Consider the following 72089-nt stretch of genomic DNA (forward strand, 5'->3'; position numbering starts at 1 on the left):
CCCTCTTGAACCTACACCACCAGGGTCTTGGGTGCCAAGCACAGAGCTGTGCAGATTCTCTTCAGTCACTCTGCTGGAGACTGCCTAAGACTAACAAGTTCTCGGGGGGAGGGTGGGCCATCGTCACTGCAGCTGCCTGCTGCTTAAGACAACTGAGTTCCCTAGGGCAGTGGTGGCAGCTATCACTGCAGCTCCAGTCTGCACTTTTTCCACCACTGGTGCTGGATAGACTGGGTGGTTTGGACCTAGGAAGAATTCCTCACAGTGCAGCACAGCAGCTGTGGCAGACTGTGACCAGACTGCCTCTTTAGGCTGCACCCTGACCCATCCCTCCTCATTGGGCAGGGCCTCCCTCCAGGAATTTCAGCAACACCAGCCAGGGGTTTAGGGACAGAACTCTGATCTCCCTGGGACTGAGACCCCAGGGGAAAAGGTGGCTACAGTCTCCACAGATCAGCAGACTTAGTCTTTCTTTCCCCCTGCTGGCTCTGAGGAATGTGGGCAGCCCAGATGAGTGGGATTTCCCTGAGCTCAACACACCAGCTTCACCAAGGGGAAGCCAGGGTGCTTGTGCTTTGTTAAGCAGGTCCCAGATCCCATGTCTCCTAACTGGGTGAGAACCCCCAAAGGGGTTGCCAGAAACCTTATAGAGGAGCGTTCCCGCTGGCATCAGGTCAGTGACCCTCAGAGAAAGAGAACCCAGAGGAAGGAGCAGGCACCCATCTTTGCTGTTCTGCAACCTCCACGACTGACACCTACAGGTGCAGGGGAGACTCAGGTGAATAAGGTTTATTGTGGACCCCCAGCAAACCACAGCAGCCCTACAGAAGAGGGGCCTGTTAAAAGAAAAACAAACAGAAAGCAACAACAGCATCAACAAAAAAGTTCCCACCAAAACCCCATCCAGAGATGAGCAGCCTCAAAAACTGAAACTACACAAATGAAGAATGAGAAAAAAAATCAATGAAAAATCAGTGAAAACTCAAAAACCCAGAGTGCCTCTTCTCCTCCAAATGATTGCAACACCTCTCCAGCAAGGGCACAGAATTGGGCAGAGGCTGAGATGGATGAATTGACAGAAGTAGGCTTCGGAAGGTGGGTAATAACAAACTCTGCTGAGCTAAAGGAGCTTGTTCTAATCCAATGCAAAGAAGTTAACAATCATGATAAAACATTACAAGAGCTGTTAACTAGAATAACCAGTTTAGAGAGAACTGTAAATGACCTGATGGAGCTGAAAAACAAAACACGAGAACTTCACAATGCAATCACAAGTATCAATAGCAGACTAGACCAAGTGGAGGAAAGAAACTCAGAGTTTAAACACTATCTTGCTGATATAAGACAGCCAGACAAGATTAGAGAAAAAAAAAATGAAAAGGAATGAAAAAACCTTGAAGAACTATGAGATTATGTAAAAAGACCAAACCTATGACTGATTGTGGGGTACCTGAAAAGACAGGGAGAACAGAACAAAGTTGGAAAACATAATTTAGGATATCATCCAGGAGAACTCCCCCAACCTAGAAAGACAGGCCAATATTCAAATTCAGGAAATCCACAGAACTACAGGAAAATACTCCATGAGAAGATCAATCCCAAGACAAATAATCATCAGATCTCCAAGAATCATCAGATTCTCCAAGGTCAAAATGAAAAAAAAAATGTTAAGAGCATCTAGACAGAAAGACCAAGTCACCTACAAAGGGTGCCATCAGACTAATGGCACACCTCTTAGCAGAAACCCTGCAAGCCAGAAGAGATTGGGGACCAATATTCAACATTCTTAAAAAAAAAAAAAAACACTTTTCAGCCCAGAAATTAATATCCAGCCAAACTAAGCTTCATAAGCAAAGGAGAAATAAAATCCTTTTCAGACAAACAAATGCTGAGGGAATTCATCACCACCAGGCCCACTTTGAAAGAGCACCTGAAGGAAGCACTAAATATGCAAAGGAAAAACCAGTACCAGCAACTGCAAAAACACACTGACAATGTGTGTTTGTGAAACTGTGAAGCAACTACATCGACAAGTCTGAAAAATAACCAGCTAATATCATGATGAGAAGTTCAAATTAACACATAATAATATTAACCTTAAACGTAAATGGGCTAAATGCCCCAATTTAAAGACACAGAATGGCAAGCTGAATAAAGAGTCAAGACCCACCAGTGTGCTGTATTCAAAAGACTCATCTCACCTGTAAAGATACACATAGGTTGGCCGGGCGCGGTGGCTCACGCTTGTAATCCCAGCAGTTTGGGAGGCCGAGGCGGGCGGATAACGAGGTCAGGAGATCGAGACCATGGGGAAACCCCATCTCTACCAAAAATACAAAAAATTAGCCGGGCGTGGTGGCGGGCACCTGTAGTCCCAGCTACTCGGAGAGACTGAGGCGGGAGAATGACGTGAACCCGGGAGGTGGAGCTTGCAGTGAGCCGAGATCGCGCCACTGCACTCCAGCCTGGGTGACAGAGCAAGACTCCGTCTCAAAAAAAAAAAAGAGATACACATAGGCTCAAAATAAAGGGATGGAGGAAAATATACCAAGCAAATGGAAAGCAGAAAAAAAGCAGGGGTTGCAATCCTAGTTTCTGACAAAACAGACTTTAAATCAACAAAGATCAAAAAAGACAAAGAAAGGCATTACATAACAGTAAATGGATCAATTCAAAAAGAAGAGCTAACTATCCTAAACATATATGCACCTAATACAGGAGCACCCAGATTCATAAAATAAGTTCTTAGAGACATACAAAGAGACTTAGACTCCCACACAATAATAGTGGGAGCATTTAACACCCTACTGTCAATATCAGATCACTAAGACAGAAAATTGACAAGAATATTCAAGACTTGCACTCAGCTCTGAATCAAGTGGACGTGATAGATATCTACAGAACTCTCCACCCAATAACAACAGAATATATATTCTTCTTGGTGCCACATGACACTTATTCTAAAATTGACCACATAAATGGCAGTAAAACACTCCTCAGCAAATGCAAAAGAACTGAAATCATAACAAACAGTCTCTCAGACCACAGCAAAATCAAATTAGAACTCAAGATTAAGAAACTCACTCAAAACCACACAACTACATGGAAATTGACAGCCTGCTCCTGAATGACTTCTGGGTAAATAATGAAATTAAGTAGAATTAAGAAGTTCTTTGAAACAAATGAGAACAAAGAGACAATGTACCAGAATCTCTGAGATATAGCTAAAACAGTGTTAAGAGGGAAGTTTATAGCACTAAATGCTAACGTCAAAAAGCTAGAAAGATCTCAAATTGACACCCTCACATCACAACTAAAAGAATGAGAGAACCAAGAGCAAACAAACCCAAAAGCTAGCAGAAGACAAGAAATAACCAAGATCAAAGCAGAACTGAAGGAGACAGAGACACAAAAAGCCCTTCAAAGAAATCAATGAATTCAGTGGTTGGTTATTTCAAAAATGTAATAAAATACATAGACCACTAGCTAAACTAACAAAAAAGAAAAGGGAAAGGAATCAATTAGACACAATAAAAAATGAAAAAGGGGATATCACCACTGACCCCACAGAAATATGAACAACCATCAGAGAATACTATAAACACCTCTAGGCAAATAAACTAGAATATCAAGAAGAAATGGATAAATTCCTGGACAGATACACTCTCCCAGGACTAAAACAGGAAGAAGTTGAATCCCTGAATAGACAAATAAGTTCTGAAATTGAGGCAGTAATAAATAGACTACCAACCAAAAAAGGCCAGAACAAGACAGATTTAGAGCTGAATTCTACCACAAGTACAAAGAGTAGCTGGTACCATTTCTTCTAAAACTATTCCAAACAATTGAAAAGGAGGAACTTCTCCCTAACTCATTTTATGAGGCCAGCATCATCCTGATCCCAAAACCTGGCAGAGATTTAAAAAAAAAAAAAAAAAAAAAAACTTCAGGCCAATATCCCTGATGAACATCAATGCAAAAATCCTCGATAAAATACTGGCAAACCAAACCTGGCAGCACATCAAAAAGCTTATCCACCATGATCAAGTCAGCTTTATCCCCAGGATACAAGGCTGGTTCAACATATGCAAATCAGAAAATGTAATTCATCACATAAACAGAACTAAAGACAAAAACCACATGATTATCTCAATAGATGCAGAAAAGGCATTCAATAAAAATCAACATCCCTTCATGTTAAAAACTCTCAGTGAACTAGATATTGATGGAACATATCTCAAAATAATAGCTATTTATAACAAACCCACAGCCAATATCATACTAAATGGGCAAAAGCTGGAAGCATTCCCCTTGAAAACTGGCACAAGACAAGGATGCCCTCTCTCACCACCCCTATTCAACATAGTATTGGAAGTTCTGGCCAGAGCAATCAGACAAGACAAAGAAATAAAGGGTAGTCAAATAGGAAGAAAGAAGTCAAGGTCTCTCTGTTTGCAGACGACATGATTCTATATCTACAAAATGCTGTCTCAGCCCAAAAGCTCCTTAAGCTAATAAGCAACTTCAGCCAGGTCTTAGAATATTAAATCAATGTGCAAAAATCACAAGCACTCTTCTACATGAACATTAGACAAGCAGAGAACAAAATCATGAGTGAAATTCCATTCATAATTGCTACAAAGAGAATAAAATACTAGGATACAGCTAACAGGGATGTGAAGGACCTCTTCAAGGAGAACTACAAACCACTGCTCAAGGAAATAAGAGAAGACACAAACAAATGGAAAAACATTCCATGCTCATGGACAGAAAGAATCAATATCATAAAAATGGCCATACTGCACAAAGTAATTTATAAATATAATGCTATTCTTATTAAACTATCAATGACATTCTTCACAGAATTAGAAAAAAAACTAGTTTAAAATTTATATGGAACCAAAAGAGAGCCTGTATAGCAAAGACAATCCTAAGCAAAAAGAACAAAAGCTGGAAGCATCACTCTACCCAACTTCAAACTATACTACAAGGCTACAGTAATCAAAACAGCATGGTACTGGTACAAAAACAGATACATAGACCATTGAAACAGAATAGAGAACTTAGAAATAAGACCGCACATCTACAATCATTTTTCCTTTAACAAACCTGATGAAAACAAGCAATGGGAAAAGTTTTCCCTATTTAATAAATGGTGCTGGAAGAAATGGCTAGCCATATAGGGAAAATTGAAACTGGACCCCTTCCTTACACCTTATACACAAATTAACTCAAGATGGATTAAAGACTTAAATGTAAAACCCAAAACTATCAAAACTCTAGAAGAAAATCTAGGCAATACCATTCAGGACATAGGCATGGGCAATGATTTCATGACAAAAATGTCAGAAGTGGCAGGGCATGGTGGCTCACACCTGTAATCCCAGCACTTTGGGAGGCCAAGGCGGGTGGATCACCTGAGGTCAGGAGCTCAAGACCAGCCAGTCAACCTGGTGAAACCCTGTCTCTACTAAAAATACAAAAATTAGCTGGACATGATGGCAGATGCCTGTAATCCCAGCTACTCAGGAGGTTGAGGCAGGAGAATCATTTGAACCCAGAAGTCAAAGGTTGCAGTGAGCCGAGATCGTGCCATTGCACTCCAGCCTAGGCAACAGAGCGAGACTCCATCTCAAAAAAGAAAAAAAAAATGTCAAAAGCAATTGCAACAGAAGCAAAAATTGACTAATGTGATCTAATTAAACTAAAGAGCTTCTGGACAGCAAAAGAAACTATCATCAGAGTGAACAGACAACCTACAGAGTGGGAGAAAAATTTTGCAATCTATCCATCTGACAAAGGTCTAATATCCAGAATCTACAAGAAACTTCTACAAATTTACAAGAAAAAAACAAACAACCCCATTAAAAAGTGGGCAAAGGACATGCACAGACACTTCTCAAAATAAGACATTTATGGACCCAACAAACATAAGAAAAAAAGCCCAACATCACCGATAATTAGAGAAATGCAAATCAAAACCACAATGCGATACCATCTCATGCCAATCAGAATGACAATTATTAAAAAGTCAAGAAACAACAAATGCTGGTGAGGCTGTGGAGAAATAGGAACACTTTTACACTGTTGGTGGGAATGTAAATTAGTTCAACCATTGTGGAAAACAGTGTGGTGATTCTTCAAAGACCTAGAACCAGAAATGACATTTGACCCAGAAATCCCATTACTGGGTATATACCCAAAGGAGTATAAATCATTCTATTATAAAGATACATGCAAATGTATGTTCATTGCAACACTATTTGCAATAGAAAAAATTGAATCAACTCAAATGCCTATCAATGATAGACTGGATAAAGAAAATGTACATATACACCATGGAATACTATGCCACCTTGAAAAAGAACAAGATCATGTCCTTTGCAGGGACATGGATGGAGCTGGAAGCCATTATCCTCAGCAAACTAACACAGGAACAGGAAACCAAACACCACATTTTCTAACTTGTAAGTGGGAGCTCAACAATGAGAATACATGGACATGAGGAGGGGAACAACACACACCAGTGCCTGTCAGGCATGGGGGCCAGTGGGAGGGAGAGCATCAGGATAAATAACTAAGCATCCAGGACTTAATACTTAGGTGATGGGTTGATAGGTGCAGCAAACCACCATGGCACAGGTTTACGTATGTAACAAACTTGCACATCCTGCACATGTATCCCAAAACTTGAAAGAAAGAAAGAAAGAAAGAAAAGAAAAGAAAGGAAAGAAAGAAAAAGAATGAATGAATGAAAGAAAGAGAAAGAGAGAGAGAAAGAAAGAAAGAGAGAAAGAATGAAAGAAAGAAAGAAAGAAAGAAAGAAAGAAAGAAAGAAAGAAAGAAAGAAAGAAAGAAAGAAAGAAAGCCAGCCAAGCCAAGCCACATGTTGTGAAGAATAGTGAATACCCATAGTTGGTTATTTCACCATCCAGCATCTATTCATGTTCCTCTGGGTAACAGTGCCCTGATGCTACCTCTCCCTCCCTCTCAGCACATAGGCTCCTGGTGAGCCTCCACATTCAGCTTAGGGGTGACAATCAGCATGTCACATTACCCTGGAATGTATTGATTGGTTCAGTGATGGGCACATGATTCAATTAGAGACAAAGAAACACTTCTAGGAACCCTGAGACAAAGGTTCTTGCTTTTTTGCATGGAATTTGAAAACCAGACCACAGAAACCAGAAAAATCTTGGGAAGATTTCTAGGATTATAAATTTAAAAACAAAAATAGTAACACTCCCGCTGGTCATGAGGAGAGAGCCATCCTGGGGTCAAAGTCAACCAAGACAATGTGGACATGAGAGACAGAAAGAAGCCCCCAGTTCCAGTTGTCATGGACTCAGCCTCTGGATGCAGCTGGCCTATGTAGCTGTTGGTCAGTGTTATTTTGAAACACAGGTTACAGAAAATAAAATAGAACCACAGGAATTTTTCTCTATATTATATAGTCTTGTATTTTCTCTACTGTCATCAGAACCTATTACTATATCTCTTCCCCTTTTCTTCACTCATCTGTGAATCACAATCATCTTTATTATCTGTGAATCTATTCATTCTACACCTTTTCAAATGTACTTATGATGCAGAATTTTCTTGTTTGCAGGCCTGTCTCCCTTCTGAAATACGACATCCCCCAGGAAAGGTGTTATGCCTCATTAATTTCATATCCACCAGCCTACATAGTTTAATTTACAGAACGTAGTAAGTGCTCACACTAATTTTGGGGACAGTGTGTGGTGTTGTGGAGAGAAATTTGAAGCAAGCACACCTAGGTTCAAACTAGCTACTTGTCTAAATTACAAAACATCTTAGCACGGCAGAATCCTCATATATAAAAATGGGCATAATAATGTATCTCCCATCATTGCTGTGAAAATAAAATAATGTTTGAAATATCTCTATATGATGCCTAGCTCACAGAAAGCCCCAATAATTATTAGTTTTTTCAACCCCATTCCCAAAAAAACACTGTATAAGTTGATAATTCAAGGAAGAGATAATGAGAATATGATAAAAGACTGTTACAAGCAAAAAGACCACCGGGCGCGGTGGCTCACGCTTGTAATCCCAGCACTTTGGGAGGCCCAGGCGGGCGGATCACTTGAGGTCAGGAGTTCAAGACAAGCCTGGCTGACATGGTGAAACCTCATCTCTACTGAAAATTCAAAAATTAGCTGAGCATGGTGGTGCGCACCTGTAGTCCCCAGGAGGCTCAGGAAGGAGATTCATTTGCATTCGGGAGGCAGTGGTTGCAGGAGGCTGAGCTCACAGCACTGCACTCCAGCCTGGATGACAGAGCAAGACTCAGTCTCCAAAAATAAATAAATTAATTAAATAAATAAGGAAAGAGGTTTAATTGACTCACAGTTCCACATGGCCAGGGAGGTCTCAGGAACTTAAAATCATGATGGAAGGTGAAGGGGAAGCAAGGACCTTCTCCACATTATGGCAGGAGAGAGAAGTGCAGGCAGAGAAATGCTGGGTGCTTATAAAACCATCAGATCTAGTGAGAACTCACTCATTATCACAATAACAGCATGGGGGGAACCACCCCCATCATCCAATCACCTCCCTCCCTTGACATGTGGGAATTATAAGATGAGATTCAGGTGGGGACACAGAGCGAAATCATATCACTAAGATCAAGCTACCCAGTAGAAATTACCTTGGTACTACTTAGTTGATACCATCCTCTCACTAACTACTTGAGGTCCCAAGTCTTCCTATGAAATTTCCAATGAACCCTTATAATGAGGTTTGCTGACTGGAAACATCAAAAATAAGTCTAAATATCAAAGTGAAGTGTAGGGTGAAACATCTGTTCAATGCACAGACACTGTGGATTGATGTGTGAACTATCTTAGCCCATTAATTTCTTTTTTATTATTAGAAAAAAGTTAAATTTAACTATGACAATGCATTTGCACTGAGGATGTGAGCAATGCCAATAAAGGCCAATGAGATCATTTATAGATTAGCTATAGTATTAACCACATCTCTATTCAATCAATATAAATACATATACACAGATTTAGACAGAGTGTAGCATCTTGGCTATGGAACTCTTGACGAATGGGTATTTGTGGATGGCTAATGTTTCTTGAAAATTAACTTCATACTTGTACATAGCCAAACTCTTTTATCTTAATTTTATTGGAATCATTTCCAAAATTATCACTTACTTGCCTGACTCTTTCAGCGAAGAATATTAATAACTCAAGTTTATCATTATAATGATTATTAAAGCCTTCATTTTCATAATCATGAGATTTAATAGTAAGTCAGTGACCACTGAAACCAATCACTTTCTAAATGCTTAAGTCACCTGATTGGCAACCTGCCAAGATGCCATCTCCCTGAACCTTGCACCCATTCACTTATGACAGCTCACTTCTTTCTTTGGCTGCCTATTAATTTTTTCAGTTTTGTGAATTTCGTATGTATATTAAATCAAAATCAGTACCTTTATACTGGTTACCTTTTGGTTTTAGTGCTAACGTTCGGGGCCATTCAAATTTAAACCCTTTTCCAGTTAGAGTTCTTCAAATATCTGAAAATAATTATCATGATACACACAAAGTCTTCTCTTTGTCTTCATTTTTCATTTGCTTCGTAAATCATTATTAAGTGTCTACTTTGTGCTGGACCCTACTCTAGATGTTGGGAATATATATAGTATTAAATAAGACCAATAAGTTTCTGCCCTCATCAAACTTACTGGTGTAGAAGATAATTGACAAGAAAACAAATAAGCAAACAAGATCATTACAGATCACAGGAAGTATAAAGAAGACACTAACTAAATAGGCTTCTGCTCTGGAAAGGTACTGGGAGACACTGAGTGCATAGGGAAGCCTCCCTCTCCGAGCAGAGACCTGAAAGTTAAAGCTCCACCCAGAAGAAAAGCCAAGAGAAAAGCCCTTTAGACAGAAAAAAACAGTAAATTAATTCACTGTCAGAGAAGAAAACTCTCAAAATCATCAAGGAATATGAAGGAGGCAGCTGTGGCTGGAGAGGTAAGAGTGGGAGGGGTAAAGGGCCTGAGATAAGGGGGAGAGGGAGGCAGTACCTGATCATGTAGGGACTTGGTAGAAGCCTTCCATTCCCTTCTTTCATGCGCGTCCGTGTGAAGAGACAACCAAACAGGCTTTGTGTGAGCAACAAGGTTGTTTATTTCACCTGGGTGCAGGTGGGCTGAGTCTGAAAAGAGAGTCAGCGAAGGGAGATAGGGGTGGGGCCATTTTATAGGATTTGGGTGGGTAAAGGAAAATTACAGTCAAAGGGGGGTTGTGCTCTGGCAGGCAGGTGTGGGGGTCGCAAGATTCTCAGTAGGGGAGCTTTTGAGCCAGGATGAGCCAGGAGAAGGAATTTCACAAGATAATTGTCATCAGTTAAGGCAGGAACAGGCCATTTTCACTTCTTTTGTGGTGGAATGTCATCAGTTAAGGCAGGAACTGGCCATCTGGATGTGTACGTGCAGGTCACAGGGGATATGATGGCTTAGCTTGGGCTCAGAGGTCTGACACCTTCCAAATGCAATGGCAAGTGACAAACATGAGAGCAATCAATCTGAGGTACATTTCTGAAAATCACTCTGGCTTCCTGAACCTTACAAATTCCTGTAACCATTCCTCACAGGAATGATTGCTTCTCTAATCCTGCTCTAGGTATTCTACATTCTCCTCCAGAAGGGAGTCCGTAAATGAAGGCAGAGCTTTCCATGTGATCTGATCATTCAAAGTTAGGTGAAAATCACCTCAACTCCTTTAATGTTCTCCTCCTTTACTTAATACAACTCAAAATTAAGGTTTCCTTTGGGGTATTCCAGGGATAGAAACCAAATAAAGAAGCTTATCAGAATCCAAAGTAAATAAACCCTGTTTGAGGGCTTAAAGGCAGCAATTCTCAGTCTTGCCTGCCCATTGGAAATATCTGGGGACCTTTTAAAATCCCCTAGTGTGCAGACAACTTCCCAGATCAGTTAAATCAGAATCTCTGAGGGTATTCTTTTTCACATCCCAAGATGATGTTATTATGCACCCAAAGGACAAACACCATGAAAGAATGGCTAGCACTGTGCTCCCCAAACTTTAATGTATAGACAAATCATCTGAGGATCTTGTTAAAAACATATCCTGATTCAGTGGGTCTGGGGTAGGACATAAGAATCTGAATTTTTAAATAGCTTCCAGGTGATACCTTTGCTACTCGTTTAAGAGCTAAACTTTGAGTAGCAAAGGGCTTAGCCCAAAGGTTCTCACAACATGCACCAGAATCACCTGGTGGCAGGGAGTGGGGGAGGAGCAGTTGTTAAAACACAGATTGCTGGGCCCGGTCCTCAGAGATTCTGATCCAGTAGATCTGGGATGAGGCCTGAGAATTTTCACCTCTAACAAATTCTCAGGTGATGCTGATGCTGTTGGACCAGGGACCACACTGAAATCCACTGGACTAGTCAATTAGCAAAAACCACGTGAACTGTAGGCTTTCAAGTTTGGAGCACAGACTTTATCATTTTAACTTTCATTACCCAGAATGCTTTTCACCTATTTTCATTCTTCCCTGAATTCCATTTGGGCACACTGTTATTGTACATTCTCCTGAGGAAAATGCTAGCTAAAAGGAGTTTTATTTGGGGAAAGAGAAATATGACAATAATAGGCCAGCAAATGTGCTTTGGATGAGGAAAGGGAAATGTATCTGAAACACTGAAGCTTCCCCTGATATGTCTTATCACTAAAAGCAACTGAGGCTAAATTTTGAATTGTCTCTTTCTCATAGATTTTAACTATAGTGTGCAAACAGTTTTCCCATTTAACAAAAACTTTAATGTTCTGCATTATGTTTTCCTTGTGTGTCTGCCTCTCTGATTTCTTGTTTGCTTTGTTCCAATGCATCTTTGTGTCTCTTTCTTGTGAACATGCTGCATAATGCAAACTAATAAAAATATATGCCTCCAAAGTGTGGAGAGTTGAGTGCCATACATAGAAAATAAAGTGAATTGTTCTTCCAACATCAAGTGTTTCACAGGAAGCATTTTTTTTTCTGAAGAATATTTTTCCCTCAGGCTGATTTGCATACCAGGAAAGTGACATATATGTTATACTTCATCTGTTATATATATTTCCAAGGTGACATCACTTATTTTTTTCTTTGTATTATGGTAGGACAATTATTTAAATTGTTCTATTAATAAAATGTGTTTTAAATAATGAAGCAGGGCATCTCTATTTTCCCTATATAAATGTTTATTTATTCAATAAATAAGTTTTTGTTCATGTCTAGGACTTCAAAATAATATGTGATAAAATATCTGTAAAGTAGATATTTTTAAAACTACCACATTTAGCAATCTTCTGTGCATCAGTTAAGAATTCATATGGTTATGATATAATCAAAACCTTTTTTAAAAACCCTAAAACAATTATGACACAATTCACCTCAAAATAGCATAGAATCTTATAGCTCTAAATTGTGGTATGACAATGGTAGCAGTAAACTTGTCAAATCAGACGAGAGAGTGCATGATTAGAAAGCTCCAAGTGTTCTATCAATCACTTATTATTCCCAGAAAAAAAAGGGACAATAATAGAAGACATACTGAGACAACATAACAGGATTTTTTTCTCCTATTTAATTTAAAATGTCAAATTACTTTTTAAAACCCTCTCAATTAGAAATGTACTCTGAAGGATAACCAAAAAAAGTCCTTTGAGCTGTATTTTATTGTTATTTTTAAGAAAATAGAAACCAAAGTTTTGGCTTGAAGACTTACCTAAAGTAAATCTATTCTGGCAGAATCCCAAACAGATACTAGAAGTTTCACATCGGAAAATGAGATTTCATTGACATCCTGCTTGAAATCCATCTTGATAGTTTAAGAAAATCATTGAGTTAACAGAGAGTGCCTTGCAAAAACAGTACAGAAAAACCAAGGAACATTACAAGACTCAGATTCCATGGCATAAATGTTACAAAGGTAAATTTTGGGCAATGAGTTCAAGATACATGGCTTCATTATTTCTTTACTGACTCACTGGGATTACCCAGTATTGACCAGCAGCAGGAGCCATAGCTGGAAATGCATTCCCAAAGTCACTAGGTTATAAGTATTGCAGGTGCATGCGATCTGTTTGTTTTTAAGTGAGTTTGTATTTGCAGGCAGCCCTTGGGGACAATTAGAATTTTGGCAGCTGAGAAGGCAAAATGACTAACAGGCCCTGCAGCCAAAATAGCTTTACATAGAAATTCTTATTAAAGCCAATACTAAGTATACACAATTTCATCTATGACTAAGATCCTAGAGATTGGAGAAACTAAAATTAAATTATTGGTTAGAATGACATTGCTATAAAAGAACATAGCACTTGGCACCCCCAAAAAAATCCAACCCCAAAAGTAATTATAAATGTAAGGTATCCTGACTGGGAGAAAATGCTACTTAGAGTTCCACAGAGGTCCTTTAGAACCCAGTATCATTCAACATTTTTATTAAAAGCTTTGAGTGGAGATGTTAACACTAATCAAACTTACGAATGGTTAGAATTACAGTGTTTTAGAAAAAGATTAAAGTCGAATATGAGCATGAAAAGTTTGAGAAATGGGTGAAAAATGATAAAATGCTACGTTCAATAAAGGAAAAATGTGAAGTGGTTTACACAGAAAATGGTGAGTGCTACAAAACACTAACAAGAACAAAACACCGAAAAGTATGAGAAAAACGAAAGATATCAATAATGTGTCACTAACACAAAAATGCTATATTTTATTCTTCATTTAAAATAGTATTTAATACATTGAGTGAATTTCATTTGCATCACTTTGGTTTAGGACAAGTGAAATTTGAAGTTCCTTGTGGCAGAATTATGTAATAAGAGATAGTCCAATGACATCATTCGGAAGAGAATAGAGGAATTAATAAAAGGTTAAGAAAGAAATACCTTCACTGCAAAAGTTATAGAAAGTTAATAGTCCAGAAAAAGAAAAGGCAGCAAAGGGGAAATGATAGAACTCTAGAGTAATATATAAATAGAAAGTAGTAGTAAGTGTAATGGTTAAAAGACTTTTTAGAGCTATACATATGGGTTTGAATCTAGTATGGTTTGGCTCCATGACTCCACCAAAATCCCATTTTGTAGCTCCCATAATTCCCACATGTTGTGGGAGGGACCTGGTGGGAGGTGATTGAATCAATCACGGGGCGAGTCTTTCCTGTGCTGTTCTCCTGATAGTGAATGGGTCTCACAAGATCTGATGGTTTTAAAAGCGGGAGTTTCTCTGCCCAAGCTCTCTCTTTGCCTGCTACCATCCACGTAAGATGTGACTTGCTCCTCCTTGCCTTCTCCCGTGATTGTAGGGCCTCCCCAACCACGTGGAACTGTAAGTCCAATAAACCTCTTTCTTTTGTAAATTGCCCAGTCTTGGGTACGTTTTTATCAGCATTGTGAAAACTGACTAATATAAATCCTGCCTCTTCAACTTTTTACCATGCACAAAAAAATAAAGTCATGATTTAGTAAGTTTCCTCAATTCTCTAAATTTCCTCATCTGTAGAATATAGAAAATAAAGGTATCTAGGATTGGACAATTGTTGTGAGAATTAAGTGTGATAATACATTTGGTGCAGAGTTTGCATTGGTTTCTGGGTCCCATTTCCTTCATTAATCAAATTTAGTTAAAATGATGCTTTTCTAAATTCAAAGAGAGGCAGTGCTAGAGTAGATCCCAAATATGAGTGTTTTGTTTGTTTGTTGTTTATTTTTGTTTTTAATTTCCTTTCCAGAAAAACCAAAGGAAGGAGATCACCAAATATAGATTATTTTAAGAACAAGTTATCCTTTCCCTCAAAATAAAGGGAATGTTCTAACTCAGATTCCCAAATTTGCAAACAAAGCTTGTTTATGATATTTTACCTTTCAGGAGTGCCTTTTGTCCTTGGAATATGGATTACTCTTACTCTTTCCATCTTCTGTGCCTTAAATTAAGCTTCTCAACATGTTCTTTCCTACCTAAACCCTGTATATTCTCATCTTTTCTCATTCCAAGATACATGTAATCTGCAGTCTACTTTTTTTCCAGCCTCTTCCCTTAAAGGTCCACATTTCTTATCACTTCTCTGACCACTTTGATCAAACTTTGGCTGTCCTGGATGTCACATGAAATATGATATATTCTATGTGGGATGTTGAGAGGACTTTGGGAGAAATCTAGACCGAGAACCTGTAATGTTATAACTAAACACACCATTCCATGTATTTTATTGTGTGTAGTTATCAAAAATATTTTCATGTAACTTTAAGAGAATTTACTAAAGAAAGGTATAATTTTCCTAATTTAATGTACATCTAAGTGTCTAAAAGAGAGAGAACACATCATATATGTAGATAGGTGTGAATATGAAGTCAATCATGGTAAGCACCTTGCAGTCTTTCGTGATTCATGAAGCCTATCGCTGAGATACAGGATATCTGGTGGCAGGTGACGGCTCCAATTTTGTTGAAATAGATCATTTAGTAATGTGAAGGCTGTTAAAAATGAAACTATCTATATATAATAAAAAGAAAATAATTCATTGCCTACGTCTGTCTGCTGAAATTTAATAAAAATTAGTTATTCAAATGACACATTTTTACATGCAATGTGAGAATTCAGGGATGGATGCAGCAAACACAAAGAAATATTGGAGAAATTCTCACTAGGAGTTCGAAAAAATCTTAAATTTAGTAAGTCCAAAATTAAACTCGTGTTTTTCCCCGACAATGTTTAACTTTGTCTTAGCCCTGTGCTCTCACTCTTTTGTGTTCAAATAAATGGGGAACCACAAAGAACCATCCCACCCTTTAATATTCCAAGATAACCCATCTCTACCTTCCTTAATGACTCAGTTGAGAGCCCTCTCAACTCCTTCTCCCCACTCTCAGAAGATAACTTGATGACATTCTTGCCTATCTGCCCTTCATGCAAGGCCTCTTTTCTTATCTTTGAGATCATCCTAGTTAATGAAATATCTCCCTATTACAACAGACTTTATAAAACCATCCCCTTAATTTTCTGGTGCATTTTGTCTAGAAAAACCTACTTCAACTCTTAGTTGATGGCAATTCCATTTTTTTTTTCTTTTTTTTGAGACAGGGTTTTATTCTGTCTCCCAGGCTGGAGTGCAGTGGCACAATCACAGCTCACTGCAGGCTCAACCTCCCTGGGCTCAGGTGATCCTCCCACCTCAGCTGCCCAAATAGCTAGGAACACAGGTGCACACCACCATGCCCACATAATTTTTGTGTTTTGTGGATTTTTTTTTTTTTTTTTTTTTTGTAGAGATGGGGTTTTGCCATGTTGCAGAGGCTGGCCTTGAACTTCTGGCTCCCCTCCCAAAGTGCTAGGATTACAGGTATGAGCCATAGTGCCCAGTGGCAATTCCATCTTGATGGCAGCTCAAGCCAAAACCCTGCTAGTCATTCTTGACTCCTCTTTTTCTCAAGCATCCCCATCCAATCTACCAAGGAATCCTTTTGGTTTTAATCTCAAAATATGTCCAGAATCCTATCACTTCTAACCAATTCCACTGCTACCCCTATGGTTTGAGCCATTACCATCTCTTGCATAGATTATTTTAAAAACCACCCCACAGCCCTGTCAGCTTCCACTATTGCCTGGCTGTAGTATATTCTCAACAAAATTACATGAATGAACTAAAATTCAGATCATGTCATTTATCTGCTCAAAATTCTCCAAAGGTTACCAATTTCAGTCAGAGTTCTTACAATGGCTTAGAAGTTCTCTATGTTGTGGCTTCTCCATGACCTCTCTGAACTCATCACCTATGAGTCTCACTTGAATCTGACAAAACTAGCCTCTTTTCTCTGTCTTGAACATGCCAAGCATGCTTCCACCACAGAATCTTTGCACTGGCTGTTTCCTCTGACTTAAATTCCCTTTTTTCAGATAGCTACATGGATCACTCTATCATCTCTTTCAAGTGTTTGCTCAAATGTCAGTTTCTCAGTGAAGGCCATTCTAACCACCCTTTTAAAACTTGCACATACAGGCTGGCATTCTGCATCCCATTATCATGTCCTATTTTTCCCAAAGCATTTTACACCTTTTAATATATTATAGAATATCCTCATATCTATGATTATTGCCTATATCCTCCTCTAGGAGGGAGAAGGATTTTTATGTTTTATTCATTAATGCATATCTCAGTTCCTCTTTTCTCTTTCATTGCTATGTCCCTAGTGCCTAAAAGAGTGTCTGACACATAGTAGGTAGTTCACTAAATATCTGTTGAAAGATTGATTAGCCAAATAACTAATTGATTGGTTGAATGAATGAATAAATGAATATAATAATACTATCTGTTTAAAGTAATAGTAAGTGCTGCAGCTGTGCACTGATAATCTGAATTATTTTCCATTCTGATTGTATTCAACTTTTTCTCAATACCCCTAGTTCTCTTTCCAGGCTCTGAATGTGGTAAGAAACCATTAGTATTGCTTTGTTTCTAGTACCATGGACACCACACATGCATTACCATAATCACACAGCCCTACACAGGAAAATAGTGAGGAAATGGCATAAGCTAAGTTGTGAAGCAGACAAGAATATGTCCATCAGATAATTCTGATTGTGAATTCATTAAAAACTAGAAGACTCCAATTAAATCAGTTGGAGTGTATATCAAAATCATACTCTCAAGATCAATCCATAGGCTACTAGGCATTTAATCAAGCCAAGAATATTCATTCTTGACAAGTACTATATAAACTGGCAGAATGTAAATTGAGGAAATAAGAAACTCTTTAGCCCTCTCTTTTATTGAAAAGAGATTCTTGATTGGTCTAGGAGGGGACCACAGGATTAATTTAAAATTTCTAACAATAATTCTTAAGGCCTTTCTTTTAACTAGTTCATTTCCAATTTCCCTATTAATTACACTGACTTGATTTATCATTGCCTCAAAACTTTTATGATGAATCTCTGGGCATTTTAACATTAGAACTCTCCAGTAAATAATATAGAGCAAAGAAGTCTAGTGGAAACAACTGTACTTTAGAATCAAAAAGACAAAGTTCAAACCCAGTACTAACCATTTATTGTGTATCTTTAGGAGGTTATTTTTAATTGTGGTAGGAACATTTAACATAAGATCTACTCTCTTGACAAATTTATAAGTGTACAGTTTGTTAATTATAGGGACAATGTTGTACAGCAGATTTCTATAACTTATTTGTCTTGCTCAACTGAAACGTTGTGCCCGTTTGACTAGCAACTCTCCATTTCTCCCTCCCCCTGCCCCTGGCATCCAACTTTCCACTTTGATTCTATGTATTTGACTATTTTAGACATTTCATGTAAGTGGAATCATGCAGTATATGTCCTTCTGTGACATTTATTTCACTCAGTATAATTTTCTAGAGGTTCATCCATGCTATCACATATTGTAGAATTTCCTAGTTTTTTAAGTCTCAGTAATATTTCATTTTACTTATACGCTACATTGTCTTTATCCATTCATCCATCAATAAACATTTAGCTGTTTTCACATCTTGGCTATTGTGAATAGCACAGCAATGAACATAGAGGTGATAATATCTCTTCAAGACCCAGATTTCAGTTCTTTTAGGTGGAAACCCAGTAGTGAGATTGCTGAATCATATGCAGTCCTATTTTTATTTTTTGAGCAATCTTCATACCATTTTTGATAGCAGCTACACCATTTTGCATTCCCACCAATAGCGTGCAAGAGTTTCAACTGCTGCAAATCCTAGCCAATATCTCTTGCCTTTTTTTATAACAGCCATTTTAACAAGTGTGAGTTGATATCTCATTTCTCTGATGATTAGTAATGTTGAGCATTTTTCATACACCTATTGGCCGTTTATATGTCTTCTTTAAAAAAATATCTATTCAAGTCTTCAGACCATTTTTTGGATAAGATTATTAGGACTGATTTTGCTACTGAAGTGTAGTTCCTTATATATTTTGAAGATTAACTCCTTATCAGATACATAGCTTGCAAATATTTTCTTCAATAGCACAGTTTGCCTTTTCACTTTGTTGACTGTTTTCTTTGCTGTGCAGAAGCTTTTTAGTTCAATGTAGTTCCACTTGTCTGTTTTTGTTTCATTGTCTATGTTTTTGGTGTCAGACCTGTGAAATCATTGCCAAGACCATTCAGTAGTGTAGAGCTTTTTCCCTATTTTTTCTTCTAGTAGTTCTACAGTTTCATTTCTTATGTTTACATCTTTCATTCACTTTGAGATGATTTTTGTGTATGTTGTGAGATAATAGTTCAATTTCTTTCTTCTCATGTAGATATCCATTTTTCCCAATTCCATTTGTTGAAGATATTATTCTTTTTCCATTGTGTATTCTTGGCACCCTTGTCAAAGATAAGTTGACTGTATATTTGTTGATTTATTCCTAGGCTCTCCATTCTACTCCATTAGTATATATGTCTGTTTTCACATCAGTACCATATTGTTTTAATTATTATTGCTTTGTAATGTATATTTATGTATTATATGATATATTATATATACTAACATTTATATATTATAATATATTGGACAGGTTTTTAAATCTTTCAACCTAAATTTTTTCATCTATAAGAACAATAATGTGTGCTTCGGGGAGAGGTTATGAGGATACACTTAAATCTCCAGGAACCAGACACCAAGTGGATTTAAATTAAATAAATGCCTCTTCTGTTCCTTATTTCCCTGCAGTTTGAAAACATAAAAAAAAACTCCTTCATTCAAATGCCAATTGGAATTAAAGGACTCTGACTTAGATTGCTGAAAAGTCTTCTGGGTATTGTACTTTCTGCCATAGTTTTTTCCTGTTCCTTGAACACTCCAAAATTGTTTTCACCTTGAGACACTGACCTCTACCTTGAATGCTTTTCCCCATTTTACTACATAACTATCTTGTACTCAGGCCTCAGCATGGGATCTCAGAAATTTATTTCCATTAATGGTGGCTCTTTCTCCCCCTTTTACTCTCTATCATGACACCCTATTCCTTAAGCTGTATAGCATTATTGAATATTGACTTGTTTGCCTGCTTATATTTCCTTTATTTATTTATTTATTTATTTATTTGACAGTCTCACTCTGTTGCCCAGGCTGGAGTGCAGTGGCACCATCTTGGCTCACTGCAACCTCCACCTCTGGGGTTCAAGAGATTCTCCTGCCTCAGCCTCCCAAGTAGCTGGGATTACAAGCATGCACCACCACGCCCAGCTAATTTTTGTATTTTTAATAGAGATGGGGTTTCACCATGTTGGACAGAGTGGTTTTGAACTCCTGACCTCAAGTGATCCACCCGCCTCGGCCTCCCAAAGTGCTGGGATTACAGGCGTGAGCCACCTCACCAGGCTGCCTGCTTTTATTTCCACCACCAGAATGTACATTCATGGGAGCCTTGTTGAATTGTTTACAGCAGTATCCCCAGGACTTAGATTGCCAGGACCATTAGTCGGTGCTCAAAAACATTACTAAATGAAAGAAATTTAAAAATTTCTATCTGAGGATGAGGGAGGATCAGATTCTTTTTTGACAGGGAGCAAGTATGCTGGATGCTGACTGCTTACCAGGGTCTGTAGGGGCAAGAAGCCCCATCCTCTCTGCTAGCCCCTACCCCCCAGTGCCAGGGGAAAAGGAAACTTCATCTATTTCACATAGAAGTCTGCACCAGTCATGCATTCCTCACATTCTTCATTGATGGACAGTCCCAGCTGGGACAGCTGAAGAGCGCATTAACAACTCAATAGCAAGAGTCCAAACCTCAGAGAATCCCTTCCTCCTCCCAAGTTATCCTCTTCTTTTGAAACCAGCCCCACTCCTAATTCAGCCGGATTTCTGTCACATAAATTTCTGACAAACATGCGCTATTTTTATTCCTGAGTTTATTCTCAGGTTTGAGTTTAATCTTGCTTCTGGAGCAAACCCTACCTGAGCCTTCTCATGTGGCTCAGACAATTTGAAATGATAGGACAATGAAATACAAGAAGATAAGAAAAAAAAATATTTAATATGTTTGTACTTGTAATTATTTGAACACTGATTTCTTGGTCCTATTATTTTTTCAATTTTGTTAAGTTGTGTTAACACATATCAACTTGGAAATTTTGCTAGTATTGGCAAGGTATAAATACCTATTATCTGTATATTAAAATATGCAGAGTTTTTTAAATGTAAACTCTTTTTTTTTTTTTTTTGAGACGGAGTCTCGCTCTGTCTCCCAGGCTGGAGTGCAGTGGCGCAATCTCGGCTCACTGCAAGCTCCGCCTTCCGGGTTCACGCCATTCTCCTGCCTCAGCCTCTCCGAGTAGCTGGGACTACAGGCGCCCGCCACCACGCCCGGCTAATTTTTTCTTTGTATTTTTAGTAGAGACGGGGTTTCACCGTGGTCTCGATCTCCTGACCTCGTGATCCGCCCGCCTCGGCCTCCCAAAGTGCTGGGATTACAAGCGTGAGCCACCGCGCCCGGCCCAACAAAGGAATTATTAAGTTAGGCATCAATCTGAAAATAATTTACAGAATAATTTTTTTAAAAACATTCAAGAAGGCTGGGCGCGGTGGCTCACGCTTGTAATCCCAGCACTTTGGGAGGCCGAGGCGGGTGGATCACGAGGTCAGGAGATCGAGACCACGGTGAAACCCCATCTCTACTAAAAATACAAAAAAAAATTAGCCGGGCGTGGTGGCGGGCGCGGTGGCGGGCGCCTGTAGTCCCAGCTACTTGGAGAGGCTGAGGCAGGAGAATGGCATGAACCCGCGAGGCAGAGCTTGCAGTGAGCCGAGATCGTGCCACTGCACTCCGGCCTGGGTGACAGAGCGAGACTCCGTCTCAAAAAAAAAAAAAAAATACATGCAAGAAAAGTAAAAAAAGAAAAACTAGAAAATGGATTCATATGCTTCTTGATAATTAAGATGCCTTCCACAATTACAAATGAAAAAAAACTTACGAACATCAGGAGTAAGCATGCTATGATCTTGACAACTGAAGGGTTAGATGTACACATTAGCTGAATGTTCTAAAAGCTCAAGTGCTATCACCTTTTAGTGAATATTCAGAAGATGGTGCATATACATGTTGTATCAGCAAAAAGTTTCTCTATGGTCAGTAGAAAAATGCTAAGTCAACTTTACTGAAAGGGGACTTTTTGTCCCTTCTCTAGTCCCATCTTTGTTGTATTTTGCTTGATGTGACGAAAAAGAAAGATCAAGGCCACGTGCGGTGGCTCATGCCTGAATCCCAGCAGTTTGGGAGACCAAGGCCAGTGGATCACCTGAGGTCAGGAGTTCGAGACCAGCCTGACCAACATGGTGAAGCCCTGTCTCTACTAAATACAAAAAATTAGCCGGGTGTGGTGGTGCATGCCTGTAGTCCCCGCTATTTGGGAGGCTGAGGCAGGAGAATTGCTTGAACCTGGGAGGCGGAGGTTGCAGTGAGCCGAGATTGTGCCATTGCACTCCAGCCTAGGCAACAAGAGAGAAACTCTGTCTCAAAAAGAAAAAAAAAAAAAAGAAAAATCTAAATGAGATAAGGTGGCAATGTTGTAAAGGATTGAGCAAGATTTTTTAACAATGGGGAGAAGAAACAAGCCATGTCCTTTTACCAATGAAACATCCAAGGTCTATTTAGAAATGTAAATGTTTTAGCATATTTGAATGAGGCAATGGGAGTGTTGAGATTGATACAACTGAAAGCAACAGAATACTGTATAACATTTTGACTATAGTTACTAACAAAGTGTTCTATTCTTGAAATTCACTGAGAGTAGATGTTAATTGTACTCACCACAAAAAAGATAAGTATGTGAAGTAATGCGTATGTTAATTAGCTTGATCCAGTCATTCTACAATGCATACATATTTCAAAATACTATGTTGTATACCATAACTATATATAGTTTTATTTGTCAATTAAAATATAACTTCTGTTTTTAGAGACAGGGTCTCACTTTGTTGCCCAGGCTGGAGTGCAGTGACCGGACCACAGCTCTCTGTAACCTGAAATTCCTGGGCCCAAGTCATCTTCCTACTTCAGCTTCCCAAGTAGCTAGGACTACAGGCGTGTGCCACCATGTCTCCTAAGTTTTTAAAATTTTGTAGTAACGAGGTCTTGCTATGTTCCCCAGGTTCATCTCTAACTCCTGGACTCAAGTAATCCTCCAGCCTTGGCCTCCCAAAGCACTGGGATTACAGGTGTGAGCCATCATACGGAGCCTAAAATATAACTTAAAAAAAAAATGAAAGCAACAGAATTAGACAAGCTCACAATATTTTCCCACCACTATTGTTTAAGGAAATTTTTTTTCCCAAAAAAGTATCCCAAAAAGATACTTAAGAATCCTCTTTAATAGATAACTTTTAAAAGTGTGCATTGTATGAAAGCTAAGCCATTCTAAAATTCTGTTGTTGAAATTGAAGCAAGAGATTCGTAATTTAAAAGTTAGTGCTTCATTATGAGATTTTGCCCTTTTTTGCCTTAGTTGCATAGAAAGTTCTCAGAAAACAGACAAGCTTACCCAGAGGGAGAACTAATGTTCAAGTTTCCAAAGTGGGTAGTGAATTGAAAATCACGAAAAATATTATGAAACTAAAGAAAAATTAAGTGTATGATTTGATGAATGCATTTATGTGATGATTGACAAGTTAGCATCCAGATTCCACTGAGCAATATTTATGGGAAAGGAGTGGAGGAGACAGGGAATTCTGGCAGCTTGTGCCTGCTATTTATGTACCGTTCAGCTTAGCAGGAGAGGGAGGAAGGACTGGGGCTGCATTAAAAAACATCCTCTGGGCTGGCTCACTGGGCTTGCTTTGAACTCTTGTTCATCATTATTTTATGCTGCAGCTTGTCTTTGTGTTGGTGGAAGGGAAAAGAAAAACACAAGAGACTGGCCTTTAGTTTCTAAATCAAAGCTGTGCTTTGCTGACTGTTGGAGTGGCTTTTCAAAAGCAAAACAAGTGGGGACATTAAAATTCCTTGCTTTTGTGAACCAGGAGCTGAGTTGGGGTTTTTTTCTTCTTCTTTTTAAATTTTCAGATGCAAAGGGTATGTTTCAATGTGTCTTACATTTACCTTGAAACAATCTCAGCATTTTTTTTTTCAATTTGACTGGCACTTGGAGAAGATAAAGCAAGGTGAAAAAATACTAAGCAGGAACCTGCGGAGGTTTGGAGGAAGGGCGTTCATTGTCATCGAATTTAAGAAAGAGAAGGATATGTAAACTTTACTAATTATTGCCTCTTACACATCCTTTCTTGATAGTGGCCCCAAGGTCCAAAGACGTTAAATCAGTTGCCTAAAGCCCAGACCCAGAAAGTCAGGACTAGACATTCCTCTGTGGATTCCCACTCGCCCTCTTTACACTGCCCTATGCTGCCTCTAGCGTTAGCCGGAGAAATTATAAGGAGGGATTAGGGGAGGAGAAGGCAAAGAAAAGCTGGAGAGGGTCGTAGATTCTTGCCTAAGGAGGCAAGAAGTGACCTCCCTGAGTCAAGATACTTGAGCATTTGACTTGACTAAGAGAAGTAGCCCCCTAGTTCCAGGCGTTGAACGCGCCGATTAGCTGCCGCTGAGTATCTAGGATGTTTTTTGTTTGTTTATTTGTTTGTTTGTTTGTTTTTCTACTTTGGAAGATCAATGTAAGGTAGAAAGTTAATCGCTTTCTTCTCGCCCTCCACGCCTTCCACGCTGATCGAAGCGACCGTCCTCCCTCGAACATTTCGTGGGCTCATTCTTTGTAACACACTTGCTCTGGGCCTTAGGTGTCTCTTTAAACCCACTCTCCTCTCTTTATTTCCAAATCTTTATCCTTGGCTTTCTTAAGCTGTAAAGACACACTGGCACCTTAGGTGGTCAGGTAAGATCGCTGGATTCCTTATTTCGGCGAAAGTCCAGCGGATCATTCCCGCCACTGTCCCCATTTTAGAAACACTTGGAAGACCCTTAAGGATCATTTACGGAGAGAAAGGGGTGCATTTTGCGGCTGCCGGCGGGCAGCTAGAGAATGTGGCGGGGGGCAGCGCATCTGGCGCCTTGGCCGAGGCGCGGAATGGGAACAGTCCGCACGCGTCCGCTGCCGCCCTGCCTAGTGATGAGTGGCACAATCGCCCACCAGGAATCGGCTGGTGCCGCGGGTGGGCGAAGGCAGCGCCGCTGGCCCGGAGGGCGGCGCGGAGGGTGGCGCTGGCGGCGTGAAAGGCGTCTTTGTGCAAGACTGAGTGTGGTGGGGGGAAGGCGAAGAGAGAACTGATCCGGGACCTGGACGCGAGGGTCTGGGGCGCCCCTACGCCCCCAGCCGTCCGCAGGGCCGGAATGAGCCGGGTAGCGCCGACAGGGGGCAGTGTGGCGGTAGAGGAGCTGCCGGGGGGAGGGGGGTCTCTGTTCACCTCTGTTTGAGGCTGACTGGGGAGAAAGCTGCCTGGAGGAAGCTGCTGGGTGCGGGGGGCTGAGGGATTTGGCTCCCCGCCCTCTCCCCTAGATGGCGGAGAAATCGGGCTAGCTGGAAGAGCGCAGCTCCTCTCCGAGAGCTCATTCCGGAGTCGGAGAGCTGGGAGAGCGGCCCCCGAGGCGGAGCCTCCCTCTCGCCCCGAGTCCCGCTGCCCCCCATCTGGGGGAGAGGGGCGGACGCCGCGCTGCCTTCCCTCTGCGCCTCGGCCGCGTGGCTTGCGGCTTATTTTCCCAGCTGGCAAGCGTCGCGCTGCAGACAAGGGAATGCCTGTGGTGAGTTGTTTATTTTGTTGAAGTTTGCGGTGGGCCCGGGGGACGTGGGGGGCGAGCGGCAGGCAGCGGCCGGGACTGTTTTGTTTAGGTCTCCATCCACCTGTGTGGTATAAATCTGCCAGCCTCAAGGCGGCGGGGGGCCAGAGTGAGAAAGCTCTGACGCTCCCAAAAGCCCCTTTTCGCAACGTACAGATCTAGGACCACATTTGATTCTCCACGCCTGGAACCGGCTAGATCCTAGTTTACGCTCACCCCGCCCTCCAGCCTCCCAACAACCCCGCTGTGTGCAGGGCTGGCGCTCCGCAGAGCAAACAGCGCCCACGACCCAGGGACAGCTGGCCACCGAAGTCCCTCCCCGGCGCTCTTCCCCATTCCTTGAGGATAGGGGAGCTGAGGTTTTGATGTGAAGGGCGCCCGTGAAATTCGTGGGAACTAGTTCTGGCGTCTTCTGGAGTGGAGTTCTTTCAGGGGTGTCGGGTCTGCCCGGGACTACAAAATGGGATCCTGGGTTGGCTGGAGTTTCCCAGACTAGGCTGGAGAGAGGTCGGCTGTTGGCTCGCGGGAGAGCCCAGAGGAACCCCTTGGGCTGATGGCAGTCAAGACGGCGGCTGCGTTTGCCTGGAAGAAAAGCCTAAATACATTAGCGAGCTGGTAAAGCTTTTAAGGCCTTCTTGGGAGCGAGTGGCTGGCTAATGAGAGGTTAATTTTGTTTCGAAGGGAAGGCTGCACTGGTTTCCTGAGATAAATGGACAGGAAGCGCATTACCTCCGCGCGCTGGCAAGCGGCTCCCAAATGCTTTTTGCACCTGCCGTTTTGAGCGGTGAGAGCAGCGGCGGAGCCCGCAGGGATTGCGGCGGCCCGTTGTCTACGAGCGGGTGATGAGCCCCCCGCAACCCCCGGGCTCTCTCCCTCCGGGAGTGCATTGCTCACGCCAAGCTCTGGGACTCTTCTCTCACACCCAGGTCCTGCGTGTTCCGAAGTTCAGGGGCCCCCTGATCCCGCTGAGCCCCCTCCAGGAGCGGAAGGGTTAAGAATGATGTAAGTACAGGCACTTGATTTCTCAAGTCGCCCGCTTGGCCCTCTTCCAAGTTGTACTTTCCTTATTTTCTCTCCTTTCCTTTCCTTACTGTTCTAACGCTTTTTAATAAACTTTCACTCCTGCTCTGAAAAAAAAAAAAAAAATGATGTAAGTACAAACCACGAGCTGCTTGACGCTGAGCTGTCGGACTCCGGGCTATTTCAGCCGCTGCTTTGGGTACACAGTGGCCAGGGAGCAGCCAGAGAGCCCTTACCCTAGAATGGATTGCACAAATCGCAAGCTTAGGTGATCTGTTAAGCAGTCAGAGATTCTCCTGTTAGATTTCTGGAAATGGAGACATATTAACTGGAGAACAGTTAAGAACATCAAGTATACGTTCAGGAAATGAAACCGCATCTTGTTTAGAATCCATTAGTGTTTCTGGCATGTGTTTTAATTCTGTCCACTTGCACGTTCATGCCGTGGTATGCTTTGCTGGATTCTCTGGATGTACTGTTCAGGTCTTCTCCTTCCTTCCTGAAAACAAAGAGGAAGGGAGAAAGAGTACCAGTGGCAAGAAACAGGGTGGATGTGTGAATTACACAAGTCATCAGTCACTTCATGATTTTTTTCTGATTAAAACATAAAACTTTTATAAGTCACCGATTTTATGTTTGTGTTCTAGCTCCCTCCCCGATTTTTCTTTGTAGAAACTAAAATCCTTTGTAACTTGCAGCTCACGGGCTTGAGGAGTGGCTGCGCTATAAGCGACTATTCACTACGCTCTTGCTTTCCAAGCCGATTCCTGATCTTGTGAACAGTACGAATTTACCCTCGAGTGTGTCAACTGACCTATGTCTTGAAAATAGGAACCACCTTGCGGTTTAATTGTGAAAATTAGCATTTTCCTCTAGCGGCTGAACACTTATGCAGCAATAAAAAGTGAATTGTTAGGCTTATAAATCTCGAGCTTGTCAAATTTTACAACAGAGGAGCAATAAAGCACCTTATAGAGATGAAGTTTTTCCTCTGAAGAACAGTTCCGTTTAACGACACCAGGATTTGCAATGACTCGAGGACGCCCTCTATTGATAGGAAAATCTAGAGCACCCGTGTACTTATGGAACAGGATATGCGGGGAGGGGAGTAAAAAATCATAGAAAGTCACGAGAGGAAAGACCCAAACCAAACAGAAATTATTGATCCTTAACTATTGAGTACATGTTTTGAAGTATGATCAATAAAATGAGATGCTGCTTTTATAGGGGTCGAATTAAATCTTGGGTTAAGAGAAAAAAATTTTAGTCTTTGTTAGCCAAATACTTTGAAAATCAGTATTATATTGATTACTTTTTTAAGATGCTTCTTAGTATGTCATGAACTGTATCTCACTAGTTATATGAAGTAATTGCAACATAGTAAATTTTTGCTCTAATAATATTTAGTCCGCAGCATTATCTAAAAATGTCATATACCTTCCTCCCCAAAAATCATTTCTCCAGGCAACTGTAAAGCTATTATTAAGCATATTATGGATATACACAGGCTTGGATTATATCGTGGACAGTGAAAGGTGTGTTTACCCCTTAAGTCATCATAGTATGTAAGAAGTAAGTAATGAAAAGTTACAGTAAAAACAGATAGGCATCCTTCATTAGGGACCTAGTGGTTTGGGCAATTCACAATGTGTCTAATGAGTGAGCTGGTGAGACCGAAGGTTTGCCCCTCAATTATCCTAGTCCATTGATTAGCTCATTTAAACATGTGTGGAATATCAGCATGTCCGTGGTGGATAAGAAATTCCTAATTAGCGATTCTGAGTAATGTAGCGGGTACAGTTGCCAAGTACGATTTGGATGTTAGTGGATTTTAAATGGCAACCCTGTGCTGTTTGGGGAAAGGCAAAGGCGAGGGCAGTATCAAGTGTCTCTCAGCCTTGAGGTCATTCTTGAGATTAGATACCACTTCACACCTACTGATAACAAATTGGAATCTATCATCAGTCTCATAACTGCTTTTCTGTCTCCACTTGGCAGCCTCTTTCTTTGTAGACAATTGTCTTTTTCCTCACTTTAGGACCCATCCGATCATAAAGGAGAAAGTGAGCTGCCATTGAATTAATCCGTAGAAATTTGTGGAAAATTTAAATAATCTGTAGAAATTTGTGAAAAAGCCACTGAGCAATAACAAATCGTGGCATAATTACACTGCATAAACACCCACCACTTTCATTAATTACACTGTAACCGAACGTTGAAGTTTGCCCACTCTTAGACCGTCTTCTTGCCGCTTTCAGGAAGGGAAATGTCAAAGAAACTAGAACACCTGAGCCTCGCACAGCTGCCGGCGAATTCCGCCGGCAGTTCGCGGGTACCTTCCCAGCCCATCCTATCTGCTCCGGACGGCGGGTGACATTAAGATTTCCAACACAGCCCCGAGCTTGCTTTACCAGACACCCTCAAACGGCTCTGAACGCGGTTCCGCAGATGTGATTGGCTGAAAAGGGACCTGCCGCGCGGCGCTCTGTAAAAGCGCCTGCTTCCTCCAAGGAGGTGGAGCTGAAGCTGGCAGGGCCAGGGCAGGGAGGGGTAATTAAATTTAAAAAAAAAAAAAAAAAATTGGAGGGTAGATGAATCGGATCACATCAATTCAAGGAGAGGTCAAAGGCCGGTACCTTTGTAACGCCGGCGAGAGTGAGATATGCGGTCGCCCGTTTATACTGGGCGCGAGGAAACAGTAAATCGCGGAAGGGGGTGGAGAGGTGAGGAAAAGGAGCGCGAGGAAGGTTGCGGCGCAGGAGAGAGGACTTGCAGTCGATGGACACGGAACTCGAATTGCACTGAGCGGGCGGGGGAGAGGGCCCTCTGAGTCCTGCGATTGGCAGGCTGAGTCGGGCGGGCGTGCGGTCACAACCAATGGGGAGGAAAGGAGGGACGCGGCGGGGGATGATGGCGTCGTGGATTGGCGGGCACAGGGCGGGGCGGGACGGCAGTGCGGGACTGAGATTGATCCACCGCGGGGGCTGCCGCGCAGAGATCCGGGCCGCCGGCGGCTGCTCGCTAGGGCTGGGCTAGCCGCTTGGAGGTCCACGCCCGCCGAGCCCACGCTGGCTGGGGCAGGGGTGCCGGCGCGCTCGGGACTCGTCTCAGCAGTCGCTCACGGTCTTTGTGTCTTCTCTTCCGCCCCTTTCCCTGCCTGCCGCCTCCGGCCGCCACGATGCCCCTGCGCCCCGCTGCTGCCGCCGCGGACTGGCTACGCCGGCTGCACGCTGCTTGCTGCGGCGGTGGTGGCGCCCCATTTGCTACACGGGCCTGAAGAAGGAAGAAGAGAAAGCGAAGCGCGCCCCCTGGCCCATGCCGCAGCCACGGGCCCAGACCCGCCACGGCGCCCGCGCCGCCGCCCTCGCCGCAGCCCACGAGACCTGCATGGACGGGCATGGGCTTGAGAGCAGCACCTTCCAGCGCCGCCGCTGCCGCCGCCGCCGAGGTTGAGCAGCGCCGCCGCCCCGGGCTCTGCCCCCCGCCGCTGGAGCTGCTGCTGCTGCTGCTGCTCAGCCTCGGGCTGCTCCACGCAGGTAGGACGGGAGCGCGCGAGGGGAGCCAGCCCCGGGGCCTACGGCTTTGTTCCCAAACAGCCCCAGGTCTCGAAGGCGCTCGCCGGGGCGGAAGGGCGGCGTGGCGCAACGGGAAAGGCCTCCCGAGCCCCTGACACGCACCTCTGCCGGGCTCCCGGCCACAGTAACGCAGCCACCCACCGGGTGGCCGCCGGGCGCAGAGACGAGCCCTCTCCCCACCTTCCCCGCCTTCGGCTCGGACCGCTGACAAATCTCCCCTCCGACAGCCGCTTATCAAACATTTAGCGGGCTGGGGCCGCGCGCCCGAGACAAATGTTCCGGATGCTTTATTGCTCGCTGCGCTGGTGTTTACTGAAAGTCGGGCTCGGATCAGGTTTCCGCCGCCGCAGCCGCCTCGGAGGGAGACGAGGAGCCTTGTGCTGCTTTTCTGGAGTTGGGGGTGGCGGCGAGGCGAAGGAAGCACACCAGATGGAAAGATTTTCACCAGATTTTGCAAACCTGGGAGTTAATCTCGAAGTAACGTCAACTTTTTTGACCAGGGATTTCTTTCGTTTTGGCAAAAGCTGCTTTTAATTCAGCGATCAGCCTCCCGGGAAAAGCTCGTGCTTTGTGACTAGCCGGGTGTCTTCGGGCTCCGTGAGGGGTTGACAGATAACCACGCTGCCTTCTGGAGGTCGGGGCTTCCCCAGCCTTGAGGAATATGTTCCTAGGGAAGTAAGCCTGCAAATGAGCCTTATACCTTGTGATACCTATTTTTCTTTTTAAAAAATCGTTTCATGAAAATCCAGGACGCTCTTCACACTGTTTTCTTCTAGGAATTTGCCTAGACAAAGAATTTTTTTAATGCTAAGGTTGAAAGGGGCATACTCTTTTAGTCTTGAGAACAAACAGAGCATTAGATAAGTTTCTTTTCCTTCGAGACCTTTTTGTCCTGTATATATGAGACACTTCACAACGTTCTGGTCTGGAGTATCCTGAACTTCTATGCCACCCAACTGTGCGGAGTAATTTTTACTTATTTATTAAACCATACCCGCCATGTTAAAAATCAGGGAGGTCTTTTAAGTAATGGGGGGGAAAATGTGACATCTGAGAAGACTTAATTTACTTTGCGTAGCTTTGCATTATGATGTTATAGCAGCTTTTTAACACCGACAATTAGGGAAAAGACGGCTTAATAAAAAAGTGTAATAGGAAGTTTTAGAATGATTACGGCTTTCAATTAGTAACTTAAGAACCTTAGAAAATAGTGTCAATCTGCATGTAGTTACGTGGAAAATTTTTCTTGACATGTTAAAAGATATATTCAGGAGTGTTTGTGCGAAAAATATGTGTCCATAATACCAAAATGTACGTTTCATGAAATGGAAATTGTGCTAGGTGGGATCCTGTCCCCCTTAGCTGCTTGGATATTGTTTCCCGTAGGATCCTGTAACAGAATTGGAATGTGGTCCCTGAAGATTTCTTTGCTAGGCTGTGAAAGGCATACTAAGTTGGCTTAAAGGTTTAGAAAAGTAGGGTGTCTTAGTTAAAGAATTTGGAATGTGAAGCTCTCAGTATCTTCATGTGTCCTCATTTAAGTCACCATTAGATTCAACCCAACGTAATGTGGTGAGTGATTTCTATGGACAACTTGTTGGAGTGAAGCGATTAATCCTGTTAAAGAAAAGAACGCTCCTTTTGAGAGATTTCTTTGAAGAGTGGTGCTATTTAAATGCCCGGGTTGTTTCTCAGAGAAGGGAGCCCAGCAAGAGTGCCAGTGCTCTTTGCAGATGGACTACTATATGTTTTATGCCTGGATCCTTATCTGCCTCAGCACCCCATGTGGCTCCACATTTCACTTAATTCAGCTTCAGAATATCTCATTTCATTTATTATAAACTGGTGATTGTGCTGCAGATTCACACTTGTAGTCCTGGTGTTAAAGAAGCTGGCTTGAATGGTGAGGTCTTTATGTCTGATTCATTAAAAAATGATGAAACGAAAGCTGTAGACCCACAAATGCTTTAGCATGTTCAGTAACTGGTATGAAAATACTGTCACACTGATCACAGATGATCTGACCCAAAAATAGAGAAATCTGTAACTGCAGAGTTTTAATTCTGCCCCTTGGGGAATGAAAAGAATATGAAAAGAGTATCTTTAGTTGCTTTTTTTTTTTTTTTTTTAAGCAAACCTCTGCAATTCCTGAATGGAGATCCAATATGGGAGTTACTTGCTTACTCATACACTTCATGGCCTTCTTGGTTACATCCTTGAGATTGTTTCTGCTCCGCATTGTCTTGGCATTTTGACAGGAGGCTTACTTAACCGCCTATAACAGGCAAAGTGTGCATTGTCGTTATAAATTCATGAAGCCTGGATATTTCTGGGTGTATGCTACAAATTAGTCATTATATAGGAGCCCACAAGGAAGCTGAAAATGCTGACCCAATCGCACTTTCTATTTAGCCCTCTTCGCTCCCATCATCTCTGTAGCAGAAGGCTGTTGGAAGCCTTAGCCAAAGCAAAAGAACCCTGGGAGATCTGTTTGATTTGAGATTTGTTTAAGCAGTCAGCACCTACCTGCTATGAAAAAGGGAAAGGCCGGGCGCTGTGGCTCACGCCTGTAATCCCAGCACTTTGGGAGACTGAGGCGGGCGGATCACCTGAGGTCGGGAGTTCAAGACCAGCCTGACCGACATGGAGAAACCCTGTCTCTACTAAAAATACAAAATTAGCCGGGCGTGGTGGCGCATGCCTGTAATCCCAGCTACTGGGGAGGCTGAGGCAGGAGAATCACTTGAACCTGGGAGGCGAAGGTTGCAGTGAGCCGAGATCGCGCCACTGCTCTCCAGCCTGGGCAACAAGAGCAAGACTCCGTCTCGGGGAAAAAAAAAAAAAGGTTTGGGGGGATTGCGAGGAAGGTATGAAAAGGGAGTTGGGAATCTAAATTCTACTTTTCTTTCCTTCTGAATGGTTCCATCTGCATTTCCATACTGTTCTTTTGATATTGTATGACTATTTGAAATAATTATAAAGAAACGTATGCTCGGATAGATTTTATAGACCATAAAACGAACAAATAGGCACTGCAAGTTTAGCATGAAGTTCTTGTGCTGTCCTTTATCTGTAGTCTTAAGAGCTCTTCATTACTGAGATCTTGGCCCCATATTTATTTTCTTGCTTTCTGCGTATCTGATTTTAGAAGAAAAAGAAAATGCATTAGCTACTTAAGTCTTTTTTTCAGCCATCAAGTACTGTCATTACAGTTAGGAAATAAAAGGAGACATGACCTGTGATGGAAGAACAACAAGTTTTGAGAGAAGGCACCACATCCTGGCTTAATGATGCTAGCTGTTTTATGATTCTGCCAGAACAAGCCCTTTAATATCCCTTTGCCTTGGATTTTCCATCTGCAAAATGGCTTTAGCGCCTTTTGGGGTTGTTTAGTTGGTTAATTTCTGTTTTGGTTTGATTTGGGTTCTAGGAAAAATAGCTGAAAATTATTTGATCTGCTTTGGAAAGAGAAATTCTGTAAATACTGGAGCTACTTCTGTCAGATTTGGGATGAGCAAACATAAAATAGATTCCACACAAAGATGTTTTTGTAATTTTTTTTGAAATTATGATTTGATGATTGCTGTAAATCCATAGCTCCAACATATTAAAATGTTTTAATCTTTGACTCAGGCTAAAGTGAATACCAAGCCTAGACTATATAGTATTTTCCCCTTTTTGACCCAAGCACACTTTCTCTCTATTTAGCCCTCTTCCCTCACATCATCTCTGTAGCAAAAGGCTGTTGGAAGCCTTAGCCAAAGCAGAAGAACCCAAGAAGATTTGAAATTTAAAATTTTACAAATTTAAAAGTGGTGACAGAGTTGTCTTCAGAAGTTGTCTCCTCCCACCTATTTCTCCCAACCAAAGCCAGAAACAGAGCTTACAAGCTACTAAATTCAGATTTAAGAGCAGTTTACTAGTGAAAATGTTAAAATAGCTAAGACAATATTAAGCTTAATTTTAAGTCTTTATCAAATGGAGTTCCCTAAATCTTGATATCATCCTAAAGTTTATTGCATCCACATCTTGAAATAATTATATATTTAATAATAATCTGCTGGCCCTGAATTTTTTCCCCCATCCAGAATACAAATCATAAGATATTTACTGTCTGGAAGAGATGACAAAGTTCGTCTTAGAATAGCTTCCTCATTTCTCACATGAGGACCCTCACACTTAAAGAGATTAAGAGACGTCTCCATAGTGTAAAGACCTATAAAGATTTTATGTAACACAAATACGTGTTACAGTTCATTTATATAAAATTTGCAGTTGATGTCAAAGAACAGTGTCTCTTTTCACTAAGTCTGTAGTTTCCATTTTATGGAACAGAATATTAAATTATTGGGGCACACAACTGAGCTACTATTGGTAGTTCTTGTGCTTTTTGTGCTTTAGGAGATTTTATAGAAACTAGTGGTAAAAAGCATCATTTGGAAATTGATTTTTTTAAAACTAATAGGGCAGTGATACTTTGGTTTTTCATAATGTTTATATGAGTTGTTTTTATTTAGTGTGCTTTTACATGTGATCTACTTGGGAGCTAGGATCCTAGGGTAATGGAGATAGATGGTAAGGAAAAAGTAAATATATAGCTTGGTCCAGTGAATCTTGTTTTTTTTTTTTTCTTAGAGCATTTACATTTTGTAGAAATTAGGAAATTGTGTCAGTTTATTTACAGTTTCTTGGTAAACGTGCCTCGGGAGAAGTAGAATGACAGTACCTAGATTTTTTTTTTTCTTATTCTGTAGCCATACAGGTAAATCAAGTAAAGATGTTTTAACTAATTATACTATAATTTAGGATTTTACACCCTCCTGAGGTGGGGGAGGTTTTAACCATGGTTTTGTGCCTAGTGCTGCTTTTCCAATGCTTTCTGAAGGAAGTTATGCAATTTTGGAAAATCAAAACAATGTTCATGTTTTTGGCATAACCTTAGAGTAATCTTTTTCAAAACCTATAAACAAATAGCAACATTGATAAAATATTTTATTTACTATTCTCTTGTAATCTCAACCTATGATCACTGGACTAGACTCATGTTCACTCACAGTGGCTCATGCTTTAAAGTTTTAAGTTAACTAATTGCATGCAGTTTTTCTTCCAGTGGCTTAATTTGAGAAAGACACAGGAACACAATCAAACCCTATATCTGAAGGCTTTTTAAAATAGGACTACAGTATATAAAATAGAACAAACAGTTCCCAAAGAACAATGTGATTTTCTCATGTAGCTCAGGAAGTTATGAAGAGTTTACAAATGTCTGGTCTTATCTTCTTTCCCATAGGTGACTGCCAACAGCCAGCCCAATGTCGAATCCAGAAATGTACCACGGACTTTGTGTCCCTGACTTCTCACCTGAACTCTGCCATTGACGGCTTTGACTCTGAGTTTTGCAAGGCCTTGCGTGCCTATGCTGGCTGCACCCAGCGAACTTCAAAAGCCTGCCGTGGCAACCTGGTATACCATTCTGCCGTGTTGGGTATCAGTGACCTCATGAGCCAGAGGAATTGTTCCAAGGATGGACCCACATCCTCTACCAACCCCGAAGTGACCCATGATCCTTGCAACTATCACAGCCACGCTGGAGCCAGGGAACACAGGAGAGGGGACCAGAACCCTCCCAGTTACCTTTTTTGTGGCTTGTTTGGAGATCCTCACCTCAGAACTTTCAAGGATCACTTCCAAACATGCAAAGTAGAAGGGGCCTGGCCACTCATAGATAATAATTATCTTTCAGTTCAAGTGACAAACGTGCCTGTGGTCCCTGGATCCAGTGCTACTGCTACAAATAAGGCAAGTATACCTTCTTTTTTCCTTTTCCCTACTCAACTTTCAGATGTTTGATTCTTCAGATAACTTTTGAAATGTGCTATAAAGGGCGTAGTTTAAAAGGAACTTCGTTTTGAAAAGCAATTAACAGTTGATAAAGGGTTAAATAAAAATTTAGTAAGGAATTTCTCATTGGAATGTAAACGTGGTTCTAATTTTAAATAGACAGTGATATAAAGAATAAAAAGTAAACAGTGAAATTGAGTTCTCCAGGGAAAAGGCAGACCTGTTTAATAAAAAAAGGATGCTTTTTTCAGTGATGTCTTTTTTTGAGTGCATATGTGTGTGACTCTTGAAGAAATCCATGTTCAGATTTATCAGATGATTGAAGTGGGTGTTCTGAATAAAGAAAGCTGTGAGGCCTGAGGCAGTGACCTGTCAGGAAACATTTTATTGGATATTTGGAAGCTATATTAAAACATAATGGCAATAAGCCAACTTCCCAGTGGTAAACCCACAGTGGTGTTTTAGTTACTATCCTCTTGATGACCGAGGAGGTTAATAATTGGATATTGCAGAGCAGCAATATGTAACCTGTGTGTAATCTCAGGGCCTCAGGTTAACAGTTTCAGTCAGAAGCTAAGAGAAACACAAAATTTAGCTTACCATGACTAGCTGCCAGTTTATGTGGTCTGTGTTCATTTGTTTTAAAGAAACTAATACTGTACAGAGATCTTTGAAACCAACTTCAAGGCACCAGTGTTTAGTGCAAGCAGGTAGAGAGGACCTATGAACTGGGTTTCTAATTGGCAGTCGGTGCTAATTCAGCCATTAGTAAGTAAAATCAGAAGGCTTTTCCACTAAAATAGTGTCCCAACTAACCACCTCCTTCCCTGTCTTTTCCAACCACAAAACCACACACATAGACCATCTCATCTTGCTTTATTTCTTGCATTTATTGTATCCAAAGAAATTGGTTTTTTAATGTAATTGACAAGACTCAAGTTTTGAAATACTTATGACTGTTCTCTTGATTCCAGGACACCCTCCCTTGCGTCTAAACATGTGTGGCATACTTTTTAAATAAATTAAAGTTATTTTACTTGGCATTTTGTGGAGGGAATTTTACAACACCTCGGGAGATATCTGCAGACACCCTGGGGTGTCACAAATTTAAGACTAGAAGTCATTGCCCTAAACAAAGACGACTGTTACACTGGTCTAGACATCTTAGGGGAACTCCAAAATGTTTATACTTCAACTCTCAGTAAAAGCTCAAGTTTGTCTTTTGCCTTACCAAATTCCATATCTCAAAATAAACTTTTCTCCCTCTGGTTTTTGTATGTACGCAAATCATTTTTTTATAAATATCTCAGAATATGTATTTGCTATAAGTTATATATAAAGTTATAGAATTATGAAGTTAGAAATGATGGCCCGAAATCCATCATTACTGCAGAGTCATATGGCACATGAAAGCTGGGAATAGTCTTTGGGTAACTGAAAGAAGGCAGTCCATTGAGAATGGAAAAAGTCATCAATTGTGCAAATAATTGAGGACTTGGCAGAGTAACCTTCAAACAAAACTATAGAGATTTATCAGAGCTTGTACATGGGGAAATACTGGTTCCCTTCACAAGAAGCAGTATTCAAATTTTATTCTTCATGCCTTCCATCCAGTCATGTCACTTTTGTTATTCAGTCTTTCAGAATTCTGTTGTTGCTGATTATGGTGAAAATATGTGGGGGATAACCTTATGAATATTGCTATATATATGGAACAGTTTACGCTGAAGTATTTAAGATCATTTTATTTCAGTTGAATTCTGTTGTAATTTTTAGCAAATAAATAAAAAGGACAATCTTGTCTTCTCCCTCAGTTTGGAATAAGGATCAAAGGTTTTACCCCTTCAAAAAAAGTTGGAGAAAGTGGTCCTCTGACATAAATTCAAGTAGATGATGAGAATGCTTGGTCTTTAATTGCACTATTGGAAAGTATTTTCCCACATCTAGTAACCATGCTGTTCAGCAGCAAACTATTCTATAGCTTCATTTCATGACCTCTAGGAGTTGTTAGGTTTGGTTCCCCATCCCCCTTCTCTTTGTAACTCTCTCCAAAGCCCCATAAGCATCTGGAAGGTTGCTCTTGAAGACCTGTCTCAATACTAGTATGACGTGTGCTGGTGAAACCAAAGAAAGGCCTAAATCTTGCAATACGATTTCCTTTTACCCAGCCAGGACCAAAATAAAACCTTTAAAAACCTTAAGCACAAAAAAGTGGTTGGTGGTAATAAAAATAAAAACAATAAGAGGCATAAAGTGCTTATAAAATAAGTTCTAAACAAGATCTGAAATTTTCCCTTAATGTCTACCACCATACTTTCTTTAAAAAATCTTCTGAAAATTTTTTTCATGGGAATCCCAGCTTTACTGAGAATTTAAGCAAGTGCATAGACCAGTTGTTGGGTAACCTAGTACTGTGCCTTGTAGATACCAGATCATCCTTGTGTGGTCAAGCGTTTTTAATAACCCACGTACTCAGTGCTACTAGATTGAAAGACTGATGATGTCATTGGCTAGCTGGCCAGCTGTGATACTGAAATTTTCGGAAACATCCATTCATTTCGCTCCCTTTAACACTGCACTGAAGCACCAGACCCCAGGGTATGTTGCTCAGTGAGGCTACTAAGACAGCTTCTGAGTCCTAGGAACCTGGCCTCTTGAGCAAGCCATCTTCAAGCCCAACTTTGTGAGCTCTGCCTGTTCCTAGGTACCCCCCTTTTCCTTATCACAAAAAGACAAAGTGGGGGAAAAATCTAAATACCATAAAATAAAATGAAGTCACCCGGGGCCATATGTTAGCTAAGCCTTTTCTTCTTTTCTACATGGCAAGCAGTGAGTTCGAGGCAGACAGGCCTGCGGTGCTTAATGATGTTGCCTCATCTCCCCTGGTCTACTGTTTTCTTCCCCACCATGGCCCTCTCCTCCCCTTCCTTGGGAAAGGTAGGGCTTGTTTTCCCGTTGGTCTTGGTGTGCACAGGTATGCTTTCTCAAGGCCTCTGTGTTTTTAGTTTTGCCCTCTGCCTGCCTCCCTCTCTTTGGAGGAGCCTGTGCCAGTTGGCTACCTTGCCAGGTCGATGTGTTTCTGAAGGGGAAGCCAGGGCTGGTTTTTCATCTCTCCACCCTGGGGGCTGCAGGGGTGTCTGGCACACACACATACCTCGGCTGACATCCACATCAGCTCTGGGCCATCTTCCCCACCTTTGGCTGTGAGAGGCAGCTACAGGCATGTAGGCACTCAGAATGAGATGAGAGGGCCAGGCTCTGAACTGGCAGAGTTAGCTACACTGAGAAGAAAGGCAGGTTTTGTTTTGCAGGAGGAAGTAGCCCACCCTTCACAGGCTCCAGAGAGGGCACATGTCAGTAGTTGTCCTGTGCTTCACACACTCAAGAGAAACAGATGATCTGTTTTGAGAATGCTTGACTTCTTCCATGTTATTTTTGCCAACCTCTCAGTCTCAACTCTTGTTTCATTCATTCTATGGATCTTTGTATCTCTGTTTAAGTGGGTTCAATAAGAATCTCTGTATGCCATGATCACAGAAGGTGATTGGGGAATAAATTTTTTTATGAAAGATTCTGCACTTTGCAAATGTATTCCCAATAGCATGTATTAAAATTGCCAGTCTCCAGGGAATTCAAAAGTATTCCTTTTTCAAAAACAATGCAGAAATTCATTTATTATTAAGTTGCATACCTAAACAAACAATGGAAATGTTTTTAGTAATTATTTTTGTACAAGTAGTTTGAATGCCTTCACTTTATTTTTCCTTTTGTTTTAATGTGGTCGTATCCTTTTTCACCACTCTTGCTTTCTTATTCTATCCTTCCACCTCAGTAACACAAAATAAAAAGTAGGAGTGGAGACTGGGGATGACAACAGGTCCTACTGCAGATCTTCTGCTACACATTTTACTGTGCCTCACCCTTGAGTGAGAGAAGGTGGTTTACCTTAAGGAGTTTGACTTTGGGAAAGGGCTATGCTCATTGTACTTGACCAAGCCAGATGACTGTTAGCCAGATGGGCATATGCTCTGAGGTGCCTATCTTGTATGTTTTTGGTGCTGCCAAGGGCCACCAGCTCCTGGCAATCCTATGGGCAGCACTCATCACCTGTCCAAAGCATAGTAGCATACCCTGCCCATCATGCATTATGGATATAGTCTAAATTCCATACTTATCCCTGAATTTCAAATTCTGTAGCTACTTTCTTGGGAGTTCTTGAAAAATTCTGCTGGTTGAAGATACTAGAGATGTAGAAAGACTTAGTTTGGTTTGCTCTTGGTTAGTGTCTTCTTCAAACTCTATAACCCACAGTTTTCCATTGTAAGAAACACCCTTACCTTGTAGGCTACTAGAGTATGAGGTAGGTCTACTGCTTTCTGGTGCCCCTTAGCATGTAGTTATTGCTCTGCAACAGCATGTGGGCATGTAAACCAGTGTTCTGGGTCATTCTTTGTTGGTTACAAAATCAGCACCAGACATGCCTGCATTGCAACAGCTTTCAGCTGTCATTTTAAGTATATCTCTGCATAAGGTTTGGAAATCTGTCCTCTGTTGACCCCAGACCTAGTACATTTATTGTAGCTAAGTTTTTGCAACCCATTATGTTTTTAGCATCTTTATGGAAATCATGTGAGCTACATAGTGTTTATCATTATTTTTCTGGACTAAGGGATGTGGTTCTTCCATTGATAGGTCTGTGTTTTGAATCTATGGACACTGTTCTTGCATGCAGTGTTATAAAGAGGGGGACGCATGGTATTTGTGGGGGAAAAATAGAGCATTTTTCCTCCACAAGGAAACTGCAACTCTCTTGGTGATACATTGTAACTAGTTCTTATAATCTGAGATTGCTCTTTATTTTTGTTACAATTATATTGTTGCATGGGTAATTCTTGGCATCTCTTTGAGATTTGCTCCTTATTGTGACCCTCCTTGCTTTATGAAGGTGCTAAGAAGTTCTGACTGGTTGACGCATATTGGGAACAGATGGGAAAGGATTTTGCAGTTACAGCTCCCTGCTTAATGCAGTTATTTCCCCGATAATCATTCTCTGATAAATGTATGGTTAATTTGGTGCTGCATTTGAAACAGAGGGTACTAAAGGGCCCACTGTGGGATATGTAGAGGTGAATGCAGCCTTTGCCTCAATCTAAGCACGTAACTAAAATTTGCAGCAGTCGGTGGGAAAGCACATGGGACAGCACGGGGTTTGTGTGTAAACCCAGCATTTTCAGGGTTCTTTTCACATTGACAAGCTGGTTCCAATTGATGTTATTCATTTAGCAAGTTGGCAGGGGTGTCAAGAAGAGCCAGAAGAGTGGGCTGCTACTAAGGCCCGTCCCACGCTAACACCCCTCCTTGCCAAATCATTGTCTTTACTCCTGGGATTTGGCACAGCCTCTCTCCACCTCCCACAGTAAGAATGCTCACCTGCATCTGTATTTCCTCATCTGCATACAACCTAGCAGGGCCTAGAACCCTGGCTCCCACTTTTGAAAGGCTGCTGATCTTTGATGTTATACCAAAAAGCTTTCTAGAATTTGACTGTCACAGTCGCCAGTTCTTAATTAAATTCATTTTCCAGAGCCTCATCTCATCTTTAAAACTCATAAAAGCATGTTAGCTATTTACTCTGCCTGAATTTTTTTATTGTAGAAACAATATTGAAACATTAAAAGCCAGGTTTTCGAAAGAGCAGAAATCAGCTGTAGTTCCAGGTGCAGTCTTCTTATTTGTCCTTTTCTATTTACCACGCAGCTCTTGTGCATACTGGATTATAAGATCTTAGGCCCAGGAAGTACTCAACTTTGCTTTATATCATTTCAGTAAATTGCCTGGAGGTGAAAAGGTTTCCAAGTGGATGTGGGGAAAGGAAGCAGAGAAAAATAGGGAAATTGCTAGCTGTGTAATGAACCTATAAATCTGAAAAATCATTTTGTAAGATAAATGAGCTACCTGTTTATTCTTTATGCTGTACTTTTCAAAAAAGATATGCCTTTATTTCATTCATACACATTAAAAAATCTGGGTAATGAGTCTTTTACCATCTTTCTAATCTCCCTGACTGTGCCACTCGCTCTGTCCCAGATGTGGTTTGGAAGGAGGAAGAGACCTTCAGAACACCCCCCATTTGTAAGTGAAATTAACCCAGCGCCTGTCCCTGTGTTAGCCAGGCAAGATTCCATGAGGGTGCTATGGGGCTCTGCTGCTTTAAAACAAATCCACACTCTTCCATAGTTTAAACCAGAGGCATGAGGCCAAGTCTGATACACAGCTGAGAGTTAGAACTTGTTTTTCTGTCACATTTCCAAGTGGCTCTCTGCCTGGTTAAATTTTCTTTGAGTCAACATTTTGAGGGGAAGGGGCGAGAAGGAAACATTGGATGGTTGGTCCTTTTTTTGTTGGCTTCAATTAATGCTAACCAGTTTCTGCTCGTGTGGAATGTGGCATTATAAAAAGTTACCTACAGTGTTGAACAATGAAAACTGCTACCTTACTCATTTTGTTTTTATTTGTTTTGACTGCAGTAGAACTTGCTCTTCCACTGTTTTGAATTTTGTGTTCTTGTGGGTGGGGTAACTTAAGGACTTTTCATACTGACAAGCTGGCCAACTTGTCAGTAAGTGATAACTTAAAAGAAAAGCTAACATTAAGTTACAGACTTTAACTGGACAGTCTTGCAGTGAAATCACAGTACTATTGGATCTAGAATGTTGTTTAGGTGAAACTGGTTCTATGGAGAGAGGAGTTTTTTATGCCCCAGTTAACTGGTTACTTTAAGAGCTGGAGCCAAAAGAACATGGGATTCTTTCATGTTGGGACATAGCATGTGTACTGTGGATAGGATGATATGACACCGTCTAAAACTCACTTCTCGGCCGGGCGCGGTGGCTCACGCTTGTAATCCCAGCACTTTGGGAGGCCGAGGCGGGCGGATCACGAGGTCAGGAGATCGAGACCACGGTGAAACCCCGTCTCTACTAAAAATACAAAAAAAATTAGCCGGGCGTGGTGGCGGGTGCCTGTAGTCCCAGCTACTCGGAGAGGCTGAGGCAGGAGACTGGCGTGAACCCGGGAGGCGGAGCTTGCAGTGAGCAGAGATTGTGCCACTGCACTCCAGCCTGGGCGACAGAGCGAGCCTCCATCTCAAAAAAAATAAAATAAAAATAAAACTCACTTCTCATCTGCTCTGCATGTGCTCCTGAAATGGGGGTCAGTTTCCATTTAAGACGTGTGTGTGCATGCACAGATGTACATGCATGTGCTTTTACATGGTATTGAGGTCTTCCCCTCACCCTACCCAAGGAAAATGCAGACATAAAGATATTGTTTTGTAGGATTTCGGTTAACTGACTTCTTGAAATGCATGGTAACCACTTCTAACCACTTCATTCCTGAGTTCTCATGGGCCTTTTCTTTTTCAGAGAGTGAGTGTATTGTGAAGATCTTCAAGCCCTTTTACTTTTTTTGCCCACCTCCCAAAGCAGAAAAATGATCAAAGAGGCTGTGGTTTTCTAATCCCATAGGTTTGGAGAACAGCTGTGCTGAACATAGGCCCAGAGCAGGGCCTCGGGTCTGTAGTCCTGCCGCCTCTCTCTACCAGGAGGGGGAATGCCTGAAGGCAAGACCTGCTAGGACAGATTCGGCTGAGAGTTACTGCCACCAGCCCTGGTTTTCACCTTTCAAAATATTTTTAGCCTGTAGTCTGAAGCAAGGTGGCAGCCTAGGCCTGTAATACTGTCCACACAGGCCTGACTTCATATCTGGGCACACAGTGAATTCCTACACTTGCTGGCCTCCTCACAATGTGGAGTCCGAACACAACAGACAAGCTAAGGGAGAGGTTCCATTTGGAGTTTTTGGAGTGACCAAGACTTACAGGACAAAGGCCTTTCTTCATGCTCACCCTAGCATTGCTCTGGTCTGTACAAGGAAGTTGGGGTCAGTTTGCCTGTCTCTGTGCCTATTTATGCTTCCGGCATTCATTGTCTTAATTGTACAGAAATTGCTCTTGGGAAGCAGCATTTTTGTGCCTGTTCCTTTAATGTGTCTTCCTGGACTAGCTTCCCTTCTGTAGACCACCCTAGCTGCCTTCAGCTCTGGGTGTCCTTCCCCTCTGGTTTGGTTTCTTCATTCTCTATCTGCTGCCAAGTACCCCTTCAGCAGCCAAGGCAGCCCCTGTTTCTGCATGTATTTATTACCTAGGGCAACACTGAAGAGTAAGTTTGGTCCATTCCATTTCTCTGGATCCTGTAAGTGCTCCAGGCTCTGTGGAGAGACGTGAGGATAGAGAAACTGATACCTCTTTTCAAGGTAGCTGATTTCTTAGTTTCATTCAAGCCCTAAAAGGAGTCCACAGTATGAGTTTTAATCTGCCACTCACCTTGTAAACACAGGTGCTGTCTTACTGTTAGTATCTTGTCCTAGTCCAATAAAATTGTTTAACAAAATGTATTTTTGTGGATCTTAAGTTCAGCTTCCTGTAGATATTTGTTTTATAAGATATTTGATACGTAGGCTGAGTGGTGATTGTAAAATTACATCCCAGTTCATTGAGTTCATAGCTTCCTAACAGTTCTTTTCATAATTTTTAAAGGAAAATTATCAATGACATCAAATATTTTCTAGTCCAGTATTTTTTTCTTAAATATGGCATATATAAAAATTCTCCTGGGTTTTGCATGAAATTGTTCAGAAAGAGTTATTCTAAATCAATATACCTCTTTTCCCCCCTCGAGAGAGAGACAGAGTTCTCCCCAGTTTTTATGTAACCAGGGGACAGTTGCTACCCTGCGTGGACAGAGTTCCTCTGCTCCGGCCAAGATCCACCCTTCAGAATTACCCTGGCGGGTAGGGAGGAATGGGACCAGGGAAGACACTCGAAGGAAGGTGCTTTCAAAGGCCTCTACTTCCTTTAGATGCTTCAGAGCATCCTAGTCTCTGACTTTGTAACATTTAGAAAAATCGACCCTTGGCAGTAAAATTTGGGTTTTTTAGGAATGGAGAGAGAGCATGTATATTTTTTTCTCCTTTGAAGCGTGTGCTCTTGTTGGAATGGTTTCTTTTTTGTTCACTGGGGAAGACTGTAGAGGCTGCATGCTATTACCATGTGTTAAGAGTAAAAGGGGCTGTGAGCACCATGGGCTTATTCTCCCTTAGAGTCTTCTATTTTTCAACCTATCATTGCACCCAGAGGATATGGCAAAGTAGACACATCAGCTAATTATATGAAATAAAATTCATCGACTTCTTTGACACAGCAGAATTTTAACCAGGTGCATATCAAAATTATGTTTCCATGTGTTTCAAGCTAGTTTCTGTGCCTCTTAAGTTTACTGACCAATCCAGAGTCCAGAGATGAGAGCTCCTGAAGTCTGGCTCTCATGTTTTGAGGATTCCAGAAAAGTCCTACACTCATAGTGCCAAATGGCCTGATTAAACACAGATAAGTGTTTCTTCCAAAATATATTATGCACAAGTAGTCAAGGTGCACAGCCATTTGAGAAGTCTGCTGTTTTAAAACCTGTTTGTGGCATTTTGCAAGGCTGCTGTGCTTTGGATAGATATCTCTGTATCTCTTGGCAAGGCAGTACCTGTGTATTTCTTTGTTGGCTACCTCATTTTTATTTAATATGTTTTTTTTTTTTCTCCCGGTGGAAAGGAGAGGCAGGTGCCTCTTAAAATTATTTCACAGCAAACCTTTGTAAGTTCTTGTTGCCTGTTTCATGTAGAAAGGTTGATTTGTAGCTGCTGTCTTTCTCTTCCTAATAAACCTTGTGGGTGGTGAAGATCTAGGAGAGTGAAACATTAAAAATGAATGAAGAGAACTGGAGTAGTTTGTCTAAGGTGGGGGTTGAAAGGGGCTGGGTGGAGGAGGTTTAACAAAAGGCATTGATGTTTTAAATGCACAGAAATGCCATCTATCAATAATAAATGGTGTGGCATAGAACAGATGTGCCAAATTGAGTTATGACAGCATATAGATTAGTTCATAGAGGGGGAAAAAGTAAGTAGTATAGCTAGCGTTTTTAAATTATCTGTGAGCTTTTGAAATACAATTTTATGTATTCAGTTTTTATTTTCTAGTGGCTGCTAGCTGGAAATATTAAAAGTTTGGTGTTCTTCAAAATTCCAGTTAAATTGTGCATGTTTCTAAAGTAAGAATTAAGAATGAATAAATTTTGCTTTTCTGAAGAGGAAGACAGTCTGAAATGACTTTCTTTCCCTTCATTGGCTGAGTACTTGCCTTTTAAAAGCTCATGTTGTAATTGTTACGAGGAATGAAATTGCATTATAAAACTTAAGTCATGTGAAACTATTACCCAGTGTTTTCTAAATTTACATTGATTATATCTCCAGGTACCTGTTCAGTGCATATTTAAACTACAAGGGACTACTCAGGAAACCCATTCATGCTTTACAATCAATTCATCACCCTCAGCATTTTGATTCAAGGGATAATTCTACACATATGCTCTGTGTGAGAATTACCTTGCTCGGGTGGGAAACAACAAGAGAAATATCCACTTGTCCCAGAGCAGATGACTACTAGTAAATTGGAAAGACGTATCTTTTAGGTTAACTAGGATGTTTTGTAGGTTTAGATACGAGAGCAGAAAACAAGTTTTGAGCTTCCAGATAGGTAGGAGTTATTGTTAATGTCACTGGCATAGCAGGAGGACAATACTGTGGGAGGTGTTTGAAATGAATCCTGAGTTCCTGAGTTGGAATTGGTGTGCTTAATGAAAAAAACAGCCTTGGTGAGACATGGAACCATTTCACTCATCTCAATATGGACCCTTGCTTGCTTTTTGGAAACTTGTTTGGAATCGGTTATCTTTGCTTTGTTGGCCCAACACAAGTAAATCCTCTTTGTTTTTCGTAAGATGAACAAAAAAGTAGTTCTTGCAGATAATATCAAGTTGGTTTAAATTTTAGATCTGTTAGACTAGAAAGACAAATTATTTAGCCATTATTGAAGAGTTTAATCTTTGAGTAGATGTTACAGGTGAAAATGAGCATAGTGATTATATAAAAAGTCTATTACTAACTCTTATTTTAGCCATCTGTATTGTTAACTTTCAACTTTTTCAGGTGCAAAATTTTCTTGAATCAATCTTTTCATCTCCAAGGGATCCCAGCATGCCTTAAAAAAAAGACTTGTCAACGGATTTTAGAGCCACCAAATAAATCTATTTTATGGTCCCGTTAGATATCTAGCTCAAAACCCCCATTCACTCTGAAAGGTCCTATGGTTGGATGCACAACAAATTTCCTGAAATCATCTCTGATGCACCTCCTTTGGGTTGTTAAGAAGGTGTTGAAATGTGAGAAGGCTGGTAGTGAAATCAAGTTGTGTCTCACGGTAATTAGGAAGGGAGAAAACCCAGCATTTTCATAGTACATTGTCTGGCTTTTAGTTGCAGCTGCAAACAACGGATATGAATTTAACCGGTTGCTACAGTGCAGCTGGTTCAGATCTGGCTTTATAACTGGCTGAAGTAAAATGAAATGGCTGGAAAATTCCAGTCAAGTAACACCAGTGGGAACATGTGGAATTAAATAGTGTGAGCAAATGCTGGCCGAGTTGGAGAAAAACTTCAGACATAAACTTGAGGGTGGTGATGAGGACTTCGGGTGGGCATTTTCTGGTCTTTTTCACAAGGGTCTATTGTTTTGATTAGTTTCTTTGCAGGAGGTAGAAGGTTTCCTCCATCCCGAGTAATTCATAGCGTTTGGCTTGTCTGCCTTCCTCCTGACTGAAGTCACCTGATACTTTTTGTTTTTTCAAGAAGGAAGGGAGAACCCTGTTGCCTCAGTTACTAGCAATGATAGAATTCTCAAAATGTGGTCTTTTTTTCTTTGAAATAGTTTCTCCATGTTGTGTGACACAGCAGCCCCTGTCTCATCATAGTTATCTTCCCTCCACCACCTGTCCCAGAGATGTTGGATATGTTGGAGGTGAAGGTGTGCAAGGTTTTTAACTAACTGTTCTAATTAAAGGATTCTGCAGGAAAGAACATGGGTTTACAAAAGAGAGGCTTTTGTATTACTAGTAATTTTTTTCTTTGATGAATTTATGTGCTTAGTTTGGAGAATCGAGAGTTGGCTGGGAAAAGATTTCTGAGGAGTTAAGGGACTCTGGTGCTGTTTGGGAAAACATTTGCTGTAACTAGGTTTAGGGTATTCAGTCTCTGCCAGTGCTTAGGAGCTGTATTTGCCAGGTGATTTCCCTGTCACAGGGATTAGCCAGTGATGTGAAACATTTGATTAAGGGACTAATAGAAATCTTTCCTGGGGTACATGAGTGGTGGCTGTTACTGGGGTGCCCCCTCCTCAACTCTTTCTCTGTATTTTGAGTAAGTTTGTAGTGGTGAGTCATGGGATACAGTTTTTTAATCCTATGAAGAATCTTGGTAGGAAGCAAAGTTCTGTTAGGTATATTGTTAATTAAGCCCCTTAAAGTTTCTGCATAATAACTCAGAAACGAACCTTTTTCTTTTCTCAGAACTGAACCTTTTTCTTTTCTCAGAACTATGCCATGACTCATCCACTTTGGAAGGAGACAAGATATAAATTATCAATAAAAATTGTCCATAATCTGGCCTGGCACAGTGGCTCATGCCTGTAATCCCAGCACTTTGGGAGATGATGGTGGGAGGATCGCTTGAGGCCAGGAGTTCAAGACCAGCCTGGGCAACGTAGTGAGGAACCCCCGATCCCCCTCCGCCCCCCACTAACCCCGTCACTTCAAAGTTTTTTAAATCAGCCAGGCATGGTGGTATATGCCCTTAGTCCTGTGTACTCAGGAGGCTGAAGTGGGAAAGTCCTTTGAGCCCAGGAGTTGAATGTTGCAGTGAGCTATGAATGTGCCACTGCACTCCAGCCTGGGCAAGAGAGCGGACCCCGTCACTTAAAAAAAAAAAAAAAAAAAGCCAATATTCTGATAGCAACACTGCTCACTCGCTCACTCTTACTCTTAGGAAAATAAAAAAGTTTTGTCTTGATGCACATTCCCTGGATTTATGTTCAACTTTAATTCTAAATATATAGGACTTTAAAAAATATTTTCTGAAAGTGATATCATCCATTTTTGAGGTGCAAGCAGTTGGGTCCATTTTGGAGATTCCGCCTTAAGCCATTCAGCTTCAAAATGGCGGGGAGCTCTTGCTACAGAGGGTTGCCCCATTCTGCTTCCTTCCCATTCTGTTAAACCTTGTACATGCTCCTTCCCACAGATCACTATTATCTTCAAAACCCACCATGAGTGTACAGATCAGAAAGTCTACCAAGCTGTGACAGATGACCTGCCGGCCGCCTTTGTGGATGGCACCACCAGTGGTGGGGACGGCGATGCCAAGAGCCTGCGTATCGTGGAGAGGGAGAGTGGCCACTATGTGGAGATGCACGCCCGCTATATAGGGACCACAGTGTTTGTGCGGCAGGTGGGTCGCTACCTGACCCTTGCCATCCGTATGCCTGAAGACCTGGCCATGTCCTACGAGGAGAGCCAGGACCTGCAGCTGTGCGTGAACGGCTGCCCCCTGAGTGAACGCATCGATGATGGGCAGGGCCAGGTGTCTGCCATCCTGGGACACAGCCTGCCTCGCACCTCCTTGGTGCAGGCCTGGCCTGGCTACACACTGGAGACTGCCAACACTCAATGCCATGAGAAGATGCCAGTGAAGGACATCTATTTCCAGTCCTGTGTCTTCGACCTGCTCACCACTGGTGATGCCAACTTTACCGCCGCAGCCCACAGTGCCTTGGAGGACGTGGAGGCCCTGCACCCAAGGAAGGAACGCTGGCACATTTTCCCCAGCAGTGGCAATGGGACTCCCCGTAGAGGCAGTGATTTGTCTGTCAGTCTAGGACTCACATGCTTGATCCTTACCGTGTTTTTGTAGGGGTTGTCTTTTGGTTTTTTTTTTATTTTTTGTCTATAACAAAATTTTAAAATATATATTGTCATAATATATTGAGTAAAAGAGTATATATGTATATACCATGTATATGACAGGACGTTTGTCCTGGGACACCCACCAGATTGTACATATTGTGTTTGGCTGTTTTCACATATGTTGGATGTAGTGTTCTTTGATTGTATCAATTTTGTTTTGCAGTTCTGTGAAATGTTTTATAATGTCCCTGCCCAGGGACCTGTTAGAAAGCACTTTATTTTTTATATATTAAATATTTATGTGTGTGCTTGGTTGATATGTATAGTACATATACACAGACACCCGTACGCAGCGTTTCCTTTGAAGGAGACCAGTTGTTTGTAGCTATTCTTGGCTGTACCCTCCTGCCCTTTCCCATTGCTACTGATTTGCCACGGTGTGCAGCTTTTACTCGCCACCTTCCGGTGGAGCTGCCTCGTTCCTTTGAACTATGCCCTCACCCTTCTGCCCTCACTTGATTTGAAAGGTCGTTAACTCTCCCTTACAGGTGCTTTGACTCTTAAACACTGATCTTAAGAAGCTCTCTTCCTCTTACCTTTTCAGAAGGGGGATTATTGTTGGTATTCTGATTATTCTCAATTCTAATTGTTATATATTTGAGCCCATACAGTGTATTAGGTTGAACCATAGAAACTGCTATTCTCGTAGGTCAAAAGAGTCTAGTGATGGAAGTTTCGTAGATAAGTACCAGGCATCTCAGTAACTCCTAGACTTTTTCTCATCCCATGCCCCTTTTTAAATTGTCAGTTTTCCCTCTGACTCTTCTGTGTTAAAACATGAAACTATAAATTTAGTAATTATCATGCCTTGCTCTTTTTAATCTATATGACTGATGCAAGCCCCTCTTCTTAACTTTTTCTTGGCTTTGAGCCCAGAAACACACAGCTCTCCCTGTCTCCACCTCCAGTAAGCCCTCCTCAGCCTCACCTTACGAATCCAAAGAACTGGGGTTTGTTAGGTTCTTTCTCTAATGTAGAGGCCCAGATCCCATCACAAAGTTTTTCCTTCTTCCTTGTCCACCATGATTTTTATCACAGTCTTTGATATGTCTGCATGCAAAGTAGAACAGAGTGGGGCGGCAATGACAGAAAAGCTTCCTTGGCCTGACTCGGTGTGCGGCCACTTTGGCACTGCTTAATCCAGATATTCTTGTTAACTAAGCATTATGCTTCCCAGGTGGTCTGAAGTCAGGTACTCTCTCAACACCTGTAGTTGAATATGATTTAGTGAGTTGCTCATTGTAACTTGGAGAAATTCCTATAAAGTAAGATCTCTCCTTGCCTCTTCCATTCCGTTGTTGGCACCCCCTTGCAAAAGGAAAAGAACAGGAAAAGGCAGGAGCAGTAATCTGAGAAAGTTAACTCCAGGATAGGTAGGTTTCTGTTATATCTAGATGTAAATCTTTGGTTCCAAGAAGAAGTGATAGAGTTTGTGCTTTAATAATTTATTGGTAAGTTTACTTAAACAGAAATAAAAGGTACTAACTTTAAACACCGTAGTAGTTTAGGCCAAGATTATGCTTAGTTTTAGTTCTCCAGTTAGTTACTTTTGCCATGTCCTATTGATCAGTGACACTGCCAGAGGCCCATACCGGCAGGAGAAAGAGGACGTCATTTTGTAAAGTTTAACTTCTTAGTGAACTGATGTGCCACCCAGTCACAGAGTGGAGTTGTGAATTCATGTAGAGGTGGCAAACCTCTACCTTGTGTTTATGAGAGAATAATCCTGGGCAGTCTGGGAAAATAAGGCGTCTGCTTCTTACTCAGAGATTCAACTGTAGAGAGCTGAAACCTAAACCCACCTTCCTTTTATAGAAGCTGGACTAGGGACTGACGACCATCAGCTCTGAACTGTGGCTTCTTTTGTTCACCTGTGATGCCGTGTACCAAATTCAGAAGCTATCGTTAATAATTTGTTTTATATTTGAGTAGTACAAGCGAGGAAAAAATACGGAGGATACTTTAACCACTATTTTTCTGCAAATAGTATGAAAGTGAAGTAAAAGCAATAGAAGAAATTTCTGTAGGATCTGGGTTTAGGGTGTATATGATTAATAAATATACCTTTGCTCTTTTCAGGGAAAATAACCACCCTTACTGATAGTTGGGAAAAGAAGATTGGGTTATTTTGCCATATCATTTAGCTGGAAGTGACATTTAAAAGCACCCTGCATCACTAGTAATAGCGTGTTTTGCTATTCTCCCCTTGTAATCGGTGTCCCTGTAAAACAATCCCCACAGATTACTGTCAGAAATAGATGTATTTCTCTGTGTAAGGGCCAGGTTTATTTTCTCCTTTCCTGAGATTTCTAGAAAAAATGCTGCTTGCACATGTTGGTTCTTGAAACCTTAGCTAGAAGAGTTTCAGGTCATACCAACATGTGGATAGGCTATAGCTGTTCAGAGGTCTCCTGGGGGAGCTTAAAACGGGGGAAACACTGGTTTTCACAGATGCTCCACATGGCTGTCTTTAAAAGACTCAAAACTTTTTTTGTCCTCTTTGTTATGCTTGGAAATCCCCCTCCCCTCCAGTGTGTCGAGTCTTTGCAAAGAAACCTTTAAATGTAGTTCATAGATATATGAATACGTATCTGTAAAACAGTGAGTGTGCAGTGTGTAAATACTTTAAATTATTATGCTAGAAAAATAAAGTTACGTACCATGCTGTGGAATGTCTGTTCTGTGATTATAGGGACACCTGCTGGAAGAACTGAGAGCTGCAGAAGAAAGGGAGTCGGGGGAGGGGGAATTGTATAAAATCCCTAAAGGTTACTGATAAGTCATGCCACCTGCCCACAAATTCACTGATTTTCAAAACTATAGCACTACTGTCACTTTTTTTCTTTTTAAATTTTAAGCAGTTACAAATCCGTATCAGTGAGACTGGTCCACTAGTATTGTCCCAAAGTTCTGTCTTCAGTAACAGTTTTGGTCCCTTGAAGACATACAGCCTGCACTCTAGTTCTTTTTAAGGTAATGTAAACTGTAACGACTTCTTCCTGGTGGGGAGGATTTGGGAGGGCAGGATTTTCTGGCTTTGAAAACAAATCCTCACTTCTTGGGTTTTAAAAAGAGACATCAAGAGATCACAAGTTGGTCTTTGTTCAAGAAACACACCAAAGGGTAGAAAAGTTAGGAAAATAACTGAAACGAAAGGCACAAGGAAGCACTGTTACTTGTATTAGGTAGAATACTAAATGGATCAGATTCTGACTGGGACAAACATACATGTAATCATTTCTTTTTTTTTTTTTTTTTTTTCCTTTTGGAGATGGGGTCTCACTCTGTCACCCAGGCCAGAGTGCAGTGGTGCAATCTCAGCTCACTACAGCCTCGACTTCCTGGGTTCAAGTGATCCCCCCGAGTAGCTGGGGCTACAGGTGCATGCCACCATGCCCAGCTAATTTTTGTATTTTTTGTAGAGACTGAAGGCAGGGTTTCACCATGTTGCCCAGGCTGGTCTCACACTCCTGGACTCAAGCAATCCACCTGCTTCAGCCTCCCAAAGTGCTGGGATTACAGGCATGAGCCACCACACCTGGCCATAGTCATTTCTTAAAGAAAAAAGCTTAACCATTGCAGTTGGTTATTTACATGTAGCAGTTCAGAGCCAAAAAAAAAAAAAAAAAACGACAATCATGTCAGCTGAACCACATAAAATAGGATGAAGTGACATAGTCACTGAGTACCCAGTGATGTGTCTGTGCTGAATGAATGCAGATAATCTATAGCACAATGAAATGTGCTATAGACTATTTGACTTTTACGCTTAAAGTCAAAAATAATTCTTTACCATTCTGTCTTCATTCCCAGAACTCCAGCTCTGTGGGGGCTGAAAAGTCAACTCCAAAATCCCAACGGCAGCATCAACCCTAAGACTCCTGTTATGTGATTTATTTTTTATCTTGTTTATTTTTAATTTTGTAGCATTGGCAGCATTCTATTGTCTGGAACTAGCTGGGATAACAGAGTCTTGGATTGCTGCTGTCCTTTCTGAGCAAAGATACCTTGCTGCAGATTTTCTCCCTGTTCTATTTGTATGTGAACCAATGTCTCCCCTACAGAGAAAGTAATCAGGATGTTCAAGGAGCAGTTCAAAGTTCTTTATTATTTCACTACCTAACTCAGCATATTGTTTCTTTCTGCTTCTATCTCTTTTCTGTATGTCTTCCAAACGGACAAGTCACATGAAAACAATTGTTATTATTTAGATGGTATTTTCCTTTAAATTTACTGCTCTTTGGCTGGGCACGGTGGCTCATGCCTATAAACCCAGCACTTTGGAAGGTCGAGGCGGGCAGATCACTTAAGGTCAGGAGTTCGAGACCAGCCTGGCCAACATGGTGAAACTACTGTCTCTACTAAAAATACAAAAATTAGCTAGGTGTGGCGGTGCACACGTGTAATCCCAGCTACACGGGAGGCTGAGGCAGGAGAATCGCTTGAACCCAGGAGGCAGAGGTTGCAGTGAGCTGAGGTCATGCCACTGCACTCTAGTCTGGGGTGACAGAGCGAGACTTTAAAAAAAAAAAAATCTGCTCTTCTTCCCCCAAGTACCTCTAATAAGCATGCCATTTGATACTATCAACTAAATAATAGAATATGCTGTCCTTTGTACCGAAAAGGTTATGTCATGGCTCCCTGCCAGTGAAATATGTGTGAAATCCAACACCCAGCAGGATATACTAACATTCTACAAAGCCAGAATGGATGCCCTCAGCCTCCTTGGAATGATGTTAAACCAATTGAGTAAACTGGTCCTGCCAACTGCAGTGTAATAAAGTAGGTCTATCAAACTTCAGCAGGAAGAAAGCAACAGGGCAGTGTTTTGTGAGTTCTTCATGAGTAATATTTCTATGACCCATTTTTTATTTCAGTAATGAAAACTCCAACTCCAGAAGGAAAAAAAAAGCGTTCTGCTACCAGATTGAATATACAAGACCTAGCCACAGATGAATTAACCAAGTAGGAATTGCACCTGCCATAGATGACATTTTCAGAAGATAGCATTATCTCAATCAATAGTGTAACACCGCCAAGGGAAATGGTGCTATCTGATAACCCAGAGGGTTTCCAAAGCCTTCTAACAGGAAGCAGTAAGGTGGGATTCACTGAAGGGGGAGATGGAGGGGGACAATAAATTTATTTTCTAGTGAGCCCTTCTTTTGAGCTGCTAAATAGCAATGCCATTAATGCAGTGTTGGTCATCAGCACAGTAAGGACTGTGGGTAGAGCTATTGATTGGCTCACCCTAAGTGGAAGAGAAAGATTCTCGGCCTGAGTCAGCTCATGAGTGTTCATCTTCCTTCTTGAAAGGAAAAGGAAAAAGGAGTGAAACAACTTGAGGCAGCATGCAATACAAGATCCTCAGCATCCTGTGAAATTGGAAATCGGGATGACATTTAGAGGTTGGGGAAGTGTACCTGGGGAGCTGGGAGGAAGGGTGGCAACAGGACATGAAGAGCTCACAAAGCAAAATGACAAATATGGAATGCATTCTGGTTACATTTTGAGCTGCAGGCCATTATGAAGGGTTCATTTGTGCATGGTCATTTATTTTATATATTCTGCCTTGAGGCAGCATACCATAGTGGTCAAGATTATGGGCTGTGAAGTAGACAGTTCTGAGTTTAAATCCACCTACTTTACTAGTTAGGTGGCCTTAGACGTGCCAAGCTGTACTTAGGCTTCAGTTTCCTCATTTTTACAGTAAGAATTCTAAAAGAAATTCACACCTCCAACATTCATTGTGAGGTTCAATTTGTTGCATTTTAAAGTTTTTAGCATAGGACCTGATACAAACCTAGTGTTCAACCTACATTACTCAGAAGTGGACCTAAGATGGATAGTGAGTTGTATGTTCACCTTTGGGAACTGGCAAACCTATAAGCTATTCCTACAATGAAATTTGCATGTATGCCCCTGTGAACATCCAAGTATTTAGGACTGGGCCACAGTTTTGCAGAGTTCATTCACATCTATGAGGGAGATGTGCTGTGCACGTGGTTCCTAGGAGAGTGCATGAGACCAAATGCAAAACCTGTGCATATCAGGTGCTTCCTACTGGCCCACTCACTGCAGCCAGCCCAGAAATCCAGCATATGTTCTTTAAAGCACCTACTAGAAAAATAACCCTGACTTCTGAGTAACCATTTGCCCTGGACATAACTTCAGGAATTAGGGATAAACTGGGGACAGAAAGAACTCTGAGGAAAAGCTGCTACTGGAGAAATTATTGCTAGCGACTGCTGGTCATGTATTATACACCTTGGCAAATCATAGCCCCAGTGTAGAGAGCATCTAACTTTGGGAAAGGACACTGAAATGTTTCGATAGACAGGGTTGTATACAAAAGGCATGGAAACGGCTTCCAGTGCTCACATCATCACCATAACTCTTATCTACAGATCCCTTCTCATTCAGCCTAGGCCAGCGATAGCATTCTTATCTTCTCAGAATTGCTTGAAATCGACAATGAAGAAAAGAAAGAGAAGAGGCCATCTGCCGTGGAGGCTGACAGATTTAAATTGGCCCAATTGAGCAATGCCCTTCTCCTCTCTGATCTTAAAATGGTTTCAAATGTGAGGTGAGAGGCATTTTGAGAAATTTTACACAGATGCTCAATAAAAAGGCAACATGGGAAAAAAATTAATGAAAAGATGTCAAAAAATTATAAAAATAACAGAAATGGGAAAGGGAACATGGAGCAAGTGACAGAGAAGGGTGGAAGAGAGATGATTAACAAAGTTGTATACAGTTAATAGAAACACTGGGGGACAAAAATACAGGCAATGCTTGAGGTGTTTATGGAGAAGAGCAGTGACAGGGAGCAACCATGTATCCTTTCATATCATGGCTTTTAAAATTTATTTATTTATTATTATTTTTTATAATAATAATAATAATATATTATCTCGGCTCACTGCACTGTCCACCTCCCAGGTTCAAGTGATTCTCCTGCAACAGCCTCCTGAGTAGCTGGGATTACAGGCACCCGCCACCACACCCAGCTAATTTTTGTATTTTTAGTAGAGACTGGGTTTCATCATGTTGGCCAGGATGGTCTCAATCTCCTGACCTTGTAATCCGCCCCCCTCGGCCTCCCAAAGTGCTGGGATTACAGGCGTGAGCCACCACGCCCAGCTTAAAATTTATTATAGATCCCTCAGGCATTAGATAGCATAACTGACCAAGACTGGTTTTGTCAACAAAATCTAATTTGAACTATCTCCAGCACGAAGGGAGAAAGGAGGGATTTATTTTATGGTTACAGAGGTACCTTGTGGAACCCAAGGGCAGGAATGGAGCCTGGGAAGCTGTTAGGATCTCATCTTTGCTTCTGACTCTAAAGTCACTTTCTCCTCTCCCACTTGGCAAGCTGACTTCTCTACCTCGCAGGTACTCATGGTGGAACATGGCCACCTCACAGAGTTAGTTTCGTCCACCTACAGAGTTCACATCCTCGGGGAGAATCCCTTTGGCTTAGCTTAGGCCAGGTAAGATAGCATAATACAAAAAGAGCAGCAGGCATCTCCCTCATTTCACCGCAGGCCTCCGTGAATTTTTGGCACTTTAGGGCTCTAAGGCATTGGTGGTGTGGCCCAGCAGGAGAAAGCAAAGCACCAGTGCCCAGCGGTGTTGGGCGGCAGCACCCAGGACAAATAATCTAAGCTCCTCAGGAAAAGCAGCAGTCCAGCTGGGCACAGCAGGAGGAACACAGGCACTCTCAGAGGAAGTGGTACAGGGCAGAGGCACCACCCAGTTAGCAAGACTTACCCAAAGGCCCAGGCAATTCAACCCTGTAGCACTCACACCTAGGTATCTGAGTGGAATCTATAGGAGGCAGATGGGGCAAGAATCTTGGAAAGTTGTGCTATTAATGTTAATATCACTGTATTTGTTGAGGTTTGAGGGTGTTATGTATATATAAAGCTCCTGCCAAATTACCTAGCACATCAATGGTGCTTAATAAAGGTAGGTATTCTTGTTATCAGTACTGAGATTTAGATAGTTTGGTTTTCCAATCCCAGTCTCTCACCTGAATTCCAGCCTTGTATTTCCAACTACCTACATATCACTTCCACATTAATATCTCATAAAGATCTCAAATGTAACAAATCTAAAACCAAACACTTGATTCCTGTCACCCACACACAAACACTCTCTGCTCAACCCACAGCCTCATCCTGTCTCTAGTGATGGCACCACCCTTCACCAGGGCTCAGGCTTAAATAGTGGTTCAGAGAATTGGCCATGTCTCTTTTCATCTCACACCATACATTAAGTTCACCACAAAACTCTGTTACACATATTCCAAATCCGACCATTCGAAAGGTCTCCCCGGTGACTCTTTCTCCTGCCCATGCCTCCATGGACTCTAACCTGGACTATAGCAAGACATTCTTCACGAGCCTTCCTGCCTCCACACTTCCTCCTCTGTGGGCTCCAGCTCGCCATGTGGCAACCAGATAGAACCTACAAAACATAAGTAGAATCACTCCCTGCTCAAAACTCCCCCCTGGTTTTCATCACATTTAGAATAAAATTCAAAACCCATAGACAAACAAATTGATGGACTTTCTACAAAACTATTGACTTGTACTCTTCAAAAAGAGCAGTGTCATAAAAGACAAAGCAAAGCTGAGGATCTGTTCCAGACTAAAGGAGACTAAAGAGACATGGTGGTTAGAGGCAGTCAGGGTAGGATTCTGGACTGGACCCTGATGAGGGGGAAAAATGGCTCTTAAAGGACATTATTGGGACAACAGATAAAATTTGAATATGAACTCTTAGATTATAGTGTTATACAATGTTAAATTTTTATGAATTATAAAAGAGAATATCCTTGTTCTTAGAGGCATACACTGAAATATTTTGAAGTAAAAGTTCTGCAAATTATTCTCAAATAATTCAGCAGATAATGGTAATGTGTATGTGTATACATAGCTAGATAAATAGCCTGAATGTGACAGAAATTTAATAATTAATTTAGGTGATGCATACACAAAAGTTCATTGTACTATTTTTACAAGTTGTCTGCAAGTTCAATTTTTTTTCCAAAAAAGTTAAAAACAATCCTTAGCCCTATGCTGGCTGATATGGTCTAAATTTTCGGCCCAACGCCTTCTCACTTTAACCACATCTATCTTTGCTTCTTCTGGGACAAGTATGCTTCTGCCTCAGGACTTCTCATCCACTCTCCTTCTCCCTCAGATATTTGCAGGCATAAAGCCCTTCTCTTTATTCAGGCTCTGAGAGGCCCATGATGACCACTCTTTCTAAAATGATACCCCCTCCCTTGCACCCTGCTTTGTTTTTCTTCATTATCTTACTACAGTCCTTGTTTATGTGTTCATTGTCTCCAGCATTAGGATGTAAAGTCCATAAGGAAGAAAATTTTTCCTATTTATTGTTTTGTGCCCAGAGAAGACAGTTGTGCCCACTATGTATAAACGGGAAGGAAGGAAGGAAGGAAGGAAGGAAGGAAAGGGAGGGAGGGAGGGATGGATTCAACTTGGTAATGCTTCAAGAGTATCAGTAGAACTGAAACTAGAAGAAACAAAAAGTGAAGGAGTCAAGAGTAAGCTGACAGATGTGATTTTATAATCGGAAAGGCTTTAAGCTTATGATAATCACTTTTTCTGATACTTGCCAATATATTAGAGAAATCAGTAATGGGGGCTGTATGGAAGGGAGGGAGTTGGTTCTAGAACTAGACTGATCCTGTATCCAGTGCAGGGGAAGCAAAGGGATCTAATATCTATTGATCACCTACTATGTCCAGACACAATGCAGGCACCTTGCAAACTCTATGAGATTTGAGGAAACGGAGGAAAGTGGTTGAGTAATTAGACTGATCACCAATCAGTGAGGGGCGGAGCTTACATTAGAATTTAGACTCCTTGGGACTCTAAAACTCATGCTCCCCATATGAAGCCATGATCCTGCCCAATAATGTCTTACTGTTGCTATAAGGTTTACATTGAATCTTAGTACCTACTTGAAAGAAAATACTAACAAAGTCTGAACAAATAGCCCTATTAAGCTAACTCCCTTTTATGAATAAATAAACACAAAAGATGACCATTTTGTTTGCTAACAGGGCATCTAAAATATTTGAGAATACTGTCATTAAAATGTAAATGTTTATCCTATAATATTACTTATCAAACACTTGTTTAATTATTATAAAAATGAATTTTTCCCATAGTCCATAGCAAATACAAAAATGAATTGTATTATCTTTGTTTAAATCGGTGGGGTCAACAAATCAGGCTAAAGAATTTTTAGCCTGTTTTGTGCGTAAACATCTGTATAAACACATACGCATATGTATAATGTCAATAAAACCTTATGTAAGCTTCAGCATTACTAATCACTTCATAAAAATGTGCTGAAACTTGTCCACTCATCAGAACCACATTCTTTGGCAATCACAGGATGGTATTATGAATTCAGTTTATAAAATAACTACCTGCAATAGAATAGAGATTTTAGTGAGTAGAAAAATTGGACTGAATATAGCATAAAATGGAAGGTCATTTATTTAACAAACATTTATTGAATACCTAGTAAGTACAAGCCACTCTGTAAAAACTGGAAATTCCACACTAAATAGGCCCATTTTCTTTCCTGGAAGAACTTATGGTCTAGCAAAAAGGAATATTATGTTCAACCTTCAGTGCTCAACTTTGAAATAAAATGTTTTAAAATGGACTAATATGGTTTTAATATATCAACAATAATTTATTTCTATAATGCCTATCCATAATTTGAATGAAGTAAAGTAATTTCTCTCATGGTGTGTGCACTGACTGCACTCAGCTGTGTGGTTCTTCCTTAGGATCTCTCATGAAGTGGTGGTTAGAGGTCACCTGAGGGCAGCAGTGATCTAAAGGTTCAGCTGGGGTGGACATCCAAGGCAGCCCACTCAAATGGTTTCAGTAGACTGAAAGTCTACTGAAACTTGTAACTTGCATTCATTTAGAAACAGGTTCAAGCATCTTATTTGCCCATCATTAGAAACAAGATCACTTTTAAAGTCTCAACATTTTTCCCTAGTGCTTCATATAAAAGAGAACTATGATAATTTTCACAATAACTAACATAAATTAACTTTGGGAAATTGTTTTCAACTCTTCATATTTGAATAGGTAGGCTTGGAAATACTCTCCCTATAATTAAAAATTTGTAGCTCTCCATGTGGTTTAGTATTCTCAAAAAGATAAGTAAGGAAATAAAAAAATTCCAGATGGCAACATGAGAGCATCCAGATATATAAAGCAAATATTAGGTCTAAAGAGAAAGATAAACCCCAATCAATAATAGATGGGGATTCCAACACCCTATTCTTGGCACTGGATGGATTATCTAGATCTAAAACCAACAAAGAAACATCAAATTTAAACTGTAGCATGGACCAAATGTACCTAACAGAGATTTACAGAACATTGCAATCAACGGCAGGAGATACACACATTTTTCTCATCAGCACATAACCCCATGTTAAGATACAAAACAAGTCTAAAAAAATTCAAAAAACTTAAATCATAACAAGTATCTTATCTAACCACAGTGGAATAAAACTAGAAACTAACAGCAAGAGAAACATTTAAAACTATACAAACGGGCCGGATGTAGTGGTTCATGCCTATAATCCCAGCATTTTGGGAGCCCAAGGCCAGAGGATCACTTGAGGCCAGGAGTTCGAGACCAGCCTGGGCAAATAGGCAAGATCCCATCTCTACAAAAAATTTCAAAAATTAGCTGGGGATGGTGGCACATACCTGTAGTCCCATTTACTCAGGAGGCTGAGGCAAGAGGATTGCTTGAGCTATGATCATGCTACTGCACTTCAGCCTGGGCAAGAGTAAGACTCTGTCTCTCAAACAAAAAAACAAAAAGAAAAACAAACAAAAAATACTATACAAATACATGGAAATTCAACAACATGCTCCTGAATGGCCAATGTATGAAGAAAGAGATTAAGAATAAAATGTTGTAACTTCTTGAAACAAATAGAGACACAACATATCAAAACCTACTGGATACAGCAAAAGCAGTATTGAGGGGCAAGTTTATAGTAAATACCTACATCAAAAAATAAAAAGATTTTAAATAAACTACTTAATGATGCATCTCAAAGAAATAGAAAAGCAAAAAAAAAAAAAAAAAAAAAAAAAAAAACCCAGAACTAGTAAAAGGAAAGAAATAATAAAGATCAAAACAGAAATAGACAAAATTGAGACAAAAAATACAAAAGATCAGTGAAATAAAAAGCTGGTTTTTCTGAAAAGATAAAATCGACAAACCAGTAGCTAGACTAAGAAAAAGAGATAGAAGACCCAAATAAATAAAATCAGAAATCAAAGATAAAGAGATGTCATAATGGATACCACAGAAATAAAAAGAATCATTAGGCACTACTTTGAATAATTATATGCCAATAGATTTAAAAGTAAAATGAATACATTCCAAGACACATATAATCAACAAAATTGAACCAAGAAGAAATAGAAAACCTGAACAGATCAATAACAAGTAACACAATTGAATCAGTAATAAAAATCTTCTAAACAAAGAAAAGTCCAGGACTGAATAGCTTTCTTGCTTAATTCTATTACACCTTTAAAAAATAATTGATATTGATTTTTCTCAAACTGTCCCAAAAAATTGAAGTGGAAGAAACTTTTGCTAACTCATTCTATGAGGCTCAGCATAACCCTGATAACAGACAAGGACACAACAAAAAAAGAAAACTGTAGGCCGACATCCTTAATGAACATAGACACAAAAATTCTCAACAAAATACTAGCAAACTGAATCCAACAATATATCAAAAAGATAATACACCATGATCAAGTAAAATTTATCCCAGGAATGCAAGGATGGCTCAACATATGTAAATAATAAATGTGATACATCACATCATCAACAGAATAAAGGATATAAATCATATGATCATCTCAATAGATGCAGAAAAAGCATTTGCTAAAATTCAATATCCCTTCATGATAAAAATTCCTAACAAATCAGGTATAGAAAGAAAGTGTCACAACACAATAAAGGCCATACATGACAGACCCACATCTAACATCATATTGAACAGGAAAAAGCTTTCTCTAAGAACTGGAACAACACAAGGCCCACTCGCACTACTCTTGTTCAGCATAGTACTGGAAGTTCTAGCCAAAGCAATAAGGCAACAGAAATAAATGAGGGGCATACAAGTTGGAAAAGAGGAAGACAAATTGTCCATTTGCAGATGACATGATCTTATACATAGGAAACCCTAAAGACTCTATCAAAAAAAAACCCTTAGAACTGATAAACAAATTCTGTAAAGTTTCAGGATACAAAATCAACATACAAAAATCAGTGACAGGGCCAGGCATGGTGGCTCATGCCTGTAATCCTAGCACTCTGGGAGGCCAAGGCAGACTGATCACCTGAGGTTGGGAGTTCAAGACCTGCCTCACCAGTGTGGAGAAACCCCATCCCTACTAAAAATACAAAATTAGCCGGGTGTGATGGCACATGCCTGTAATCCCAGCTACTCAGGAGGCTGAGGCAGGAGAATCACTTGAACCCGGGAGGCGGAGGTTGCAGTGAGCCAAGATCGTGCCATTGCACTCCAGCCTGGGCAACAAGAGTGAAACTCCATCTCAAAAAAAAAAAAATCAGTAACATATCTATACACAAATAGTGAACTAGCTAAAAAAAGTCAAGAAGGCAATCCTATTTACAAATGCTACAAAGAAAATACAATGATTAGGAATAAATTTAACAACAATAAAAACAAAAACACAACAACAGCAAAGGAATAAGTTTAACCAAGGAGGTGAAAGATCTTTACAAGGAAAACTATAAAACACTGATGAAGGAAATTGAAGAGATCAAAAAAAATGAAAAGACATTTGCATCCATGTTCATGGATTGAAAGAATTAATATTGTAAAAATGACCATACTACCAAAAGCAATCTACAGATTCAATGCAATTAATATCAAAACTACCAATGATATTCTTCACAGAAATAGGAAAAAAACCCTAAAATTGGTAGGGAACCACAAAAAAAAGCAATCCTAAGCAAAAAGAACAAAGCTGCCAACATCACAGTACCAGACTTCAAAATATACTACAAAGCTGTAGTAACAAAACCAGCATGGTGCCATCATAAAAACAGATACATAGAACAATGGAACAGAATAGTGAACTCAGAAATTAATCTACATATTTACAGCCAAATGATTTTTGACAAAGGCACCCAGAATACTCATAGGGTAAAGGACAATCTCTTCAATAAATGGTGCTGGGAAAACTAGATATCCATATGCAGAAGAATGAAACTACCTGTCACCTATTAAAAAAATCAACTCAAGTGGATCCAAGACCTGAATGTAAGACCCAGAACTATAAAACTACTAGAAGAAAACAGGGGAAATGCTTCAGGACACTGGTCTGGAAAAAGATTTTATGTATAAGACCTCAAAAGCATAAGCAACATAAACAAAAATAAACAAATGAGAAAGGGGCTTAACATCCAGAGTACACAAGGAACTCAAACATCTCAACAGCCAAAAAAAAAAAAAAAAAAAAAACTGATTGAAAACTTGGCAAATGATCTGAACAGACATTTCTCAAAAGAAGGCAAACAGTCAATAAATATATGAAGAAGTGCTTGACATCACTAATCAACAGGAGAATGCAAATCAAACTACAATTGTATATTATCTCACCAGAGTTAGCATGGCTATGATCAAAAGGACAAAAAATAACATGGTGGCAAGGATGTGGGAGCAAAGGGAACTCATACACTGTTTTGAGAAAGTAAACTAGTGCAGCCACTATGGAGAACAGTGTGAATGTTAAAAAAAAAAAAAAAAGAAAAAAAAAACTACAAATAAAGCTACCACATAATTCAGCAATCCCATTATGGGATTTATCCAGAGGAAAATAAATCAGTATATCAAAGAGACCTCTGCACCCCCATGTTTAATTGCAGCACTATTCATATTAGCCAAGATATTAAATCAACCTAGTTGTACAACAACGGATGCATGGATAAAGAAAATACGGTATATATACACAGTGGAATACCATTCAGCCATAAAAAAGAATGAAATTCTGTCATTCACAGCAACGTGAATGGAACTGGAGGATATTGTGTTAACTGAAATGAGCCAAGAACAGAAAGTTAAACTCCACATGTTTTCATTCTTACGTGGAATCTAAAAAAAGTGGATATCACAGAAGTAAAAAATAGAACAGAGTATACTAGACGCTGGAAGGGAGGAGAGCTAAGAGGGAAATAAGGAAAGATTTGTTAAACGTTACAAAATTACACCTAGATAGGAGGAGTAAGTTCTAGTGTTCTATACCACTGGAGGATGACTATAGTTAATAATAATATGTTACATAGTTTCAAATAGCTAGAAAGAGGATACTGGCCACGTGCAGTGGCTCATGCCTGTAATCCTGGCACTTTGGGAGGCTGAGGTGGGAAGATTCCTTGAGCCTATGAGTTCAAAACCAGCCTGAACAACATAGAAAGACCTCATTTCTACTAATTTTTTTTTTTTAATTAGTGGTCATGGTAGTGCACACCTGTAGTCCCAGCTACCACTTGACAGCTGTGGCAGGAAGATCGCTTGAGCTCTAGAGGTCCAGGCTGCAGTGAGTTGTGACAATACCATTGCACTTTAGCCTGGGTGACAGAGGGAGACTCTGTTTAAAAACAAAACAAAACAGAAAGAGAAAACTGAATGTCTCCAATAGAAAGAAATGATAAATGAAAATAAGATTATGAATATGCTAATTATAATTACTATGTGTTAATTTTTTAATGTTATTCAGTAAATATATATATGTATGTGTGTCTATATATATAGATATATGTTATATGTGTATGTATGTATGTATGTGTAGACACAGGGTCTGACTCTGTCACCCAGGCTGGAGTGTAGTGGCACAGTCATAGCTCACTGCAGGCTCGAACTCCTGGGCTCAAGCATTCCTCCTGCTTCAAGCCTCCTGAGTAGCTAGGACTACAGACACTGCCACCATGCCTGGCTAATTTTTGTAATTTTTTGTAGAGGTGGGATCTTGCTATGTTGCCCAGGTTGATCTTGAACTCCTGGCTTCCTGTGATCCTCCCACCTTGGTCTCCCAAAGTACTAGGATTACAGTTATGAACCATCACTCCCAGCCAAAAAAATTAAGTTAAAAAAATAATAATTTAGTGAACTGAGTAAAAACAAAGAAAATGCCAGAAATGTCCTGATAGTAAATAACAGATTCTACCATAGAAGGAAGAGAAAAAGTACATTAAGGGGTCTCAGTTGCAATTTTTTCCAATAAGAACTTCCTCCAGCCTCACTCTTTGGTAAGATGGAGACGAGTGCTCCCTGTACCTCCTGTTCTCCATAAACAAAGATTCAGTCCCATTTCTTAGCTCCCATTTTCATTGTAAGCCCTGCTGCCATTTATCAGTATAGACACACATGTTGATTCCCGAGCTCTCTGGGAATCTGTGGATGATAAGATTACAAAGAAAGTCGCAGGAGGCTGGTTCACTGGAGGGCATTTTGAATCGATTGTGAACATGTGTTGGGTAAGTGGGTCAATGAATTCTGGGTGTAGGCTCAGGTGGCTCAATGAAGAAGGCTACTTCCTTAGGCTACCTCTGACCTCATTTTAAGCAATTTATTTATAGTTGGGATAATGTAGTTTTTGCATGACCCTAAAGTAAATTGAACAAGCCAATAGACAATGTAATGATCACCCACTTTGAAGCTCATTTGTTTTTTTACAGGAAAGAGATGCATTTAGATATTTGGTAAGAACGTCATAGAGACTAAGGTGATGGAAGTGTGGGAAGAAATTTCAGAAATAAAGAGAAATGGTTTGTTTTTTAGAGAAATAAATGGGTCAGTATTTCAAATACTCCACTTCATTCATCAAGTTGGCAGCAGTGTCAATGAGCTCAATTGCTAGCAAATGGTGATCTGATTAAAGTGGGAAGAATATATCCAAATAGGTAGAGATTATGAACTAAAATTCCTAAGATTAAATTATTGGTTTTTTTGTTTTGTTTTTGTTTTTAGATGGGGTCTCACCCTGTCACCCAGGCTGGACTGCAGTGGTGCAATCATAGCTCACTGCAGCCTCAAACTTCTGGACTCAAGTGATCCTCCTGCCTCAGCCTCCTGAGTAACCAGGATTAAAAACATGTACCACCATGCCCCATTAATTTCCTACCTTAGCCTCCCAAAGTGTAGGGATTACAGGCATGAGCCACCATGTCTGGCCTAAAAGTACTGTCTTTCTTTCTTTCTTTTTTAAAGAGACACTGTCTCATTTTGTTGCCCAGGCTGGTCTTGAACTCCTGGCCTCAAGTGATCCTTGCACTTTGGCCTCCCACAGTGATAAATTACAGGAGTGAGCCACTACTAAAAATATTCTTAATGAATTATTTTCTCACTGTGTTAGTAGTAGATTGGGTAACTTTTTTTGCCAGAAAAAAAAATCTCAAAGATTTGCTTTTACGTTACAAACTATACATTCCTTGTTCTCTTGAGAATGTCATTCCATTTTTCAAGCTCACTGAATTATACCAACCCACTTGAAAAACTAAATTGACCTCAGTTATCCTTGTTCATGCTGTTGAAAATGAACTTCCTAAGGTCATATTGCATTACACTGTTCATTCCTTTTGTTGTCCCATTCCCAGGTATCTCCAGGTGCTTAGAATGTCAATAGTAATAATGAAATCACTAAATGAAAACGGGAGACAATATGCCCAAATTTCAGGGAAGAAAGAAGAAAATGTTCTTTCTCTTCACTCCTCCCATGGAATATGAAAATGATAAAGAGAAGCAGTGACTAACCTCCAAACTCTTGCTTCAAGGGCAGGCAAACAGTGTTTCAGATGGATATCTAAGACATTCAAGCTCCAAGCCCCAGACCTGCAACACCTCTGTCTCCTACCCTTGGATGATTCAGTTCTACAGTTTGGTTTATATGGTCCCCATTCACTGGGAGCTCTTGCTTAACTGACCTGTTATGTATAACAGGATGGCTCACCCGGCAGCAATTTTGCAATCTCTTTCATGAAATATTTTGCAAGAAAGCTCTCCCTTTGACACCCTATTCAGCATAATATTGTATCATGTGTAAATTAATATTGCATTTGTTCCATGATCAGTTATCTTGCAAAGTCAATTATTCAGAACACAGCCAAGAATCAATAGGAAGACGAAAAAATTATCTGAACAACCAAGTAATACTCTTACAGAATATTACTCAAAGAAGAATCTCTCTGGCCATTTCTCAGGACTTATTTACTTCTATTTTAGATACAATTCTTACATGCTTAATAAACCAACTTGTTATTCAACCAACTCTATGCAATCTTTTTTAGAGATAGGGTGTCACTGTGTCGCCCAGTTCAGTGGTGCGACCACAGTTCACTGCAGCCTCAGCTTTCCAGGCTTAAGCCATCCTCCCACCTATACCTCCAGAGTAGCAAGTAGCGGGGACTACAGGCAGTCACCACTACCCCTGGCTAATTTTTTGTGTTTTTTAAAGAAACGGATCTCACTGTGTTACCCATACCTGCCTCAGGCCCACAAAGTGTTGGGATTATAAGCGTGAGCCACTGTGTCCAGCCACTAATGACATTCTTAAAGTTACTCCTAAGCTAACCCAGGCCGTAAAGATGGTGTGGAACTGAAACACAATGCCTGGTCTTACACAGGCCCTCAGCAGCGTTAGAATGTGCTCAGTGAACTGTTTACGATGTGACTGAATGGGATGATGAGATGCAGCCCGACAGCGCTATGTTCACTAAGAGAAACTTAGTGAAAATATTTGGATGTGAGGATGCATTTCTTTCTCTTCTTAATGTAAGGAACCACACTAGCTCTTGTTTTTAAATTGTATACTCTGCGAACATTATAAGTGATTGTCATTCATATTCTGCCTTGGTATCAGAAAGCTCAAAGCCAGGATTGTGATCCATTTCTCATTAGTGTAAAGGATTTCATGGGAATTATTTTGTGTTTTGCATTTTGTTTTGTTTTTTATTTGCATCATTTTTCCTCACTTATTTTGAGTTTACATCTTTTTGCTATATGGTTTATTTTATTTTAAAAAACTCACATGGAGGCCGGGCGCGGTGGCTCACGCTTGTAATCCCAGCACTTTGGGAGGTTGAGGCAGGTGGATCACTTGAGGCCAAGAGTTTGAGACCAGCCAAGGCAACATGGTGAAATCCCATCTCTACAAAAAATATAAAAATTACCCAGTCATGGTGGCTCCAGCCTGTAGTCCCAGCTACTTGGGAGGTTTAGGTGTGAAGATTGCTTGAGACCAGGAGGCAGAAGTTGTAGCAGTGCTGAGATTGTGCCACTGCACTCCAGCCAGGGCAACAGGGGGAGACCATGTCTCAAAACAATAAATAAATAAATAAATAGAGCAAGTTTATTCAAGCTGGAAAACCTGACTGAAAAAAAATTAATGCTTAAAATTGATAAATTGGGAAAAAGCAATAGGTAGAAATATAGAGGTAAAATACTAAGGGAACAAAAGCTAAAGGTTTAAGTGATTGCTTTTGGGGAATACGATTCAGGTGTAAAGGATCATGGGAACTGCTGTGTGTGTGTGTGTATGTGTGTGTGTGTGTGTAAGCCTTTTAACACTTAATCCTTTTTAAACCAGGAATGTGATTTCTTTGAAACTTCTAAAATATTAAGAAATCCACACAAACTTCTCAAAACATAAAAATGACTAACCTTTGATCACTCGCTGTGTGTGGTTCACTGAAAGGATGAATCGTGCGATATCATAGGGAATTTCCTGAGCAACAGAGTGAAATTGAAAAATATGTTAGACTCTACTTCTGACTACATTTGAGGTTGGTATAGCTCTTCTGTCAAAGTACATGTCTTCAGATTATTAAGGTTCTACTTCTCTGATACATAGTACGAACCTATGGCACTTTTGAAGCAAATGCTTAAGAACAGGGCTTTTCACAGTGCTGGCGTCAGACTCTGTCCCTCATGGTCCATGAAGGATCATCTGTCTGTTTAGCAATTAAAAAGTTTTTTAAACTTACAACAATTATTTATACATATTTTGTAAATTTGAAATGTAAGATTAACTGTAAGTTTTGCTAAAATCTTATTCTGTTCTAATAATTTATAGGCTTTAAGAATTTGTACTGTATTAATAAGAAACTCTTGCTTAACATTCAACTAAACTGAAATATTGTCTCTTGGGCTCACAGTGTTTTCAAGTTAATTGAATATTATCACTTAAATTTGTTACATTTGCATGTTTCATTGCTATCATTCTAATTCAAAGAAAATATACCCATCTATCAAAAGTAGCTCATTAAACATTAAAAGAAGTGATAAAAATGGCAATATAAATACTGTGACCCAAAATAAAGCTGGAAGTATGGATAGGGAGAAGTGCTCTAGTGTGAATGTAAAATGCAGATCTGTATGTGCAAAAGCAAATAAATCTAAACATGTAATGATTTTGCACAAGCGGCCAAAAAAGAAAAGTGTGATTAAGTCCAGTGATGAATATATGACAAACAAACTTTATTGGAAAATTGATCCACTGCCACCAGTCCCAGTACATTATCTGTTAGAATACTTGTCTATAGCAACATACAGCTCTAGAGGACTTCAGGCATAGCGACTGTTCGTGTAAAATAAATCAGTTTTTACGAAACTGCGCAGAATTATGGTATTCAATAAACGATTGTTTTTTTTCTGATGACATATAAATGACCAAACTACCAACTGATATTTAATCAAATTTATATACCTATTACACTTTATTGCTGTGAAGGTTTTTAAAACCATAAAAAAGTAAACGCCAAACGCCTTTTGTTATACTGGGGAGAAAGCAGAATACTTTTGAAGAATAACATGTCCAAACAACATGTCTTACTAGGAATGAATAACTTACATAACACATAACAATTAAAGTAATGTTATACTGCCTTAGAATTAGAAATACAATCTAGTGAAACAGAAAACAGCAGTTGACCCCAGCATATATATAGAAATGACATATAATGGAATTGAGAATTCAAATCAATGGGAAAAGAATAACGTATTTAATAAATTGCACTTGAACTATTGTTTATTCATCTTCAGAAAAAATGTATCTTTACCTCACCCTACATGAATATAAACTCCAGATGGTTTAAAGACATAAATGTCAAAAGAAAAACACTTTTAGATGTTAGAAGAAAATATAGACATATTTGTTTATATATGAACCTTAAATTGAGTAAGAATTTCTTAAACAATATACCAAAAACAGAAGAAGCAAACGGCATGAAGAAACATTGATATATCTGATTATATCAAAATGCTTACCTTGGATATAAAATTTTAAGATATATTTATGTACTAAAAATATAAAATCATGAATCATTGTTAATTTGAGAGAAGCAGGAAGAACAATAGATCCAGAGATAGTACCCAGGATATTTTAATTATATGTATAATTTCTCAAAAACATCTTTATATCCATATATGCTTATCTATATATAATTGTATCTATATTATCAAAAATATGTATAATAAACATTTATGGCAAAATGCTATAGTTTGACAAAGATGTCCTACTGGTGTGGGTTATATTGTTTTCTATAATTTATCTATCTTATGTTTGAAATAGATTGTAGTAAAAAAATTAAGAATCTTTAAGAGACATGGAAAATAGAATTTCAGGTCCATCACATAGTAATAAGAGCTCCAGAAGGAAATATTAGGGGAAATGGAAGCTGAGTGATATGTTTTGGCTGTGTCCCCACCCAACTTTCATCTTGAATTGTAGCTCCCATAATTCCCCCATGTCATGGGAGGGACCTGGTAGGATGTCATT

At 40.4% G+C, this 72089-nt stretch overlaps 1 protein-coding gene and 1 long non-coding RNA gene across 2 annotated transcripts; one reads left to right on the top strand and one right to left on the bottom strand.

Annotated features, from left to right (window-relative positions):
• The first annotated feature begins 25372 nt into the window (after positions 1 to 25372).
• On the top strand, positions 25373 to 52853 carry RGMB (repulsive guidance molecule BMP co-receptor b). Its single transcript, XM_003277202.4, has 5 exons — positions 25373 to 25749; positions 26712 to 26787; positions 30085 to 30341; positions 35671 to 36179; positions 49460 to 52853. Exons 2-5 carry the CDS (start codon positions 26783 to 26785, stop codon positions 50126 to 50128), a joined length of 1440 nt encoding a protein of 479 aa, XP_003277250.2. The 5' UTR covers positions 25373 to 25749; positions 26712 to 26782; the 3' UTR covers positions 50129 to 52853.
• LOC115836339 lies at positions 25742 to 29335 on the bottom strand. The gene is made up of 2 exons (XR_004031337.1): positions 28744 to 29335; positions 25742 to 27304 (listed from the first exon to the last, which is right to left on the bottom strand). It is a non-coding gene; the product is annotated as an uncharacterized LOC115836339 (long non-coding RNA).
• Positions 52854 to 72089: the final 19236 nt, after the last annotated feature.

This window comes from Nomascus leucogenys, chromosome 2 (assembly GCF_006542625.1).
Source record: "Nomascus leucogenys isolate Asia chromosome 2, Asia_NLE_v1, whole genome shotgun sequence".
Lineage (NCBI taxonomy): Eukaryota > Metazoa > Chordata > Mammalia > Primates > Hylobatidae > Nomascus > Nomascus leucogenys.

Bases quoted from the DNA above. Each gene is read 5' to 3' on its own strand.
- RGMB (XM_003277202.4), top strand. The intron at 30,342-35,670 runs GTAGGACGGGAG...TCTTTCCCATAG, and splicing joins CCTCGGGCTGCTCCACGCAG to GTGACTGCCAACAGCCAGCC. The intron at 36,180-49,459 runs GCAAGTATACCT...TCCTTCCCACAG, and splicing joins GTGCTACTGCTACAAATAAG to ATCACTATTATCTTCAAAAC.